This window comes from Notolepis coatsorum, assembly GCF_963971535.1.
Source record: "Notolepis coatsorum genome assembly, chromosome: 17".
NCBI lineage: Eukaryota > Metazoa > Chordata > Actinopteri > Aulopiformes > Paralepididae > Notolepis > Notolepis coatsorum.
In genome coordinates this window covers 83,564,104-83,636,192 of record NC_140181.1, presented here as the reverse complement: position 1 = coordinate 83,636,192, position 72,089 = coordinate 83,564,104, and the positions used below count along the sequence as shown (strand labels likewise).

General features: G+C 44.6%; 2 protein-coding genes across 2 annotated transcripts; one reads left to right on the top strand and one right to left on the bottom strand.

Annotated features, from left to right (window-relative positions):
- Positions 1-21,213: 21,213 nt before the first annotated feature.
- Positions 21,214-25,990, top strand: fmodb (fibromodulin b). Its single transcript, XM_084333289.1, has 3 exons — positions 21,214-21,382; positions 21,704-22,606; positions 24,836-25,990. The coding sequence occupies exons 2-3, from the start codon at positions 21,709-21,711 to the stop codon at positions 24,985-24,987; spliced, it is 1,050 nt and encodes a 349-aa protein (XP_084189415.1). The 5' UTR covers positions 21,214-21,382; positions 21,704-21,708; the 3' UTR covers positions 24,988-25,990.
- Positions 25,991-32,082: 6,092 nt separating this feature from the next.
- csf1b (colony stimulating factor 1b (macrophage)) lies at positions 32,083-59,070 on the bottom strand. The gene is made up of 9 exons (XM_084333240.1): positions 58,951-59,070; positions 50,407-50,520; positions 45,463-45,525; positions 45,154-45,324; positions 44,620-44,830; positions 35,551-35,687; positions 32,582-32,625; positions 32,451-32,491; positions 32,083-32,271 (listed from the first exon to the last, which is right to left on the bottom strand). Exons 1-8 carry the CDS (start codon positions 58,990-58,992, stop codon positions 32,452-32,454), a joined length of 822 nt encoding a protein of 273 aa, XP_084189366.1. The 5' UTR covers positions 58,993-59,070; the 3' UTR covers positions 32,083-32,271; position 32,451.
- Positions 59,071-72,089: the final 13,019 nt, after the last annotated feature.

Below are 72,089 nucleotides of genomic sequence, written 5' to 3'. Positions count from 1 at the left end.
CGCCGGGGCAGAGAGAGTCTTCGCGGAGATCAGACGTCGCTATTGGATACTGCAAGGAAGAGAAGCAGTACGACGCTTCCAGCGGACCTGTCTAGACTGTCGCAAGTGGCGAGCACAGCCCAGTATACCCCGGATGGCTGACCTACCCCCCTGTCGCCTCCGACTCGGCGACAAGCCCTTTCACTCCACCGGTATGGACTGTTTCGGCCCGCTGTATGTGAAGAAAGGAAGAGGGACGGAGAAGCGGTGGGGTATTGTATTCAAATGCATGACCACCCGAGCGATCCACATAGAACTCCTTCCAACCATGAGTACGGACTCATTCCTTATGGCCTTCCGGAGATTCACAGCGCGGAAAGGAAAACCGTCTATATTATTGTCTGATCACGGGACAAACTTCAAAGGCGGAGAAAGAGAGCTGAGAGAGAGCTTCCAAGCTATGGGCCCAGAACTTAAGACCCACCTCGCTCCCTCTCAGATTGATTTCCAGTTTAACCCCCCGAATGCACCTCACTTCGGGGGAACTTGGGAACGAGAAGTACGTTCAATAAAGACAGCCCTGTACGCCGTGCTTGGGGCCCAGACTGTGGCGGAAGAAGTCCTCACGACAGTCCTCACGGAGATCGAGGGAGTATTGAACTCAAAGCCCCTCGGTTACGTCTCAAGTGATGTAGCAGATGTTGACCCAGTCACCCCCAACACTCTCTTGATGGGGCGGCTGGACCCCGCGCTCCCACAGACAGTGTACAGACCTGAAGAAGCGAACGGCCGAAGAATGTAGAGGTACAGTCAAGTATTGGCTGACAAGTTTTGGAACAGTTTCCTCCTCCACTATCTACCGTCTCTACAGACCCGCCAGAAATGGGTAAAAGAAAGAGACAATTTGACGGAGGGCACAGTCGTCATGATTATCAACCAGTCACTACCCCGAGCTATGTGGCCGGCCGGCCGCGTAAGCAAAGTGATCACTGGTGCCGACGGAAAGGTCTGAGCGGCAGAAGTGCTCGTCCAGGGGCGGACATACACCCAACCCGTGGCGAGGCTGATAGAGTTGCCAAGGCTCCCCGACTCTCTTAATGACGACCATGACCCCCTGACTTTGTGAATTGCCCTACTCCTCACAACGGACATTGAGTAGTGGACAGTGCGGTTAATCTGTCTCTGTTTATCTAATTAGGTGCGGACTAATTAGGAGGCGGCTGTTACAAAGGGTCAGATTAAACCGAATATATATATTTATTACTTGAGATATATTGTATAGTATTTGTATATCGTCTGATATCCCTTGTATATTCTTTGTACATATACACGGAATATCCCTTTACCTAGTACAGGCCAGACCATAATATTCGTTCTCCTATTGGACAGCGACCCCCCAGGCGACCACGGTCATACCCCCAATGTCTAGTTCAAAGTCACCGCTAAGACATGTCTCAACATGCCCGGTTTTGCGCAGTAATATGAGACAGAAATAAGGCTGGTACTAGATTATTCACCTTACGTATAAATACGTCGCAGGTGGATACAGCAGTAGTCTAATCTTAGTAACAAGTTGAAGCCTCACACCACGATACAACGTGCTGTGAAGTGGGCCCGTTTTGCCCCGAAATAGAGCCTTGAGACCGCGTGCGAATTGATAGCTGAAGTGTCAGAGTTTAACGCTGTATCGTCGAGTTCGACCTATTCTATTATTAAGTAATAGTCTATTATGTATAGTGTATCGTGCGGCTACCGTTCTACAGTGACCAGCATTACCAACGTTTCATCGTACCGAGCTAGTGTGCTTATCCAGGCTGGGCGGCCTAACCTTGTGCCGTCATCCGAGGAGCCCTAGACGAGAACCGTGTGGATATGTACACTGGATAACCTACACCGACGACTACAGAGCCCTTTTCGGCTGGATTATAATGCTTTGGTCCTGTGGCTGCTGGAGCAGAGAATCGTCTACCCCCACTACTGTGTGGGATTTACCCTGTGAGGAGCACCGTCGAGCCCGCCTCTAGGACTCTGAGGCTGGCTAGCTTTCACCCATGCGGCACTGCATACCGGAGAATAGCTGTTGCTTTGTCTACGGATCAAGGGATTATTGCACCGTCTCCTGTACCTGGAGTCTCCTTATTCCTCGTTGATCCAGACTTTTGCTACCGACAAATCCTCTCCCCTGCTGGCTTACAACCGGAGGGAACCCCCTTAGTATCTCCAGCTGACCTACTAGTGTACCATATATAATTCTTATGCTACAGGTGGTATTAATTATCCCCTTCGTAATATGCTCATGGACTTACGCTCTTGACCTATTCATGCACATTCTTCGCCTTACAAGCGCAACTCTCATTCTTAATAAATGTAAGATAATCTTGGTGCTCTTCTAATAAATATTATAAACAGTACTTTCTTGTTAAGCCGTGTTATTGTGTGGGTGTTCATCTCATATACATGTGTACTGTATGGCCAGTAGTAATGTACATAACTCAGTAGTGGTTTAATGATACCATACTTATTCAATACGTTCAGGGAATTGTACCCCTCAGTTACACTACTAGTATAGTACTGATATAGTACTGGAATACTACTGGTATATTACTGGTATAGTATGTGCAATGAGCAATGACCGGAGTGTTGAATGTCCCGTGATTAAGACGGGGAGGCCGCCCCTGTGCCTCAAATAGATTCGCTATCAGCTCTATCTTCAATCTTTCAAAATGTTCAGTTGCTATCGCTATCAGCTCTATCTTTAATCTTTCAAAATGTTCAGTTGCTATTGCATGCACTCATCTGTGTTTCACTACACACTTGAGTGCATGCTTACCAACTGTCCGTCTGCAACACTACTATCACCGACATCTAAGAAGGGAGATCCCCCCTTGAATGGCCCTTCTAAGGTTTCTCTCCTCCACACTGCCTGTGGAGCATTTTTACCTATTGTTAGGTTTTAGTGAGTTTTTCCTTACCTTCGCGTGGGGTATGTCTGGGAGTGCTTGCATTCTTTCATTTATTTGCATTTATTTTAAATTTGTTGGACCTTATGGTGTCCTTATTCTGTTCTTGACTTATTGTTATGTTTTCTTCTTGACTTGTTTAAAGAAGACCTGTACGGCCCATGGGGACATTAACGTATGTTGTTGGGCCTTATAAATCAATTTGATTTTATTTTATTTAGTACTGGTATAGTACTGGTATGGTATAGTACTGGCATACTACTGGTATACTACTGGTATAGTACTGGTATAGTACTGGCATACTACTGGTATACTACTGGTATACTACTGGTATAGTTCTGGCATACTACTGGTATACTACTGGTATAGTACTGGCATACTACTGGTATACTACTGGTATAGTACTGGCATACTACTGGTATAGTACTGGTATATTACTGGTATAGTAATGGTATACTACTGGTATAGTACTGGCATACTACTGGTATACTACTGGTATAGTACTGGCATACTACTGGTATAGTACTGGTATATTACTGGTATAGTACTGGAATACTACTGGTATAGTACTGGTATAGTACTGGAATACTACTGGTATACTACTGGAATACTACTGGTATACTACTGGTATAATACTGGTATACTACTGGTATATTACTGGTATAGTACTGGAATACTACTGGTTTAATACTGGTATAGTACTGGTATATCCACAATACTAGTACTGGTATTATTGTAGCTGAAATAGAGCCAATATATTGGACAGACAATCAGAGCAATTTCCTCACTAAATAAAATCAATACTTGGAATATTTCACAGGCATATTGCTTTTTAGATGTTACTTGATGTACAATTTTTTTTTTATTATTATTATTATTTACCTGCAAGTGTCTTCTTCCATAGAAGGATTGGGTGGATATATACCTGAGCAACTTGGCATGCTGTCATTTCTGTCTGCCATCTTGGGTGTTGTTAAAATTACGTGCAGTTCCGACGGCTGGCCACTGGGTGGCAGTGTATAGGGTGAAGCTCTATCGTCCACTATATTGGCCTATGCGCAACTTTGACAAAAAAATACATTTATTATGATAAAAAAAAATACTTTTAAATGTTCTTATATATATAGATTTTTGTAACTGTTCCACCCCACGGGGACGGTACCGACCCCTTTTTGACATTATTATCATATATTAATATTTTTATGAGTGATGCAATAAATTAACGTTTTTAAAATCAAACATTTTAAGTGTTATTATCACTACTATGTCACAAATACATGTAGAATGTAAAACGTTAGGTTGGCAATAGTTTAGCAATAGGTTAAAAGTGAGTTTATATCATTTTAAGTTTTTATTTTCCACTCGCGTTTTTTACCCGGAAGCGGAAATGAAAATGTTGAACGATCGGAATTGGAATCTTTTTGCGGCCATTTTGAAGAGGACCTCGCTGTCTATCGTTCAGTGTCGGAATTCCTCCGTTCTGCACTTCCTGTGGTCCGCTATGGTGGTTCAAAGTTCAGCGTTCTGAATGAATCATATCAATAATTGTTATGATTCGCGATAATAAGCTACAAAAGGTAACGTTTTTGACAAATATTGAAACGCAGTCAGTTTCTCCACACTATTGTAATCATGTAGGAATAATTAGATCTGAAATTAGTTACAAAATGATTACACTGTGGGAGAAATAAAAAAGTACAGTAGATTACATTAAATATCAGTATATGTTATTATGCACGCCTGGTGATACTATATCCAAATTGAACTCGGCCATTTGAAAGATACTATATGTATATATATATATATAAATGTGCGAATTGGCTATAATAAGGTAATGTATAAGCATATATTCTATATTCTATAATAATATTTCAAATTGCATTGGTCCGGATGGGAGAATTCAGTACTGTATATACAAAACCTTCAATTTGATCATCTTCCCTTTATTAATTTCCTTAGATCTTTTGTACACATGATCTCAAGAGGGTACTGAATGAGCTCAGTGGCAGTTTTTTAAGTTTGGTCATTATTATCATGGTTTTATTCACTGTCAAAGATGAAAAGAAAAATCATAATTCATATTTTCCTTTGTTTCATCAGAATTTAAGCAAGCCTAGTAATAGACACAATATTTCTGACACTGAGAATACATTCATTGAGGTCCATAGATGTTCCTAGATACCAAGAATATGCAAATAGCCCTTGTAGAAGTGGAGCAATATTCCATTTACCTAGGTATACATTTTATGCAGATTTTCACCTGGGGTGGAACAGGTTAAAAAAAAGTAATACATTTCTCATTGATTATGATAGATTTCTGACATCAAAATCTATAAGCGACTATTAGCAGGTTTCTGAAAATAAAAGCAATGCATAAAGTGCAGACATAGAATGAGTATAAAATAGAATAAAATATCTATAATTTACACAAATTAGAATAAAAGAGACTGTAAAATAATGCAATAGTGCAGTGCAATACAAATTTTCTCATCTACAGTAAGTACAACAATCAGCAGAGTGTAAAAGGCTAGGTGAAGAGGTACATTTTAGCTGACTTTTGAAAATATTTAGTGATCTAACCTCCCTAATGTCCGTAGGGTGTTCTATAGCTTTGGTGCATAATTCACGAAGGCTGGGTCCCCAATTTTCTCTGGGCTGTGGTTAGAAACCTTCAATAAACCAGTAGTAGATTATCGTAATGTTCTTGGGGGCACATAGTAGTTGATAAGAGAATTGGCAATATAGCTGGGTCCTGTTCCTTTTAGCGCTTTGTATATAAAGAGTATACTATATAATATATTATGGAAGATAAATGGGCATTCAAAACATTCTGTGCAAAACCTCTTTTCAGATTCAAGAGTAACACACCAAAAAGGAACTACCACTAAAAATCTGAATCAGGAAATGTTGTAATTCTCTAGTTGATTGACTGAGCTCTTGATACAAAGACTAGCACTAAACAACTAAATATATATGAAATATGTAAATGTGAAAATAAAATGATGGTTATTAAATGCTTGTTTGCATTAATAATGTTTGTAAACACTGGTGACTGGTGTAAAGAGCTATATTGAGAAATACAATAAGTTGGGGAAGTTCCTAATACTGTGTGATATGGTAAGAAAATGTACGGGGAGTTTTTGATCATGATTCAAAACTAATATGACGGTTTTGAATGGGATAAAGCTTTGCAGGGAAGATTATAATCTCCCTAGGCAGTGATCACATTCACACGGTATGGACATTGTGCTCTTAAGTCATGCTCAGGTTAGGTTCCTTTCCACCCTGTTCCCACGAAGGTGAGTGTGAATTATATGGTCAATGGAGTCCACTGCCAGCACTATCATAGAATTCTAGGCATAGTTGTTTGATGATGTATTGACACTTATATAAAATGTGTATACTAAGAATTGTTTTGTGAGGGTTCACCTGTCCCTGGACCTTTTTTTAGAGCCATATGAAATCCGTTTTATTATTTTCCAAATTCCATTTTATTTTTTCCTAAATTCCATTTTTTCCGTTTTAATATTTCAGAATTCTGTATTTTGCCTTTTATGCTCATTTTACCATCAGAAATAGTGTCTAATAAGTGGGAATGAATAAATGTCCACAATTGAATAAGATATAACAGTCCATTTAATGTTTTTAAGTGCTGCAACTCAGAAATACAGTTCAATTTTACACAATATTTTTCAATTAATATTGTGACAAAATAAAAATACATATTTCAAGTGTAAACAATAGATACAGCTAGCTACTACTGACATTATCACAATGACAATGTCAGTAACCTAGCTATATCTATTATATTGTGATGAAATATAGTAATGCATAATTTAGGCACCTTTAGTTTAGTTTATTTCGTTTATAAAGGACAGTGTATAATGGCAATCGTTTGCATTAAACAAATGGATGGGTGCACTAGATTTAGCAAGAAGCTATCATTTCCATCTATAGTCCTATGTACTGTAACGTTTCATAGCTATTTAAGTTTATTTAGATTATAAAGGGCAGTGTATAATGACAATCGTTTGCATTAAACAAATGGATGGGTGCACCAGATTTAGCTAGAACTTCTAGAAGCTATCATTTCCATAGATAGTCCTATAACGTTACATAGCTATTTAAGTGTATTTAGTTTATAAAGGGCAGTGTATAATGACAATCGTTTGCATTAAACAAATGGATGGGTGCACTAGATTTAGCTAGAAGCTAAACGTCCTAACGTTATAGCTATTTAATCACAATAGTGTCGCAAGTGTTTTTGCGGGTCCAGTCCACGGAACGTTGACAGAATTAGCAAAACACCTTATCACCGGAGGCATAAAAATCATTAGGATACTGTTCTGCTCTGAATTGAGGGCTTATTGTGGAATTGTTTAGCTTCTTGACGATGTTAACACTGAAGCAGCCAGACGCTTGAGCACCGCGGCTGTGTTGTGTGTAACACGCTGTAGAGTCCCCGCCTCCCCGGTCGCGTGTGCACCAAACGTTCCACCCAAAAACGAAATTTCAGTCCAGATTAGGCCAAATTCTGCAATATTCCACGTTTTGCAGTTGATTCCATTTTTATTGGTTAATTCCGCGATTCCGTCCGCGATTCCGTGAACGCGGATTTCATATGGCTCTACCTTTTTTCCCTGTCTCCTCTCCTCAACAGCCCCCACCCTTGCGAGGACTTTTCTCCTCTACTCTTCACCAGCCCCCACCTTTGGACATTCTTGTACTCTTGGCGTTTGTATTGTCTCCTGTGTGTTTTAACTGTGTTCTGTCTTTAGTCTCGTTCCCTTTGTAATTGTTTTATTTGTCCCTTGTATGGTGTTCTCTCTGTAATTGTAATTTTGATTCTAGTCTAGTTTATTCCCCAGTGTGTGTTTGGCCTTTTGTTTTCCTTACCCCTGTGTGTTAGTTCAGCTTTCCCCATCAGGTGTGTCTCGTTCCCAATTACCCTCTTGTGTCAATCAGTGTGTGTATATCTGCCTCGTTTGCCATTCTCTCTTTGTCGGTTCATTGTTTGGATTCCCTACTAGTGTTTGCTGTCTAGTTCCTCTGTTCCTGTGATCCTGTTACTCCTTCCAGTATTTTTGTAGTAAGTGTTCCTAGTGTTTATTTTGTTTGTTCCTCCCTTCGTTGTTTTTCGTGGAATGTTCATTTTGTTTGTTAGGGTTTTAATTTGTAGTGAGTTGTTCATGTTTTTCCTAGCCTGCCTTGCAGTGTTTTGTTTGTGCCTTTTGGACTTGCTCTCTTTATGAGTTTATTATTTGTTTTTCGTATTTAGCCCTCTGCCAGTTCTTCAGCTGTGCTATTCTTTGTTTTTGTATTTTTGCTGCTGCCTTTGGACGTATTTTTGTAAATATCTTTGTTGCTGCCCTCTGTTTAAATTGGATTATTTTGTTACACTTCACCCCTGGCTCGAAGTGTTCAAGATTAAAGGAGCAGTGCTCACTTTTGACAATCCATATCTACCTCTCCCTCGTATCTGTTTGCGCTTGGGCCCTCTGCCAACACATCCGTAACATGTTTTTGTTTTCTCTGGATCAGTCTGGCTTTTACACCAGAATTTATTTGTTGTCCAAAGATTTAGTTTTGACAGATACTCTGTCAAAGGTCTGTTTCTTTAACCGGATGGGTTTCTTCCCCTCTAAAATGAAATAAAATTGTCTATGCAAATTACGCATGACCTCATATTCCCAATATAACACATCGTCATTGTTTTCCTCACAGGTGCAGGAGATGTTTATAAGATTAAGATTTGTTTATTAAGGACAATGCAAATTAATGAACATCATTTACATGTGTATGCATAACATCACAGCATGATAAGGACGTAAATATGCCAGGAATAGCACAGGGCTAATTTCCACCCGTAGTCCTAACATAAAACAAACACAAAACGGACCATACAACGTTCATTCATAAAAACTGACATCACTGACATGACCACACTAACATGACATTCAGTCAGTACAACATCACTAACATCCCTAATGAGTGCATATTTGGCTGTCTAACAGCCATTTCCTGAGTTGGCCCTTAAAGGTCAACCTCCACGTTGTATTTTTGTTCAATAAACAATGTGGACTAGGGCCAACAGTGGCTTTCATGAAGAAGGGGGAAAAAAAGTATTGAAATTGACCCAGTTTTAGCGTTCTTTTTTAACATTTTGTCTGCCCAACACAATCACCACGCACGTGCATATTTTAATCAATGGTTTCATAACGTGCACGTGTAATGTCGTCACAACAGGTGCAGGACAACAGGGGGCTCACCAGGGGGCGCTGAGAGTCACACAGCTAGTGGCAGGCAGAGAGCCTTGCTACCATAGATATATGCTTGCTACTACTAGCCGAATGGAAATGTATCTGTTTCACCTCACTATTGCTCCGTGATTATAGCCATCCATCCATCTCCAAAGCTAACCACTATTTGTAAAAGCCACAACCACGTTACCATATTTGTAATAATGTAAATCATTGTGTCGTTGTACACATATTGTGTTTATAACGTTAGTAGATAACATAGCTTAGCTTGGTAGCTATTGTGCTAACAACATATCCCGACATCCGGCTCGCTGGCCGGCATGAACGGCCGACCCTAAATGGTTCTCTCCTCTCTGTACACCCCGACCCGTCCCCACGGGTGCCCTGCCGGGGGGCCCATGGACGCGACGGCGGCGGAAGCCGCAGGGCGCCCGAGCCCGCAAAGGCTAGTGTTACACGATAGCTATGAGCTAACTAGCGCTGCGGGCTCCGGCGCCCTGCGGCCGCCGCTGTTGTCGAGTCCACAAGCTTCACTCGGTGCATCAGTCACGAAAGGGGCTATGATGAGCTTGGCAAGCCAGAGTAAAACACAGTTTTCAATCAATCAATAACAACATTAACCAGACTCTCGTTGTGTCTATTATGCTAACGCTAACGTTACCTCATTGTGTCTATTCTACACAGATAGCCTCTCGTGTCTATCTGCTAACGTTAGCATTAGGCTAACTAACGTTACGTCCCTAACCCCCAACAACAAGCGTAACTAATCAGCGATCTTTTTGTCAGACTAAACTCTCCGCTCGGTGGCAAATTGTGTTGATGTCGGTTTTGTTTCATCAATAAATGAGGCAGAATACACAGTGACTGTATCCTTTTTTATTGCACTTGTTTCTTGCTGCAAACATGCATAAGACATCCTACGCGAGACATTAAAGATGGCGGCGTTCTGTTTTCGTTCAGACTCCCCAAACAGTGACGCGTCTCTCTTCTGACCAATCAGTGGTCTGCAGTTTTTCACGTGACATTTCTGGAGCTCTCATGCTGATCACCAGCAGCCCCGCCTCCCCACACGGAGACAAACTGAGTACTTTATTTTAGTGGAAAAGCAACATTAGATTCGGCTCATTAATATGCAAGCCACACCTGTTGTGACGTCGGCGTTTGATAAGCTTTTTTGATTCGCGCGTGCATGTTATTCGTGCGTGGACCTTTTTAACTCTTTCAGAGTGGCATTTCCGGTGTCAAATGGAAAAAAATAAATAATGAAATTATATACCAATGATGTAAACTACCCATAATTGATCAGTAGGGTTTAACCTAGAGGTTGGGCTTTAAAGGTGGACAGGGTGGGACATTCCCTTAAGGGGACCGGAAGGCTGTTCCATGTTCCACTTCCCTTTATCGATAGACAATTTTTGCTGAAGGCGGTCTTTCTAAAATGGACCTCACAATCCCCTCTGGTGTTTGATCTAGTGGCTAATCCAGTGTTCCTTTTCTCGTGGATAAACTCCTTGGGAGGGGCTAATCTGTGCAGGCATTTATATACAAAGCAGGAACTTTTATAACGTCTGAGGTTTTCAAAATTTAAAATTTGATGCTTATCCAGGATTTTACAGTGGTGGTATGAGTATGAGTACTGTTTCCTGTCATATACCTTCAATGCTCTGTAGAGTTGTTCTATGGGTTTCATGGCTGTGGCCCCAGTAAATGACCAGTTTAGAAGGCAATATTCAATGTGAGAGAAGACCATACAGTGTAGGTATGTCTTTGCGGCTTCAAGTGTTAGGGAGGGCCGTATTTGTTTGAAGTTGGAAATGTTGAAGTTGATGGTGTTCCTCACTTTCTTTATGTGTTTCTTAAAGGTCAGGTTTGAGTCCAAGATGACCCCAAGGAATTTGAAGTGGGAAACAAGTTCTAGTTCTTCCTTCCTTCCCTCCTTCCTCAGGAACACATTGGACCGCTTGATGGTTTCTGGACGCTTGCTAAAGAACATGCACACAGTCTTTTTCGCATTAAGTAGGAGACAGGTGCTGTTTAGCCAGCATTGTACCTTGTCTAGTGCGCATGTGAGCCTGGATGTAATCAACTCTATGTCCTTGCCCTGTGTGTAGATGACTGCATCATCGGCATACATCTGTACATTGTATGAGCGCTTAGAAAGAAAATGGAGCTCTTTCCTCTCTATATCCTGCTTTAATGGAAGGCAGGCTGGTACAATGAGGCCCAGTTTGTAAGCATGCTGCAGCCAGGTAATGGTGGTCATGTGTCTGAATGGGCGCCAGGAACAGACATTTGTTAACTTTCTCTGCAGCTTAAACACTGTAATTGAGCAGGATTTAAGTGCCTGCCCTGGAGCAAGCGGGTACAAAGCATGTTTTGGTATGAATACCACAAACAAGGGGTGAAAAGAGAGTATAAGGTTCATGCTGAAAGAACTGAGAATACAAATAAAATACTTTGATGTTGCATGAAATAGACTATTGCATTTGAATTAAATCTTCTTCAACACTGACGAAGGAACATAAATTGTTTCAGGCTGCCATTAAATAATCAAAATCTGTGAGTGCTGGTCCAAGCGTATTGCTTTCTTTTTCTAAAAAACTAAATACATAAAAACATTTTTAAAGCTATTTCTAAAATGTGTAGTAATTCCCAAAAGCAGACTTTTTTTAAATTAAAAGTAACAACAAATCAAAATAGTTGACATGTGAAAAAAGGAGTAGGAAGAAGTAGGCCTATGAACTTAAATCGTTCTATTCAGTGTGAATATTAAGTCTAAATGCATATATACATACAAATATCTACACATTAATGCACGATTCTATACATAATACATGTACCCACAATAATAAAGTAAATAAATAAATAGTAACTATGTAAACACCAGGTGATTGTCAAAGCCCTTCATCCCTGTACCTGGTGATAATCATGTCCTTACAGCTCTTTTTAAACTGGTTCATGTTTGGGTTCATTGCTTGTTATATACTCGTACTGGCATCGCGTCCCGCTCTTACGCCATACCGAGATATACCTCATCTCATGTACCTAGTGTACTCCATCAACGAATAAAAACAAATTCACCCAGCACCTGCCAGGCCCCGCCCTAGTGACGTACTATATAGTACTAGGCGTGGTCACCACTCGCTCTTCCTCTATTTTCGTTTCCATCATAGCGGATGCGTGCACCCTATGCAACTAGTTGTCATGAAAAGTTTAGAGAAATTAGGTTGAGTGCTTACAGAAGATTTGCCTACCCCTGGAATCTTCGCGGCATGTTCTGGCGGCGCTCGTATGGGTTCTGCGACTCTGCAGCGGGATGCATTTCGATGCATCTCAGCGTCGAGTCTGTAGTCTCCTTGTCTTGTTGACAGCAGACAGAGGGATGGCGTGTGAGGTGTAGCTGTCGAGCTACCTCACACAAGGTAGGACTTGCGCCACTAGGCATTATTAATGCTGCTTGTTGTGAGTTGTATATCTGCGCCAGGGGCAGGATGTTTGGGTAAACGTCCCTCTGAGGTGGACGTTTCCCAGGCTGTCCTGGAGCGCGCTGCTAATACTAAATGCTATAAATGCTGGGTCACTGTTCTACTGTTCCCCGCTGTGGGATGTCACTAGGCATGACAATGCTGGCGTTTGTGATGTGCTCGAGTTGTCCCGGGAGACAACCGAGTTGTGTATTGGCGCAAGCGGCGGGATATCTGGGTAAACGTTGTTGTTTTCCCCGTTATCCTGGAGCGCGCGGCTAACGCTATGCTATGTTGGGCTACTGTTTCTGTTCTGTCTCCCTGCTGCGGGAATGTCTTGTCTACACTACAGTCTTCCCTCCTCTCAACCATTCATGCTGACGGTCAATTGGGGGAGTATTGCGGGGGGGGCTTTGTTTACCTTTTCATGCGTAAATGGGCTGAGGTCTAGGGCTGGTGTGCTGTTGTGAATATTATGAATGAATGCGGGACTGGTTCTCTCTGGTCCGCATAGCCTTAACGTTGTGTGCATGGGCTTGCCCATTCTACAGTATATTCGTGGTGTTAGTTCATTTATTCATTAACCCCTTCATGGTGCACACCACAGTGAAGGTTGCTAGTTGCAACCACCACTGGTGCTCCGTGTCAGCATCAGTCCTTTGCTTTTGACATGTTGAAACAGTGCCCCGCCCGGCCGACGCCATGAGGTGGGTCGGCCCGGCGAGTGGCTGGTGGGCTGCTAAAGCCTGTACCGCCACGGTATGGAATTGGCAGCGATTAGTAACTGTGTTCGAATTGCTGTTTTTTTCTATCAAAAAATTGTGTCTGGTGGCGGGGCCTTGAGGTTGAGGTTGTTGACGTTATTAGCTTTGACCTAGCCGCAAGCTATAACCGCTCAGGGCTCCCCTCTCCGCAGAGGATCTTGGTTTTCCGCTGGAGCGTGGACGGTATTTGTCCTAGGCCCCACACCGCCTCACGCCGCGCAGCCAGATGTGAGAGCACGGCCTCGTCAGCGGCTATGGCGAGGCCCTCGACAGGCAACCATGTTTTCCCCCGCCAGAGGTATCCTGGGCGTTGAATCGACAGGTGTCCACAAGGCCGACAGCCTTGGCGGCCGAGGGATCGGCCATGTTGGATGAGCTCGGCTTGGAATATACAAGCCGTTGCCGTCCTGCCGCGAGCAGCCCGCTCTCCGATCACTCCCTCCCCCAACATCAGCGGAAAAGGGGCTCTGATTTGTTTCCTTTGGCTGCGGGCCGCGAGCCTTCGTTGAAGCGCATGCGGCCCCACGTTTCGCTTCTCATGGGGACAGGGGCTGACACCCAGTTGATGGCTGAGCCTGGGTCTGTCCGTGAGAATGTTGTGCTGTCAAGCGGCTCCCACACCATAAGCGGTGTTTGGTTGAGCCTGGTGTTACGTCTATCAACTACAAGTGTTGTCAGCAGGGGGGCTCGAAACCTTTTTGAGGCACACAGTGCGGGCTTCCCCGACCTCGCCTTCGCCAGGCCGGGTATCATGTTGGTGCCTCCCACTCCTGAAAGATTGGCAGTGGTCTCGCAGGCGCGCGTGATTTGGGTGGTAGTAATATCACTGCAGGGCTACGGTGTGTAGGAACCCATGGGGGCCTCACACCTTGCATGTCCGGCTGCAGAACAACTCCTCAGCATGTTCTGGAGGGGTGTTCAGTGGGGGAGCTTTTGTCACCTATACTGATGTCAGCTTCCCCCCTATCAAGCCGTTTCTGTCGGGGTCCCCCCTTGGGTGCGATTGCCTCATGGGTAGTGTCAGGGTCAGATGTCCCGACACGGAACGCTCTGCTCGCACGGGTCCAGGGTTGGCTACGCACAGCGGGTGGGACCGGGCCGCCTATCTACAGTTCCTAGCGGACCTGCGCCACATGGCGGCGGGTGCGTTGGGAGTGTCATCATATATGGCTACAGCAGTACCATATGTTGAGGTGGATGGAGAGAACGCTGAGGCGGGGACTTGTATTTACACAACCCCACCCGTTTTCGGGTTTGGTACAAACCCTATTGTCAGGGTCACCAGCAGTGACAGCTCTGGTCGACGAGATCCAATCTCTGTGGACGAAACAAGCCATCGTCGTGGCGTTTTCCTCCCGGTGTTCTCTGGTGCCTGAGAAATTGGGAGGGGGGGTGTCAGACCCATGTTGGACCTGTCCCATGGGAAGGTTCAGCATTTTTTGGATCGTCTCCTACCTGTTGAACACTGTCAGGTGGGGGTCTGGTTCTCCTCCATAGACCTGTAGGATGCGTGTTCGCATCCCTGATCTTCCGTCCTAGGGCTTACCTACGCTTCCTTTGCAGGGTTAGCGTATGAGTACCAGGGGCTGCCGTTCGGCTTTTCTCTGGCTCCCTGCATCTTCACCAAGTGCGTGGAGGCCGCACTGGGGCCTCTGCGTCATCAGGGGTTACGAAGTGTATTCTGCCCTGACGACGTTCTGGTCCTTGGCGGTCAAGGTGGATCGTCGGGTCTCATACCAGGCAGGTTTCCTACCAGCCTGGGGTTGCTGTAGACTGGAAGTAGAGTACTCCTCTTCCCAGTCAACGGGTGGAGTGCTATGGGCATCCCTCTCAGAGCGTATTGCGACACGCTCGGGAGGTTCCGTCCTAGGACGGTTACGGCGCTGTCCGTGATACGCCTGCTCGGTATGAGGGCATCTGCTCATTCCGTGGTTCCTCTTGGCCTCCTCTTCACCCCAGGAGGAGGTTACGGAGGTGGTTCTTTTCCAGTATGGAAATAGACCCGGTGAGCGGCAAGTGGAAGCGGCTAAGATTCCCGTGTCAGTACTGGGGGACCTCGCCCCTGGGGAGGGCCTGGGGTCCTCACCAGGGGGGTCCCCATGGGCAGTAGGCTGTCACACGTCACGTTTTTCACCGACGCCTCCCTCGCTGGAGACACGTCGGGCCAACGCAGTAGGGGGCAGCTGGCAAGCCATGCTGCCCGGTCTGCGCTACGTTCAATGTGTTGGTATTGAAAGCGGTCCTTCTGGTCCTCAAACGGTGTTTGATCAGGACGGACAATACGACGTCAGCGTCGTATATCGACAGACAGGGAGGAGTACGCTCCCCCCGTCTGCACCGGGCGGTGGGCGGCTGGCTATGGGCGTTCTCCATCTGCGCGGCCTGAGGGCTCTCCACATCCCCGGCAGGGTGAATGTGGGTACAGGTGTAATGTCGCGGGGCGGTCCTCACCCTGACGGGTGGGGATTACGTCCGGACATAGTCAGGCAGATCTGGGATCGCTTCGGGGAAGCTTCAGTGGATCTGTTTGCGAGCAGACAATCTCACAAGTGCCCCTTGTGGTTCTCGGTCAGTCGGGAAGACCATCCCCCCTTGGGGGTGGATGCCTTCTCAATGTTTCCATGGCCGCCCGGCCTTCTGTACGCCTTTCCCCCTACACATCTGTTGAGTCAGTTGTTGGAGCGGATACAGAGGGAGCGCAGGACCGTGATCCTGGTCGCGCCGGACCGGGGCACAGCGGTGTGGTTCCCGGTCCTGATCCAGCTACTGGTAGCCCCGCTGTGGCCTATTCCTTGGTCGGCGAGGGCCCTCTCTCAGGGGGGGGTGAGAGGGTAAGTCTGGAGAGGATGGACCCTTCTGTGGTTGACACCATCCGGAATGCGCATGCTCCCTCCACTGTCGCGCTTTACGCGGGTAGGTGGCGTATGTTCCAAGAGTGGTGTAAGGCGGGGGGCAGGGACCCGGTGTCCTGCCCCCTGGATGCTGTCCTTATTTACCTTCAGTCTCTCCTTGATAGACTGTCGGCCTCGACGGTGAGGGTATATGCAGCAACTATATCCTCTCATCATGAGGGATTTGAGGGTGTTGTTTTGTTCAGCCACCCTCTTGTGAGGTGTTTCCTGCTTGGCGCTCGGCGCGTTAAGTCGGTAAAACGCTCTTTGGCTCCGAGCTGGGATCTTCAATTGGTCCTCGGTCGGTTGTCCTTGGCCCAGTTTGAGCCTCTTGAGCAAGCGCCGTTGGAACAGCTGTCGTTCAAGACCGTGTTCTTGCTGGCCGTCACCTCCGCTAAACGCGTGGGTGAGCTTTGTGCTCTCTCGGTACGGCCAGAGTGCCTGTCTTTTCGTTCCGATTGCGGTGCCACTCTGCGGCCTAATCCTGCCTTCGTGCCTAAAAATATCCGGAGTTCTTTCCGCTCCAGGGATATTGTGGTTCAGGTGTTTCATCCGCCTCCTCACGCTAGTGAGTTGGAGGCGGGCCTTCACCTGTCATGTCCGGTCCGGGCTTTGGGGGTTTACCTCAGCCGTACTCAGGGCCTCAGGGCTACCGATCAGCTCTTGTCTGTTACGGTGGCTCTCGTGCTGGTAAGGCACTGTCGAAACAGCGCCTGTCCCATTGGTTGTGCGAGGGCATTGCCCTTTGCTACACGTTGGCCGGGCTGGTGTCAGGGCGCACTCCACTCGTGGGGTGGCGGCCTCTGCCGCTCTACTGGGTGGGGCCTCGGTGGAGGACATCTGTGCTGCGGCTTCATGGTCCTCACCGGGTCCCTTCGTAAGGTTTTACCTCATGGACATGACCGGGGGTTCTGTCTCCCAGGCGGTTCTGAGGTCTGTGACCTCTCCTGCTTCCCGTCCTTTGGTGGGGTAGCAGGAGTGTGTGGGTGTGGGCCACAATGTGTTGTGTCACACATGGTTCCGCCTGTGCTGTGCGTTCAAGAGGTTCTAGTTCCCTCTTGTTCGCACTCGGGTCGAGTTGACTGCCGCCCCCTCTTTATTAGGAAGAATGGGGTGACGGGACTCCCCTCCCCCCTGATGTGGGCTTACGGGTCCTCAAGGGGTGCATTTGTCGGGCCTCGCGTCCGCTCTACCCCATATCTCGGTATGGCGTAAGAGCGGGACGCGATGCCAGTACGAGTATATAACGATAGGTTATGTATATAACCTAGTTATATGAGTACTGGCTAAGCGTCCCGCTCTTAGCGTGCCCTGAGTTCCCTTGGGGAAACTTTTCTTTGGAAACGATTTTCCGAGGAAGAGCGAGTGGTGACCACGCCTAGTACTATATAGTAGGTCACTAGGGCGGGGCCTGGCAGGTGCTGGGTGTATTTGTTTTTATTCGTTGATGGAGTATACTAGGTACATGAGATGAGGTATATCTCGGTATGGCGTAAGAGCGGGACGCTTAGCCAGTACTCATATAACTAACCTATCGTTAAGCCGTAAGGTCCCCCAATTGGGGGACCCTGCTTTTCTTTATCATAACTCGATCAATAGAGACCCAATTATCATATCATGGGGTATCATTGGAAAGCCACACTCATTAGCTACAACCCTGTCCAAAAATCTTCGCCAAATGATTGATGGAGCTAGAGCCCCCGGAGGTCGGGGTGGTAATGTGTACGGCGCATGCCTCACATATCGGCATGTAACTCAAGAACTGCTGAGCGGATTTTGTCACCTGAAAGGGCAATTGACAGGCAACACATAGGGCTTTAATTCTATCCATATATTGTATTAAAAGAAATGCACACCCGAGCCGCTAGAGGTCGGCAAAGTGGCGTGTCGCGAATCGTCCTCATGAGGGCCCACATGTATGGATGTTAACACATTGAGTGCCACGCCCCTTCCGGGAAGTGACCACTTCCGTGCCGTCCATTAACCCCATGTAAACGTAGTTGTACTTTGTAGACCTAAACCTATATTTTATAGTATAGCTATGGGTCTAATAACGCCGTCGAGTCTCATTGAGCTGCTTCTGGTCAATGTAGATCTACGTTTCCGGCACTCGCGACAGAAACGTAGATCTATCTTTTTTAGCCAAGAGTAAAGACCATAACCCTATCAAAACAGCAGTCAACGTGTATATTTTCATTTTTACCGATGTTTTGTAAGATTTACCAAAAATAAGAATTTATCGGAAAACCGATGAGGAAATGACTAAATACAGATTTAACCTTGCCATTGGAAAGGGGAGCCTTTTCCCTATCCATAGATGTATGATTTGTCCATAATAAGGTCAAGGTCAAGTTCAAGGTCAAATATGAATTTATAATTAAAATCGATTATCATTTATTACTGTATCTACAAATCCTTCTATTTAATCATCTTCCCTTTATTCATTAGCTTAGCTTTTTTGTACACTTGATCTCAATAAGGGCATGCGTCCACCTAGCTCACATTTCCAGCTGAAAAACGCTGGCAGTGCGCCGGTCGTTCTGGGATGACAGCGCCACAATCCTGGTCCACTCCCTCGTCACTTCCCGCTTAGATTACTGCAACTCCCTTCTCTTTGGTCTCCCCCACAAACTCCTCCATAAGCTCCAACTGGTCCAGAACGCTGCTGCCCGCATAATCACCAGAACCCCTGTCATCAGTCACATCACCCCCGTCCTACGCCAACTACACTGGCTTCCCATTAAACTCCGCATAGACTACAAGATCCTCCTCCATACATACAAGGCCATTCACAACCTCGCCCCTCCATACCTGTCCGACCTCCTTCATATCAACATTCCCACCCGGTCCCTCAGGTCTGCCTCCTCCATCAACCTGACCGTCCCCCCAGCCCGTCTGTCCACCATGGGGTCAAGAGCCTTCAGCTGCTCTGCCCCCCGCCTCTGGAACTCCCTCCCCCCCCGACATCAGGAACATTGACTCCATCATTTCTTTTAAAACCCACCTCAAAACCCACCTTTTTAGGCAGGCGTATGTCTGATTTTATTTTCTGTCTGATTTTATATATTTTTATTTTTCTTATTTTAATGTACTGTGATTATGAATTTAACTGTTTTTAAATTGTTGTACGGCGTCCTTGAGTGCCTTGAAAGGCGCCTTATAAATAGAATGCATTATTATTATTATTATCTTGTAGCGAGATGACAGAGAGAAAGAAATCTAGCGACAGCCATCTTTTTATCGTATTTTACTGCCGCGGTTTTGCACATATAGCATATTTTAATACACTTTATTGTATATTAATTATATATATAGTTATTGCCTGACACCACAGTTCACCCTTTGCTTTTTATTAGCTTTTTATTAGTGTATTCGTGTAGTTATTAGTGTATTTGTGCCCTCATACTGCTCCTGTCTCTTGTGGGCAGGCAGGCAGGCAACTCCGGTGTCAGGTTACAAACAGAGTGGTAGATATGACTGGCTGTGATTGGTTGTCTGAAAATGAAAAGTTCCGAAAGTTTCAACTTTAAACGCTTGGTGCGGCCGCACAAAAAAGCTGAAAAGCACTGAAAAAAGAGGCCGACTGCAGTGCATTTTCTATAGGCGGCAGCATGCAGCCGCATACGCTCCCTCCCCATTGGGATCAATTGACAAAAGACGCTTGCGCCCAGAAATATGCGGCAGGTGGACGCAGGCGCTTGGGTGGTGAATGAGCTCATGGAGCGAAATCTCGTTGTTACAATTGTAACATGGTGTTTATTCACCGGCACAGATGCAAAAAAATATCATCATTTATATTCTCCTTTTTTTCATTACAATTTACTCAAGCCTAGTAACAGACACAATATTTCTGACACTGGGAATACATACCCCAAGGTCCCTAGATGTTCCTAGATACCAAGAACATGCAAATTGACCTTCTAGAAGTGGAGCAATCTTCCATTTACTTAGGCATGTACCTTTAGGCGAAATGTCTAAAAATAGGGCTACAGCTTAACAGGTTAACTCCACATTCAGACTATATATTCCACAGATTGTATAAAAAAAATTGAATTGTCATACTAACGAAAGTTTTTTAATTCAACTTACTATGACATAGCAGTTGGCCTGGGAAATATGATTGAACTACTGTGTGTGTGAGTGGGATTGAGGTAGTAAAGCCAACATCAATGTCAGTTTCCAGTAATGCAAACCTCAGTGAGGTCGTCTCCATAACTGCCACACACACACACACACACACACACACACACACACACACACACACACACACACACACACACTGTGAGAGATATATAGAGAGAGAGGGGGGGCTTTGGTAGACTATTGCATTGGTCCATTCATTGAAGATGAACGCAATGCGACATCCTTTACTAGGCTCACCCACCAACAGTGCAGGTGCTGAACTGCTGATCCGAATGTATAGGTAAAAAACATATTATGCATTTTCATCAATAAATAAATGGCCAAAAAATATGTCTCTCGCGCGGTTACGCGCGCTCGCATTCACTGGGGGCCTACAAATACTTTCTTTCGGGGCCCAGAATCTACAGCTACGCCCCTGCACACACACGGACACACACACACGGACACACAAACACACCTGCATACACATTGACGCACAACACACACACACACACACACACACACACACACACACACACACACACACACACACACACACACACACACACACACACACACAGAGAGAAAGAAAACTACACACCATAAACGGTAAAAGCAGGGCTGGCCCCCTGAGTAGCTCTTAATGATAAGGCACAACAGAGAGGAGGAAAACAAGGTTGTTAAATAGCAGATGTCCTGCCCAGGACCCAGATGGGATTGATATGGACATGGCTGGGGGTGATATGTTGCTGGAGTAAGCAGTAGATGCTAGTGGAACATGGACGTGTCCCTAATGAGATGGATGTCTGGGCTGCAGTTGGGGGGAGAGAGGTGGGTATTTACTCTATAGTCTATACCAGCCTCATATCCTCATCAGTGCTGGAGAGAGACTGAGACAGAGACAGTGAGGAGGGGTAGAGGGACTGCCTCCACAACCCACTGGTAAGTACAATAACAGCATTATGTTTATTTAATCGAATGGAATGTCATTTTATTTCTATATGCAAATTAAGGAATTACTTATTAGCATTTATTTATCTTTCAATGTGTTACTTGTAAGGTATAGGCTACACTTGACTGAGTTACTGCTCACAATTTGAAGTAATGATGATGGCAATTCAAACAATGAACAACTAGCTAACGATCAAGTTTTATTATTATTATTATTATTATTATTATTATTATTATTATTATTTGTAGTGTAAAATATATACTTCTCATCACTAAGCATTCTGATTAGTTGTTGCTTTTTTTTGTCTTCAGTCACCATGCAGATTTTGATACTCCTTCTATTAGCTGGACTAGTGGACCTGAGCCTCGGCCAGCGTCTCAGTCACTTCCAGTGGCTGTCCCATCTCCGGAGCCGCCGGCGACACGCTGCAGCCCAGTGGAGCGACCGCATCGAAGAGGACTGTCCCCTGGAGTGCGACTGTCCCTCCGCCTTCCCCACAGCGATGTACTGCCACAGCCGGAACCTCCAGCATGTCCCCTTTGTCCCCTCGCGCATAAAATACGTCTACCTGCAGCGGAACCAGATCACAGGTATCCCAGACGGGGTGTTCGACAACGCCACCAGCTTGGTCTGGGTCGTTCTGTTCCAGAACCAGCTGAACTCGGACAAGATAGGCAAGGACGTTTTCAGCAAACTCAAAAATCTGGATCGGCTCCTCTTGAATCACAACCAGCTGACTCGTGTGCCCCCTAACTTACCCAAGTCCATCACGGACCTGCACCTCGGAGACAATAACATCCCAAAGATCCGGTCCAACTCGTTCGAAGGGATGACCGAACTTACCAACCTCCAGCTCCACGCGAACGCAATTGAAGAGGTGGGGGGCGCGTTCAAAGGACTCAAGTCTCTGAGAATGTTGGACATGAGGAAGAACAAGCTGCGTAAGATCCCTGAGAACCTCCCGGCGAGACTGCAGCAGCTCTACCTGGAGTTCAACAGCATAGACAGCATCCCGGGGGACTTCTTCTCCACGTATCCCAAGCTGCAGTTTGTCAGGTTGGCGCACAACAAGCTGACAGACGAAGGGATTCCCTCTAATGTCTTCAATGTCAGCACCTTGGTAGAGCTTGACCTGTCCCACAACAAACTGGAAAAGATCCCCCTGGTCAGTAAGAACCTGCAGAACCTTTACCTACAGGCCAATCGGATCAAAGGTAAGACCCCGACTCTCCGTCTGATTGTGTGCTGCCTGTAAGTAAGTTGTATTTGTGTGTGAAAATAAGTGGCCTATATGTTAGAATAATGGCTCTGCATCCCGACAGCCATCACTGATAGTGTTTGGTCAGTAACATGGGTCTCACTCACAGCACAGTCTCTATTATATCCCATTCCCACTTTATCCAATCAGGAGAGAGAACTCCAGTCCACACTGAAGAAATTGTCTGATAAAAATAAGAAATAATAACTAGTTTTAAGCAAATATGTACAAGTAAAATAATCTCCCAGTGCAGTAAGCAAAGTTGGCCTGGCAAGATTTCTTGAAATAAGTAAAAATATCGACAGTTCTCTCTCCTGATTGGATAAAGGGGGGACGGGACACCACACTATTTGATCTGTTTAGAGTGGAGGGACTGGGAGACCCATGTTACTAACCAAACACTACTGTACATCAGTGATAGCTGTTGTTGGAATGTAGAGCTATTTAACACACATTTTATTAAGAAATACCACTTACAGCACCTTTAATATTGTCTATATAATAACTATGTGGTGCAGTGATTAATATTTAGTGTGATGAAACTAAGAATCTGAAAGTGCATCACTGAATTAGCTTGGTGAAACTAGTCCATTACTGTTTTTTCTTTTTTTTCTTTTAAAGGGTTGACCCTCCTTGTTTGCTGTTATACTATAGGCTAACATGTCTCGTCATTGTATTGATAGGTAGCACTTCATGTTACTGTACAGAAATTACAGGGTAATACAATAGAAATAACCAAATTTCTCAGGTAAACCCGAGAAACCACTAACCCTACTCACTGCAGAAAGCACTCGTCCAGAATTACAAATTAAGTTATTTCAATGTTATTCCTATAGTGCAGTGAGTAAAGGGGAGGTTCACCAATAATAAAAAAAAAAAACATATTTCCCCCTGTACTCTGAGTAATATCTATCCATCCAGATTGTTTTGGTGAGATTCTCATAGTTTTAGAGATATCTGCCGTAGAGATGCCTGCCGTAGAGATGTCTGCCGTAGAGATATCTGCCATAGAGATGTCTGCCATAGAGATACCTGCTGTGGAGATATCTGCCATAGAGATGCCTGCCGTAGAGATATCTGCCATAGAGATGTCTGCCATAGAGATACCTGCTGTGGAGATATCTGCCATAGAGATGCCTGCCGTAGAGATATCTGCCATAGAGATGCCTGCCGTAGAGATGCCTGCCGTAGAGATATCTGCCATAGAGATGCCTGCCGTAGAGATATCTGCCGTAGAGATGCCTGCCGTAGAGATGCCTGCCGTAGAGATGCCTGCCGTAGAGATGTCTGCCGTAGAGATACATAGATATCTCTACGTCAGGCATCTCTATGGCAGATATCTCTATGGCAGGCATCTCTACAGCAGGTATCTCTACGGCAGATATCTCTATGCAGACATCTCTATGGCAGGTATCTCTATGGCAGGCATCTCTACGGCAGGTATCTCTACGGCAGATATCTCTATGCAGACATCTCTATGGCAGGTATCTCTACGGCAGGTATCTCTACGCAGATATCTCTACGGCAGGTATCTCTACGGCAGGTATCTCTATGGCAGGCATCTCTACGGCAGGTATCTCTACGCAGATATCTCTACGGCAGGTATTTCTACGGCAGGTATCTCTATGGCAGGCATCTCTACGGCAGGTATCTCTACGGCAGGTATCTCTACGGCAGGTATCTCTACGGCAGATATCTCCAAAACTAGGAGAATCTCACCAAAACTATCTGGATGAATATACTGTATAATTATTCTGGGTAAGGGAGAAAATATTTTTATTTTTATTTTGGGTGAAACAAGTATTTAATCTGCCAGTGATTTGTCAAAAAAAATGCATGATCAAAGGAGATGAAGTCTGTATTTGTGTAACCACCTCTGTACTGTGTATTGCACTACTAAAGCTACCTAGCATGTCCTATATGCTCTGTAAATACTATGTACAGATACTGAGATGGCACACCATGTACCTGTTTATTGCACTGTTGTTTTTTATTGGATTCTATTATATGTTGTACCACTGTATTTTTATTTGATTCTATTATATGTTGTACCACTGTATTGCACATCGTCGCGGGCAAGACCAGCCGCATTTCATTGTATACCTGTATGCCGTGACAATTAAAACTCTTGACTTGACTTGACTTGTACCCCCCCCCCCCCCCCCCCTCCTCCTCTGTCTTCCAGAGTTCACCCTGAGGAGCTTCTGCAGTGTGGTAGACACGGCTAACTACTCCCAGTTAAGAGCGTTGCGTTTGGATGCCAATGAGATAAATTCTGCAAACATTCCTGCTGAAGCCGCCTACTGTCTACGTCTAGTTGGCTTCATCGACATGTAGCATCTGTTCTTTCTCACTTAGATGTCGATGATTGATGTGTCTCTCAAACCAATAATTCTCATTGTTATTGGACAATTCAGAAAGTGTCAGGTGAGCTGTCAATCACAGAAACTATACTCTGCCATTCGTTGTTGATCTGTGTGGCAAATAAACCCCACCCGTCTGGTAGGCTACTCCAAGCTGGGTGAAACAAATTCTAAGAATTATTTTCAGATTTGACTCTGGTCTGGGCTCCATGTTGTTTCATAAACTGTAACACTATCTTCTCACCTCTGGTTGTGAAGCCCCAAATGCATTAATTTGGCTTATTTATGGTATAGTCCTCTTAAGTCTGGACCAGTATCAAATGTGTTTGTCTGAGTGTATGATGTTAATGTTATTATTATGGGAAATATTAGACTAGTATCATTCCAAATAACTTGGAAAGTCTCCAGTAGCCTATTGGTCTATGTGAAATGCTAAGATGTAGCTTTTATTTCCCATTGTATAATATAATTTATATCTATTTCTAAATATGTATTTTGGAAGATTTGGCAATTTTACTGTACTGCATTATATTGTCAATGATTATAATTTAATGCTAACTCTATAACGTTACTGTACACAACTGAAGTGATGGCCTGCTTGATAACGACAATCTCCGACTGATGACAAACCCATTCATGACCATTCATGTCAGTGAAACCAAAGTCTGGACTTTTGCTTCCATCCTGTGGCGTAAAATGGCATCACAGCAAGACTACTGTTCTTTCGCATCAACATAATGATTTTAATGAGATTGTTCCAAAGAAGAATCTGTTTTATGTATATTACATCCCATAGGAGATACAGCGTGTGCATCCAAAGATTAATAGTTGACTTATTATTAACTGGAGCTTAACTACCAGAAACACATGAATGATGCAATATATTTTCACAGGTATGTGTAGTATATGATTCACTACCTGGCAACAGTGTCTGGTTTTAATCTGGTTAAAATCACAATATGGTGTTTCTTCTGTTTATTGTGCAACCTCTATAAAAATAAATGGATGAATAAAATGAAAATAACCGTTTTATGTTCTATTTCGTCTGAGAGGGGGAGGGGGGGGGGCGGGAGGAGGGCATTCCTCCAGAGAAACTATTATTGGGTGATTTCCACATATTTTAACTAAATAACATTGGGAGCCCTGACAAAGGCGTGCGTTTTCATCTTCAACAGCTGCCTTTAAAGTGGAGATGAAGCAGTGAACAATGTGATCCTAGTTTGTTTGTTGTGTACCTTGTGTAAGACATGGTTCTATAATCAAATGTGAAATCTATCTTATTTGTCTGAAAAATCAAATATAATATCCCTGTTTTCAACATGGGCGCCGCCATTTTGTTGCTGACGTCATGAGGCTGGTTTGGTGTATACACTGCTGGTTAGCTGCCTATAGTGAATGGGTCAGTCAGTAAATAAAATGTTGCCTACAAAACAACGGGACCGCGGTGGTTCTGTTTGTATTGCTCCTGGCTGTTCAAACTAATTTTACCATGTGAAAGAGAGGCAAGTTGGTTAATTTCCACAAACTACCAGTGAAAAAAACAGTGTTGTTGGCACGTTGGCTCAGGCTGGCTGCACTCAGGCGGCGCGACCAGCCTGTTGGACAGGGAAGGAGGATCTGCAGCGAACACTTCATTGCCTCGGATTATGTTGTTGGGGTGGGATGTTTGTCCAGAAGACCACTAATCAGCTGAAGCCGGATGCGGTTCCCTCAGTCTTCGACAGACAGACCGGCCCAGGCAGTTCAGCGTTGCGGAGCATTCAGCCTGCTGGCTACCTAGATCCACTTCAACCAGCGTTGGGAGCATTCAGCCTGCTGGCTACCTAGATCCACTTCAACCAGCGTCGCGGAGCATTCAGCCTGCTGGCTACCTAGATCCACTTCAACCAGCGTCGCGGAGCATTCAGCCTGCTGGCTACCTAGATCCACTTCAACCAGCGTCGCGGAGCATTCAGCCTGCTGGCTACACAGCTCCACTTCAACCAGCCGAGCGTCGGGAGCTCCAGCAGCTTGTCGATGTGCTAATAGCCTGGAGCCAGCTACCGTTAGCTTGCCGAGGCTATTAGCACACCGACAAGCTGCTGGAGCTAGCTACCGTTAGCTTGCCGAGGCTATTAGCACACCGACAAGCTGTGTAGCCAGCTACCGTTAGCTTGCCGAGGCTATTAGCACACCGACAAGCTGTGTAGCCAGCTACCGTTAGCTTGCCGAGGCTATTAGCACACCGACAAGCTGTGTAGCCAGCAGGCTGAATGCTCCGCGACGCTGGTTGAAGTGGATCTAGGTAGCCAGCAGGCTGAATGCTCCGCGACGCTGGTTGAAGTGGATCTAGGTAGCCAGCAGGCTGAATGCTCCGCGACGCTGAAGTGCCTGGGCCGGTCTGTCTGTCGAAGACCGAGGGAACCGCGTCCGGCTTCAGCTGATTAGTGGTCTTCTGGACAAACATCCCACCCCCAACAACATAATCCGAGGCAATGAAGTGTTCGCTGCAGATCCTCCTTCCCTGTCCAACAGGCTGGTCGCGCCGCCTGAGTGCAGCCAGCCTGAGCCAACGTGCCAACAACACTGTTTTTTTCACTGGTAGTTTGTGGAAATTAACCAACTTTCCTCTCTCTCACATGGTAAAATTAGTTTGAACAGCCAGGAGCAATACAAACAGAACCACCGCGGTCCCGTTGTTTTGTAGGCAACATTTTATTTACTGACTGACCCATTCACTATAGGCAGCTAACCAGCAGTGTATACACCAAACCAGCCTCATGACGTCAGCAACAAAATGGCCGCGCCCATAATGATAAATGCTTCAAAAATGCACATAACAAATAGTTTTTTCTTAGAAACTGCTTATTTTTATAACGTGATTTTTTCTGTGGCTTATCTAAATACTAATGTGATGCTATGAATATGTATTTATCGCTATGCTTCATCTCCACTTTAATCTCCAACAAAAAGGCTCTCAATGGATTATGGACAATACTTTCTTTCTGTTGTAACAGAACAGCTCAGTGGGATGAGAAATCCAAACAGCATCATCACAGACTGCGTAGACAGTTACTGTCTAAATGTAATCAGTTACACTTTACGCATTACATTAACATAAAATATATTCCATTGGATTACATCAACTCAGTAATGTAACGTAATCTGGTTACTTTCTGTTTAACTTTCTGGTCAATTTGAGCTTTACCTTGCTTCCAAAATTCATATCGCTCCATTCATCCATGAAGTGATACACATTTTTTATTTATTCAAAGTTGACTGCCCTTTAAAGCTGCAGAAACAAACAATTTTCTGACCACTAGAGGGTTGCGAGTCGCCACTATAAACAGACTCTTTCCCCAAAAAAGAAAGCCTTGTCACATATAAACATAAAAATCCCTTACTGGCACAATGAATGAATGAATGAATGAAAACTTTATTTAACAGATTGCAGAATGGGTACAATACAGTACGGCTCAATACATACAATTGTTAAGGGGATGCAGACCTGAGAAAGACGTTTGTCTTGTTTCCATCAGGGTCCCCCATTTTCAATTCATATAGACATTTATGACATACACAACATACATGACATTTATGGCATAGGGACATATAGGTATTTAGTACTGATACATTTGTGACATAGACGGTATTCAAATATACAGTACTGTTACCCCTAGATCCTGACAGAGTATATACATATGATGGGGAGGGGACTGTACATTAGGAGGGGGTGGGTGGGTGGGAGAGAAATATACATACGGCGGGGAGGGAATATATACATGCGGTGGGGAGGAGACTGTCTATTAGGAGGTGGTGGGGGTTTTGGGCATTTACGGTGGCCAGTTTCGAATTGCAGCCTCCCGTAGGTGCTCTTTAAGAGCGGTTTTGAATGTGGGCAGGGATTCACATTCCTTTACAGCTTTGGGTAGGGCATTCCACATTGTTGTGGCATAATTGCGAAACGTGTTTAGTCCCTTGTACAATCTAGTTGTAAGTAACTAAGAGACACATGTGGGCCCTCTTGAGGACGATTCGCGATGTGCATTTCTTTTAATACAATATATAGATATTTATTATTAAAGCCCTATTTGTTGCCTGTCGGTTGCCCTTTCAGGTGACAAAATCTGTTCAGCGGTTCTCGAGTTACATGCCGATATGTGAGGCGTGCGCCAAAGTACACATTACCACCCCCGACCTCCGGGGGCTCTAGCTCCATCAATCATTTGGCCAATGAGTGTGGCTTTCCAAAGATACCCCACATGGGGATCTAATACGGTCTCTGATCGATTTATGATAAAGAAAAGCAGGGTCCCCTTACAGCTTAACAGAGATTCACTGAGACAAATAATAGATTACTGTATTTTGTAATCAGATTACTGTAATCCTGTTACATGTAATCCTTTACTTCTCAACCCTGCACCCAACATCTAACTCACACATAATAACAGTAGACTGGGGAAATAAATCTACTTTGTAACAAACAGCCTATTAATAATTCTAAAGGGTATAAGGTTGTGGAGAGGCAGTGGGAAACCTGCTGACAGATGGGAAACATCTTTTTCTTTTGCATCCTGTGCAGCTTTTCTTTTAAAAATAGACGAGGGGCCAGTGGGGGGGGGGGGGGGGGGGGGGGGGTTATTGATCTTATCTGTGAGACACATTTCTGCCCATCTCACAAGTTTTTACATATTATGTACATATGTCTTACTCACTGGGCAGACAGTGATGCACAGCATTATCAATCAGTTAGATGTCAATGTATTGTTGTCAGGATCTTCTCTCCTCCTCTGAGCCAAGTTCAGGGTGCTTAGCCAATAAAAACTTTATCTAGACTATTATGTAAGTATTTCAAACTAGAACTACTGTATTGGTAGCCTACCATAGAGACTTGAGGAAGAGCTAATGTGCTTTCTGAGGTAGTGGACATGGTAATATTATTAGTGGGGAGAACCTATGCACACAATGGGAAATCGGTCAGTCAGTCCGACGCTGCCTCATATAGGACTGCTCGTATAGGACTCTGGGTCCGGCCAAAAATAATGCGGCAATAAAGCTGCCTCTACTGCTTTGAAGTGACCTCATTGAAGTGACCTCATTGAAGTGACCTCGTTGAAGTGACCTCAATGAAGTGACCTCTTTTGAAGTGACCTCTTTGAAGTGACCTCAATGAAGTGACCTCTTTGAAGTGACCTCAATGAAGTGACCTCTTTGAAGTGACCTCAATGAAGTGACCTCTTTGTAGTGACCTCTTTGAAGTGACCTCGTTGAAGTGACCTCGTTGAAGTGACCTCGTTGAAGTGACCTCTTTGAAGTGACCTCAATGAAGTGACCTCTTTGAAGTGACCTCTTTGAAGTGACCTCTTTGAAGTGACCTCATTGAAGTGATCTCGTTGAAGTGACCTCTTTGAAGTGACCTCGTTGAAGTGACCTTGTTGATGTGACATTGTTGAAGTGACCTCAATGAAGTGACCTCTTTGAAGTGACCTCAATGAAGTGACCTCTTTGTAGTGACCTCTTTGAAGTGACCTCACTGAAGTGACCTAATTGAAGTGACCTCTTTGAAGTGACCTCAATGAAGTGACGTTGTTGAAGTGACCTCTTTGAAGTGACCTCTTTGAAGTGACCTCAATGAAGTGACCTATTTGAAGTGACCTCTTTGAAGTGACCTCAATGAAGTGACCTCAATGAAGTGATGTCTTTGAAGTGACCTATTTGAAGTGACCTAATTGAAGTGACCTCTTTGAAGTGACCTCAATGAAGTGACCTATTTGAAGTGACCTCAATGAAGTGACCTCTTTGTAGTGACCTCTTTGAAGTAACCTCACTGAAGTGACCTCAATGAAGTGATCTCTTTGAAGTGACCTAATTGAAGTGACCTCTTTGAAGTTACCTCTTTGAGGTGACCTCTTTGAAGTGACCTCAATGAAGTGACCTAATTGAAGTGACCTCTTTGTAGTGACCTCTTTGAAGTGACCTCTTTGAAGTGACCTCAATGAAGTGACCTAATTTAAGTGACCTCTTTGTAGTGACCTCTTTGAAGTGACCTCAATTAAGTGACCTCTTTGAAGTGACCTCTTTGAAGTGACCTAATTGAAGTGACCTCTTTGTAGTGACCTCTTTGAAGTGACCTCAATGAAGTGACCTAATTGAAGTGACCTCTTTGAAGTGACCTCTTTGAAGTGACCTCAATGAAGTGACCTAATTGAAGTGACCTCACTGAAGTGACCTCATTGAAGTGACCTCTTTGTAGTGACCTAATTGAAGTGACCTCTTTGTAGTGACCTAATTGAAGTGACCTCATTGAAGTGACCTCATTGAAGTGACCTCTTTGAAGTGACCTCATTGAAGTGATCGCACATCTTCAGAGTTCCTCCATGCCAAGACAGCACTGGTAGAATACAAATTAGATTGACAATCTCTTTATTGCCAGGTTAATTTTTACGTATACCAGGATTTATTTTGTCCTCCGCATTTAAACCCAACCCAAATATTTCATGAGCACAGTCCGGTACCCAGGGACCAACTCCAGTTCCAATGCCAGTGCCTTTAGTAGTTTATGTACTTAGCTAGCATGCATGTCTTTTATGGGGTGATGGCTAGAAACCAGAGTACCCGGAGGAAACCCACACAAACCTAAGGAGAACAAACCGTACAAATTCCACACAGCAAGCCAACCAAAAGTCAGGTCCAAAAACCCATTACTTTCTTGCTGTGAGGCAACCGTTCTAACCATTGCTCCACCAGTACCACAACTGGCACTGGAAACATGGATTACAAATATTTTATAGCTGAATCTTATTATCGATGATGTTATGGAACAGAATGAAAGTGACTAATAAAGTTTTTGTGAAAACATTTTTAGTGGAATAACATATCCTGGGACTGAATATGATACATTGAAAGGAGACACATTACTCAAACATAGACATAACGACTGTAAAAAATAGAGCTTTTAGTGAACTTGAAGAGATATGTGCATTGGATACGGCATAAACATAATATACAAAGTAGATTATCACAAATAATGCAAATACTCCATGACTATCCCAGATACAGTAGGGTCAGTCACTCAAATCCAGATTGAAGTAATAGCAGAGAACAAATTATACGTAATAATAGGTGAGAACTATCCACATTACAAATATGATTCTGATATTTTAAGTCTTGTCTTAAATATATTGGATTTTGTAACAGGATACCAAGAAAATGTCCAACTCCATACATGCTCCACCTGCTGCTGTTGCTCTTTATTGCCTTTGAGGGGAGATGAATAATACTGAGAACACAGACAAGAGATACACACACACATACAAAAAGAGAAATGCATTGACGTTCATACTGACAAAATGGGCGGATTGGGTGTTTGGCAGGCTTTTGTTTTGATTTGACTGCATGCAAGTGGACAGAAAATCAGTAGGGCAAGGCCGGAGGACAGGCAGGCTGGACGATACTCACATTACTGTACCTCCATCTCTATGTCCTGCGTGGGATGTGGTCTGTGTAACAAAGGTGTGTTTTAGGAGGAATCATTATAAATGGAACAAGACAAATAAATGAATCTCAAGTCATTCTTAGCATGTCCTTACCTCCAGTTTACGGATGACCTTGATGTGTGATGCGTCTGAGTTTTCTGCATGCGGGAAACAAGAAAAAACTGTCAAAGAAATCATTAGACAGCTAGGAACATCAAGATGAATGGACGCAAAAGAAAGAATGTTCGAGGTCAATTGAAAGAGGCCGAGGAGAAGAAGCAGGCCCGGACTGGCCATCGGGAGCACCGGGAGTTTTCCCGGTGGCCTGGCCTGCACAAAAAAAAAAAAAAATTATATAAAAAAAAAAAAAGAAAAAAAAAATTATAATTTGTTTTTATTTTTTTTTGTCAGGCCATTGTTTCTAGTTGTGGCGGCGGCGTGGAGCGATAGTTAGATGTTAGATAACCTAGGTGGGTGGGGAACAACCAGGATTTCACTGTCTGCGACAGAGTTGGAGAACTATCTGACACTCTCCCTCACGCAGACACACACACACACAATGGAGCCGTGCTGCCGCTTGTGATTGGTGGAGGCGGGACCAGGCGATACAACTGATTGACAGCGGAGGCGGCGAATGGAATGGCACACGGCACTCAGATGCAGAATAACAGCCAGGCAATGAGCCAGGTAGTGAGGGACTCGGGAGAGATACAGTAGAGCGAAAGTCAATTAACGTTGATGTCAAGATGGACAGTGGAAGAAAGAGAAAGGGTGGAGGAGAGAGGGATAAAACAAAAAAAGAAAGGCCCTTACAGGAGAGAGTGGTTAACTGTATTATAATAGTAAATAGAAAAATATGTTGTGCTCTTGCTTTTTTCTTTTTGAAGGTGGAGAGAGTAGCATTGCTAGTGCCACAACCGTTTTATTTGAGGTCCATAACAGTACATTGTACTAAGCAATTGTTGGCTCATTAGTTTGTGATTCACATGCACTCAAATTCACCAGAATGCAGGAAATTAAGTATTTGTAACAAAAAAATTCCTGGTGGGGGACCCCCAGACCCCCCGCTTAAAAAGTGGCCTGATTGGGGCTATATTTCGCGCTATATCTCCCGGTATGAATTATTTCCCCAGTCCGGCCCTGAGAAGAAGTCATGATAAATCCTGGTTTATGACGTCCGTACCCATCGCAACCAAGGACGGGACAGTATCTGACTGTCTGAAGATAAGATGGATGGCAGGCTAATTTCCACTGGCTGTTCTTTCTTCTCTTCTTTTTGTTTTATACAGAAATTACTGTCTTAGCAAATATATAAATCACCATATTGTAACATTTTATGTGATGGCTGTTTTCTGAATTTAAATGCATCCAAAACCAAAGAAATTATTATTTCACCAAAACACATACAGTAGACATCTCTCCAACAACCACCCACAGAGCTGAGGTGGAAATTGTCCAGAACTATCAATATTTAGGAACTGTGGGGGCGGCTACGTGGCGTAGTGGGCAAGGCGCTCGCCACGAATGACGGAGACGCTGGGCTTGCCTGTTCGAGCCCAGCGCTCCACATTGCTTTCAGTTTAGCTGGTCGTTCATACTAATACACATTGGCCGTATTAGGGGGTGGGAAACTGATGGGTGGGGATCGGGCGTTGTGGACAGCGACTCCTACAGGTCGGTTGGTGCGCCTGCGCAGTAGAATCAGGAAGTGTCGGGGGCAGCGTGAGCCTCCCACGCGTTACTCCTCGACACTGAGAGATCGAGCTGCGCAGGTGAAAAGATGCGACTGCTGTTACCTCAAGTACCGGAGGGGACTTGTGCTATGTATGACTTAGTCCACATTGCAGTCGGCTTGTGGGAGGCAAGAAACAGCGTTCGTGACAGGGGAGGGTTGAATTGGATGATACGAAATTGGGATGGGAGAAAATATAGAAAATGGGAGAAAAAGTGGATAAAAAAAAAATATTTAGGAACTGTGTTTGATGACAAACTGAAATTTAGCGACAATGCAGATGTTATAATAAAAAAGGCTCATCAGCGTCTGCACTGTCTTCGTAAACTAAACTCCTTTGGAGTCGACCAGAGAATTCTGGCAACATTTTATTTATTTAAAGTATTCTAAGCTTTTCATTTGTATGTTGGTTCACATCCCTCTGTCAAAGAGACAAGAACAGATTGCAAGGTGTTGTCAACCTTAGCTCTAAAATTATCGGCAAAACACAAAGATCCCTAGTACAGTTTAACAGTGCTCAAGTGCTCAAGAAAGCACATAAGATAATTAGTGACTCCACACATGTCCTTCATGTGTGTTTTAACTTGTTGCAATCAGGAAAGCTCTTTAGACAGCCTGCCTGTAAAACAAACAGAAGGAAGTTTGGTTTTGTTCCAGAGACCATTCAACTGGTGAATGGCCACAGTGCAAGGAATGGTCAGTTCACTAATATGCACCTTTTGACCCCTTGATTTGAACCTTTTTGACCAAAGTGCACTTTTTTGTACTGACTGAATTTATTTATTAGACTTGACAGATCAGCTACTGTATATAAGGATCCTGTTCTAACAGTGTCATGTTTCTTGTGCTTTAATAGTGTCATGTATGTCTCTTGTCCCTTGTTCTGTCTTGGATGTGTATAAGTGCAGCTGTTTGCCGTATTCATGCCTTAAATCGCCGCTTGCGGGACTAATAACGTGTTTATTTAATTTAATTTGACCCATTCACTCACACATTCACACACCGACGGCGGAGGCAACCATGCAAGGTGCCAACCTGCTCATCAGCAACAGTTAGGGGTTAAGTGTCTTGCTCAAGGACACTTCGACATGCTGCCCGGGAGGAGCGGGAATCGAACCGGGAACCTCCGGATTACCAAATGACTGCTCTACCTCCCGAGCTCGTGTTGTCTCAAACCACTCCTCAGATATTAAAGTGCATCAGAATAAACAACATATTGGTGGAACCTTTTTAGGGCCAAACATTATGTTGGAAAGGGTCGGATTTAGCCTGTCGGACCTACTTTGAGGAAACCTGAGAAGCCAGAGAGTACAAAGAAAAGTGAGTAATTCCTAACTGAAGTAAAAAGTACCTTTTGTATGACAAGACAGTAGACAGTGAACATGAGCAGCAGAGCTCCGCAGACAGATGTGATTATGAAGCCAAACTTGTAGCGTTCTCTGCCTGGACTCATCTGAGAGGCTCTGACTGACTTCCTTTCCGCTCTGTCTGTGGAAGAGACATTTCGTCCATAATAGCAGCAGTTTCACACACAAATGCAGTTCTTTCACTTAAGTTAGAAATACCCAGATAAATGAGTACTCTGGTAAAAGTAAAAGTCCTCCATTAAAATTCTACTTTTACATGAAAGTAGAGAAGTATTTGCTATTGAATGTACTTATGTATCTAAAGTAAAAGTACAAATTCTACATGACGTGTGTGTATTCCAGTGCTTGGGAGCATTCAACCCTCGATCCATTGACCTCTATAGGTTATGTTAAAGTGGTATGTGGTTCAGTTATGCTGCTCTGATGAAAGGTTATTTTAAAGTGGCACGTGGTCCAGTTATGTTGCTCTGATTAAAGGTGATGTTAAAGTGGTATATGGTCCAGTTATGCTGCTTTGATTAAAGGTTATGTTAAAGTGGTATGTGGTCCAGTTATGCTGCTCTGATGAAAAGTTATGTTAAAGTTGTATGTGGTCCAGTTATGCTGCTCTGATGAAAGGTTATGTTAAAGTGGTATGTGGTCCAGTTATGCTGCTCTGATGAAAGGTTATGTTAAAGTGGTATGTGGTCCAGTTATGCTGCTCTGATGAAAGGTTATGTTATATTATCATACTGTCAATCGCGTCTCGCTCTCGCCATTATGAGATAACTCTTATCTCCTAGCACTTAATGTGCTCACAAAACAAACAAATGCACTCACATGCACGTGACCAGGCCACGCCCCCGCATCACCCTATATGACACCGGACATGGTCACACTCCACCTTCCTCTTTTTGTTTCCAACACGGAAGTGGCAGTGCACTCCGTGAACTAGTTGTTATGAAACGCAGGGAGAAATTGCACAATGTTGGGTATTCGCCAGAAGTTCACCAGCCCCTGGAATCTTCTCGGCACATCCTAAACAGCGCAACGGGCCTGTCCTGGGTTTTCCTCGTCTCGTGACAGCGGACCGAGGGACATCGCGAGACGGTTAGCAGTCGAGCTAAGTCGTGCACAGGTAAGGCCTGCGCTATCAGGCATTGATACTAGCATGAGTAATACTGCTCGTTGTCCCATGAGACAACCGAGTGATGTATTGGCGCGAGGGGCAGGATATTTGGGAAAACACGGTCGTCATGACTCTTTTTGGGTGTTTTTCCAACTATCCTAGAGCGCGCGGCTAATGCTAATGCTACAATGCTGGGACGCCGTTTCCTTGTTCCCCGCCGAGGGCTGTCTTTACTAAAAGGTCTTCCCTCCTCTTAACAATTCATGCTGACGGTCAATCGGTGTCTAATGTTGGGGGTTTAACTGGGGCTTGTTTACCATTTACATGGGTGGATGGGCTGAGGCTCAGGGCAGGTGTGCTTTTAGTGAATCTATGAATTGAAAATGGGGGTCCTTGGTGTGGACAGGACTGGTGTTTTTCTTTGGTCCGCATCCCCTTAACAATTGTGTGTATGGGCTAGCCCATTCTGCAATATGTTAATAGAGTTTTCGTTCATTTATTCATTATCCCTTCATGGGTGCACACCACAGTGGAAGTTGCTGCATGCTTACTAGTGAGGCAGTGCTTCACTAGTAGTAGACTTTGGTCTGCAGCCACCACTGGTGTTCCGTGCTTAGTGAAGCAGGTGGCATCAGTCCTTTGCCTCTGACATGGTGGAACGGTGTCCCGCCCAGCCGACGCCATGAGGCGAGTCGGCCCGGCAGGTGGCTGGTGGGCTGATAAAGCCTATACCGCTGCGGTATAGAATTAGCAGCGAGTGGCAACATTGTTCAATTTGCTGTTTTTTCTGTCAAAAATGGTGTCGGGTGGTGGGGCCTTAGGGCCAGCCGACGTCAAAACATTGCGCAAGGTTTTGAGGTTACTCAGCTTTTGACCTAGCCGCAAGCTATAACCGCAGGGAGGGCTAGTGTTCTGAAGGTCCAGATTAAAACATAGAGTCTGCGTTTATTATTTTGTATAACTTATATATTGTTTATATATATAAGATATATATCTTCACGTCATCTGTTTACATGCCAGTATTCATCATTCGCTTATTTGTGTATGTTCCACTCTTAACGCCGTAGTCAGAGTGAGCACATGCGCGGGCTTGCTAGGACATGCCTGGACATAGTCTGAGAGAGAGAAGTAACGTTTAGCGCAGTTGTAAACAGACGAAAAATCAACGTATCGTTATAGAGAGCCGAACGGCTAATTAGATACAACCATAATATTGTCGAGCCACTATTGGCACAGTATAGTGACTTGTGTAAGCGAAGTAACGTGGAGAGACTTGTTGAACCCAGCAACGTTCTGGATCTAACTGCTTATTGAAGACTTCCTGCGGGTTAGCCTAGCAAAGGGGCTAACTAGCTATCACCCATGCCAACGGGCTTTTGGACTAATAGCTATCAATCCTGCCATCGGGCGCTAGGAATACAAGAACTGGTCCGTACAAGACCCTTTCCTCCCCAGCGACGACCGGATTATCCCAAGTGTGTCTGCAGCTCTCTGGAGTAGGATCTCCAGAGAATTACCGTCTCCATCCACCATCTTGTTTTTCCCTGTGCAGTTCGCTCCGTCTCACTCCATTCAGAGCTCCAACGGTCGGGTACCCGTAGTATAGGAACTATCGTTACCTCGGACATTGTGGCATTGATATTATAGTAGTAACCGGAGATCTGTGTTCATATGCTATGTATGTTTTGGCTTTAAAGTGATTGTTTAACTTAGTTTCACTGTCCCCTCGCAGTTAATGGAGTGTCCGCCATTTTGTGTAACTATACTGTCTGGCTAATTAATATTCTAGTAGTGGTCTAATCTAAACATTTAAATACAGTCAGGGTTGTGTAGCCCCTTAGCTACAGCTAGGATGCTTGGAGAATTATCTAGCGCCCTTCCTACAGAGATATTATTATTATTATCATTATTATAGTGGCACTTATTATACAAGTATTATTTATCATCTGGTGCCACCTAGTGGGCGTTTACTGCAACTGTGAGACGCCAGGGGACTGAGATGTGAACAGGTGAGGCTGAATCAGCGTCTGTGTGACACACTATTTAAGAGACACACGTAGCCATAGGCCTGTAAGGTGAAAAGCCCTGTGGGCGAACAGACTGGCCAACGGTACGTTGCATTGTATGCGCCGTTTATTCATAATTATCCTTTCATATGTATATCTAGTTGCTAACTAATGTCGTTTATTTCCTTTCCTTTTGTATAGGTAAATAATCTGTATCGACTGACAAGTACTGACTACTGCTGAATCGACTCTGAATCGACTCTATCGTCTACTACCATCTGCTACTAAATGCTACTAACTGACTGCTAGCTACCGGCTAACTACTGAATAATTGGCCACCTGGTGTTAATGGCACATACATTTTCTATAAGCACTGGATGTTTGGACATGTAGTCCGAATAAAACAGTTATTGCAAAGTCGGAATTGTTTCCTCTGGTTTATAGTCTCAGTCTTCGCCTACACCCTTTCCAATGGGGACATTTAGTTGACACATTTACTGTGACTGTTAGATAATTTGACAATTATTTACTGCACGCGCCCCGCTACGAGACGGGACGGACGGAACGCAGAAGGAAATGCCGCGTGAGATACCCCTCAACGTCAAGGTGGAACCAGGACGGAGTGGATACACACGACGGGCACATGGAGAGGACGCAGTCAGCTCAAGGGAAGTGAAACGTTGATGTTGACTGCTTATTGGGTTGGAATCGCCGTATTCCGCCCACATGTTGGTTGCTTGAAGTGGTGGGGTCGCCGAATTCTATCCGATGCCAAATGCTAACTGCTAGCCACCAATGTTAACGCTGTTAGCCAAAGAATGCTAACACTGCTAGCCGTCAATGCTAAACGCTAGCCATTAGCCAATCAATGTTAACACTGTTAGCCAACCAATGCTAACACTGCTAGCCGCCAATGCTAACGCTGTTAGCCAAAGAATGCTAACACTGCTAGCCGCCAATGCTAAACGCTAGCCATTAGCCAACCAATGTTAACACTGTTAGCCAACCAATGCTAACACTGCTAGCCACCAATGCTAACGCTGTTAGCCAACCAATGCTAACACCGCTAGCCAACCAATGTTAACACTGTTAGCCAACCAATGCTAACACTGCTAGCCGCCAATGCCAACGCTGTTAGCCAACCAATGCTAACACCGCTAGCCAACCAATGCTCAATGCTAAACGCTGTTAGCCAACCAATGCTAACACCGCTAGCCAACCAATGCCAATGCTAACGCTGTTAGCCAAAGAATGCTAACACTGCTGGCCTCCAATGCTAGCTAAAAAACATTGTCATTGACACCTATGCCTTGGCTGTGTCGAACCAAGCAACTAGGTTGTTGCTCCAAACGCTGTGAACATTATCATTGACACCTATGCCTTGGCTGTGTTGAACCTTGCAATTATATTGTTGCTCCAAACGCTGTGAACATTATCATTGACACATCTATGCCTTGGCTGTGTTGAACTTTGCAATTATATTGTTGCTCCAAACGCCGTGAATGGTACTATTGATGAGCCGACCTAAAGTGACTATGTTTCATCCGACAGCCTTCAATTTGCTCGTCACGTCGTGAACTGTACTATTAATGAATTAACCAAAAGCTGTAACGGTGCTCACCAACTCTATCCCACTTGTTCACTCACATTGTGACCATTACCAGGTTTCAAGTGAGTGAAGCAAAATTACGTGACTCACTAAACGGTCCCGTCATTATCCCCTGCTGGGAGCAGTATCATTGTAATCACACTGCTACACGCCAACTGGCCTTGAGGACATTGCCAAGGTGGACCGAGTGGCTCATGGGGACAGGGGCTGACACCCAGTTGCTAGCTAGGCCTGGGTCTGCCTGTGAGAATGCTGTGCTGTCAAGCGGCTCCCACGCCACACGTTCTGCGTCTGTGTTTGGTGAGCCTGGTGTTGTGTCTGTCAACGGAAAAGGTTGTCAGCGGGGGAACTCGAGGCCCAGGAGGTCGCAGCATGAGTTCCCCCAGCCCCACCCTCGCCAGGCCGGGTATCACGTTAGTGCCTCCCCCGACCGGAAGACCGGTGGTGGTCATTCAAGCACGCGTGGTTTGGGTGGTAGTAATATCACTGCAGGGCTACGGTGTGTAGGAACCCACCCTATCGGGCAGTGTGGGGACCACACGCCTTGCATGTCCAGCTGCAGAGCAGGCCATCCTCAGCAGTCCATGCTGGGAAGATGTTCAGTGGGGGAGCTTATGTCACCAAGTGTGATGGCCGCTCTCCCCGTATCAGACCGGCTCTTTCTGTCGGGGTCCCCCCTTGGGTGCGATTGCCTCGTTGGTAGTGTTAGGGTGCGATATCCCGGCTCCGCGAGACGCCCTGCTCGCGTGATTGGCGTGTCCAGGGTTGGCAACGCACAGCGGGTGGGACCAGGCCTCCTATCTACAGTTCCTGGCGGACCAGCACCAGTTGGCGGCGGGTGTGCTTTAGGATTATCATCACGTATGGCTACAGCAGTGCCATATGTCGAGGTGGATGGGGAGAACGTTGAGGCGGGGGCTTGTGTTGTGCAGTTTGCACAACCCCACCCTCCATTTTTGGGTTTGGTACAGACCCTTTTTTGTCAGGGTCCGCAGCAGTGACAGCTCTGGCCGACAAGATCCAATCTCTGTTGGCGAAGCAGGCCGTTGTCGTGGTCCCATGAGAGGACGCGGTGAGCGGCGTTTCCTCCCGGTATTCTCTGGTGTCCCATAGAAGGTTCAGAATGTTGACCGTCTCCCACCTGTTAGGCGTTGTCAGGTGAGGGACTGGTTCACCTCCATAGACCTGTAGGATGCGTATTCACATCCCGATCTTCCATCCTAGGGCATACCTACGCTTCCTTTGCAGGGCTTAGCGTACGGGTACCAGAGGCTGCCGTTCGGCTACTCTCTGGCTCCCAGAATCTTCACCAAGTGCGTGGAGACCGCGCTGGGGCCTCTGTGTCGTCGGGGGTTACGAATTTTATTCTACCCTGGACGACGTTCTGGTCCTCGGCCGGTCAGGGAAGGTCGCCAGTCCTCATACCAGGCAGGTGGTGGAATTCCTCACCAGCCTGGGTTTTGCTGTAGACTGGAAGTGGAGTGCTCCTCTTCCCAGTCAACAGGTGGAGTACTTGGGCTTATTCTAAGCTCAAGGTCTATATGGTCATCCCTCTCAGAGCGGCGGCGAGTGGGTGGTTCTCGGCGCGCTCGGGAGATTCCGTCCTAGGACGGTTACGGCGCTGTCCGTGATGCGCCTGCTCGGTATGATGGCATCTGCTCACTCTGTGGTCCCTCTTGGCCTCCTCTTCATGAGGAGGATACAGAGGTGGTTTTTTTCCAGTATGGAAATGGACCCAGTGTGAGACAACTGGAAGCGGCTGAAGGTTCCCATGTCAGTACTGGGGGACCTCGTCCCCGTGGGCAGCAGGCTGTCACATGTCACGGTCTTCACCGACGCCTCCCTCATGGGATGGGGGGGAGGACGTGTCGGACCAACGCAGTAGGGGGCAGCTGACAAGACCATGCTGCCCGGTCTGCACTACATTCAATGTGTTGGAATTGAAGGCAGTCCTTCTGGTCCTCAAATGGCTCGGCCACCTTGTGGTGGGCAAGCATGTTTTGGTCAGGACGGACAACACGACGTCAGCGTCGTATATTGACAGACAGGGAGGAGTGCGCTCCCCCCGTCTGCACCGGGCGGCGGTCAGGCTCTGGCTATGGGCGTTCTCCATCTGCGCAGCCTGAGGGCTCTCCACATCCCCGGCAGGGAGAATGTGGGTGCAGATGTGCTGTCGCGGGGCGGTCCTCACCCTGACGAGTGGGGACTACGTCCAGACATAGTCGGACAGGTCTGGGACCGATTCCGTGGCCGCCCGGGATTCTGTACGCATTCCCCCCCATACACCTGATAGCTCAGCTGTTGGGGCGGGTACGTCGGAGCGCAGGACTTGATCCTGGTTGCGCAGGGCCGGGGCTCAGCTGTGTGGTCCCCGGCCCTGATTCAGCTCTTGGTGGCCCCGCCATGGCCTGTTCCGTGGTCACCGCGGGCCCTCTCTCAGGCACGCAGAACTCTGTTCTGCCTCCTGTTCTGGGGCAGCCTCTAGGCTTGGCTGCTGAAAGTGTGAATCTGGTGGGGATGCATCTTGACTCTTCTGTGGTTAACGCTATCCGGAACGCGCGCGCTCCATCCACTACCACGGCTTACGCTGGGGAGTGGCGTATGGTCGAGTGTGGGGGCAGAACATTGTTCAGCCACCCTCTCGTGAAACATTTCCTGCTTGGCGCTCGGCGTCTCAAGCCTGTGGAACGTTCTCTGTCTCCGAGTGGGACCTCCAACTGGTCCTGGGCCGGTTGTTGGAGGCCCCGTTTGAGCCTCTTGAGCAGGCGCCATTGGATCAGCTGTCTTTAAGACCGCATTCTTTTTGGCCATCACCTCCGCTAAGCGCATGGGTGAGCTGTGTGCTCTCTCGGTGCGGCCTGAGTGCTTGTCTATTCGGCCGATAGCGGTGCGACTCTGAGGCCTAATCCAGTCTTCGTGCCAAAGAATATCCGAAGCTCTTTTCGCTCCAGGGATATTGTGGTTTAGGTGTTCGTCCGCCTCCTCACGCTAGTGAGTTGGAGGCGGGCCTTCACCTGTCGTGTCCTGCCCGTGCACTGGGGGTTTTACCTCAGTCGGACTCGGGCTCTCAGGGCTTCCGTTCAACTGTTTGTTTGTTACGGTGGCCCTCGCGCGGGTGAGGCGCTGTCCAAGCAGCACCTGTCACATTGGTTGTGCGAGGGCGTTGCCCTTTGCTACACATTGGCTGGACAGGTCCCCCCTCGGGCTTCTGCCCTGTTAATGGGGGGCCTTGGTGGAGGACATCTGTGCTGCGGCCTCCTGGTCCTCCCCGGGTCCCTTCGTTAAGTTTTACCTCGTGGACATGACTGGGGGTTCTGTCTCCCAGGCGGTTCTGAGGTCTGGGACCTCTCCTGCGTCCCACCATTTGGTGGGCTAACAGGGGTGTGTGGGTGTGTGCCACGGGGTGCTGTGTCACACGTGGTCCCGCCTGTGCTGTGCGTTTTCAGGGGTGCCTGGTTCCCCCTTTTTCGCACTTTGGTGGAGTTGACTGCCTCCCCCCCTTTGTTAGGACGGGCGGGTGGACGGGACTCCCCTCCCCCCTGGCTGGGGCTTACGGGCCCTCAGGGGGTACACTTGTCGGGCCACGCGTCTGCTCTGCCCCATATCTCATAATGGCGAGAGCGAGACGCGATTGCCAGTATGATAATATAACGAAAGGTTATCCTATAACCTAGTTATATGAATACTGGCTGAGCGTCTCGCTCTTAGCGCCCTGAGGTCCCTTGGATGGTTTTTCCGTGTATGGAAATCATTCTGAGGAAGATGGAGTGTGACCATGTCCGGCGTCATATAGGGGGATGCGGGGGGCGTGGCCTGGTCACGTGCATGTGAGTGCATTTGTTTGTTTCGTGAGCACATTAAGTGCTAGGAGATAAGAGTTATCTCATAATGGCGAGAGCGAGACGCTCAGCCAGTATTCATATAACTAGGTTATAGGATAACCTTTCGTTAAAGTGGTATGGGGTCCAGTTATGCTGCTCTGATGAAAGGTTATGTTAAAGTGGTACATGGTCCAGTTCTACTGCTCTCATTACATCCTCTTGAAGTTGACAGGCTTCAAACGTGAAAGTATATAATCTTCATAAATGTTTTCCATGTTTTCTATGCAACATCTTTTTCTTCAAAGTAACTAGTAACTGATGGGTTCAGATAAATGTAGTGGAGTAAAAGTACAAAGTTCCCTAAAATGAAAATAATCACGTAAAGTAAAAGTAGCTCGAACTTGTACTTAAGTACAGTAGGTACTTGAGTAAAAATACTTTACTTTCCACCACTGCACAAACGTGAAGTGAATCATGTGGGAAGCTTCTTGAACGACAGTGTTCCCCACCTGTAGCGGCACGTTCTGTGGGCGGGTCTGTGGGGATATCTGTGAATGTTTCTGTGGGGAAGGTTTCTGAGTATTCCCCCTGGCAGGTCCAGTCCAGCGGCGTGTCACTCAGAGTCACCAGCTCCCAGTACACAGACAACACTTCTTGGGCCTTCTGCAGTGCCTCTGTGGGCGACCCTCTGAAGATCACCTCAAAACTCTCTGGTTTATCCTGAAGCAAGTTCAACAAACACTCTATCAGAACATAGATCATCTCTGCATTCATCATTGCTTTCGTGCATATATATTTTTTTACATTTTCACAATTTTGTTTTTGAATCCTTTGTAATAGGGTTTTATATTACAAACACAAATAATTAAGCTCAAGCTCCGCCATCTTTTCTTGATCCTCCAATCACAACTGTTGCTTTAGGAGAGGCAACAATTGTGATTGGAGGATTGGGAAAAGGGTGGCAGGGTTTGAGACAGGTCAATTCCTTCAGCCCTGCTACAGGCTGAGATATAAGTCCACCCTCTCAGAAAGGCCCACCTCACCTCCACCTCCTCGTTGATCTGAGGAACACATCTCTGGGAGTAGATGTTGTGGATGAGAGCCCTGAGGGACTGGACGTAGCCGTCGCTGATGGATCCCCTGGTGTATCTGAAGTGTGTGGTGAGCAGCTCCAGGATCCAAGGCAAAGACGCTTTTACAAAGCAGCATTTACTCTGAGATCAGGACAAGGAGCATTTACTCTGAGATCACGACAAGGAGCCATAAAAAACTAAAAACAAACAACACATGGCACAATTTTTACATTAGAGTCAAAGCGAAAGGTTTCAAGAGCAAAAGAAAAGTTACCTTACCAACCCTCTCCGTTCTATGAATGTGTAGGTTATTGAACATCCACTCCTCAACTGGTTATCCATCTGTGTAAACAAATGACAGAGAGATCATTCTCATCAACATGGCAATCTGTCAGACGGTACCTTTAAAGGGGCACTTCACCGGAAAAACAACAGCCATTTATTTAGCTAATTTCACATTTCCCAAGGCTCTGTTTTGCACACATTCATTTAATTTAACAGTTATTGAGAGGTAATGAGTTTGAATATGGCCACCAGTGATGTCATCAGAGGACACTGAATCCTTGTGTTGTGTTAATTACAGCTCAATGAAATGATGGAGATGGAGAAAAATAGCTATCCATTTTGTAATCCTTATCTCTATTTATTCATTCCATTGAGCTGTAATTAACACAACACAGTTGTTCAGTGTCCTCTCCTAAATGAATGTGCAAAACACACATTGGGATATGTATGACATTATGTGCCCCTTTAATACTTGGTGTGTGTCAGTAGCAGAACGAACACTCTCCCACTGAAAGGGTTTCCAGACAAAGGTTCAGGTAGAATCCAGAATGCCGTCAAACAGTTACCTCAGGGCAAAAGAGCCCTGCTTGGTATTGCACTTTGTTTACATTTTTGGTTTTGATCTGATGGACTGTTGGAGTTGGGTGGAGATAGGGAAGGGGTTGCTATTGCTGGCCACACCTCGCTTCTCCCTCCAGCAATAATGACCCCTTATCCCAAATCAACTCCAACCCACACATCAGACCAAAATGAAAGATGTAAACAAAGTGCAGTACCAAGAGCTATCTTACCTATAGGTCATTGGGTCTCATTCCCCAATATTTTCCAAAGAGTTCTCTTGGAAGACTTATCTTGGAACCGACTGAGACAGAATCAATGACAAGTTCACTCTGAGTCCTCAACACGCTGGTAATATGTCTTAAGTGTCTCAAACGATCACACTCACACAGCTGTGATATCTGCGTTGGGGAATGGCACCATGTCTCAAACATGAACGCGTGTTCCCGTCTAGGTCATTTGCATACAAAACAACGCCTCCAGAGCTCCTTATACGGCAACTAATGATGCAGCCGTGTGAAAATGGACGCGGAAGCGCTTTGCGACCCATCGAAATTAGCGCGCAGTACTGTATAGCCTACAGCGTAATGAATGAACGCAGTATAGGCTTATTATTCCATTAATGACTTGTTTCATTAGGATTTAGTAGATACTATAGGCTCTGCCCTACGTACAGTATAGGTACTGTACTTATACTGTACGTAGGGCAGAGCATATATATAGTATCTATTAAATCCTAATGAAACAAGTAACTAGAATATATTAAGCCTATACTGTTCATTCATTAGACACGTAGGCCATACTGGCGCACACAAGACTTGTTATGTAAGGGATAATGTATAGCTACGAGGTCATTGTCGCAAAATAATTGACAGACACGGAGTTTAAAATACCGAGGCGCAGCGCCGAGGTGTTTTAAACGTCAGTGAAGGTCAATTATTTTGCGACAATGATCGAGTATAGCTATACATAGGGTGACCAGATGCAAAAAGTCCAAAAGCAGGACAACAGTAAGATTTTGGTGGGACAAAGTGGGACAGATAGATAATGTAATTTTTTTTATTAGAATAACTCGTCTTCACCGAATAGATAAAGGTTAAATCAAAATAAATACAAATTAAATACAGAATTATATCTCTCCACATTCATCTTGGCACTGGCAGCCGGCTTGTTACTACCTAACATCTGTTTTAAATATTCAAACTTTATCACTTGACAGGAATGTCTTGTGTTCGATATATTTTTTTTTGCTTCGAAAAGAGGGACATCCTCTCAATATGTGGGACGCGGTCTCAAATGGTGGGACAGTACAACCAAAAGGGGGACACCTGGTCACCCTAGCTATACATTATCCCGCTTATTACATGGCTAACTTACTAACAATATACCTAATTCATCGACAAGACTAGATCAAATGAAGACGCAGAAGTGGCTCTGTCAGCCCAAATAAAGTGATTATTATCGGCAGTCGGCAGGTCTGTGGTCTGATTGCATGACTGAGTGCAGCTGTGCATATGCTGAGCTGCACTGATACAGTGTTGTAGTGGGCTTGATTGCGAACAGCTGCGCACAGCGGTCATTATTGTCCCACAGCGGTCATTATTGTGTGATAACGGACCTCTGACGCGGGCTATTGACCAATCACAAGCAAGCATTTCGGCGAATGTGAAAACGCCATGTAATAAGGAAGTTTCAAGTTTCAAGTTTCAAGTTTCTTTAATAGTTGTCATACAGAAGTACAGAATACTTTCATACAAAATGCTTCTTACTGTTACGCTCCAGAGACTGTGCTAGACAAGATAGTATCAAATAACATAGTATAGCATGTAATTTAGAGGAAGAAAATGAGGTCACAGTGTTCGGTATAGACATATGTACAATGTTCTGAGTTACCATATAATATACAATACTATGCAGTGTACTAATGTACAGTACTATATAGTGCAAAGCAGAAATGGGATGAGGTACAATTTAGGTACAATTTACAGTAAGGTGTACGAGTTGTAGCGCAATCATTCATCAATAAATATAAAGTGTGGGGAGTGGGTGCTACAGTGTGTTTTGTTTAAAGTGGGTGTGTGCTATAAAGTGTGTGGAGTGGGTGCTACAGTGTGTTTGTTTAAAGTGAGTGTGTGCGTGTGGATGTGTGTGCTATGTGCGTTTGGTGGTTGTTGTTGTGTAGTGTTCATTGTTCGTTTAGCAGCCTGATGGCCTGGGGATAGAAGCTTCTTCTGAGTCTTTCTGTGCTCGCCTGACCGCAGCAGTTCAAAGAGGCAGTTGTTCGGGTGACTGGAGTCTTTAATGATTCTCTTAGCCTTGCCCTTGCAACGCTTGTTGTAAATGTTCTGGAGGGTGGGGAGCCCCCCTCCAATTGTGCGTTCGGCTGAACGTGTCACTCTTTGTATATTAAATATTAATGCAGTCTAATTCCACGCGATTAGCTTTAGTTCTTATTTATTTATTTATCCACTGTCATTTCAGTGTTGGTGTATAGGGCTGTCCCCGACTAAGGATTTGGATGGTCGACTATGATTGGCCAAAATTTGCCGTTAGTCGACTATTGGTAAAAAAAAAGAAAAAAAGAAAAAGTATAGGCTAATATTAAAAAATATATATATATTTATATATATATATTTTTTGTATCATTCCATTTGGGCTGTGGGGGGTGCTTAATGTCTGAAGGAGTCGACTGAAGGCTTCTTGTCCTCTGCAAAAGCATGCAATTGGTCCACTGATGGATACATCTTGATATTTGTCTAGTCTAGTGTTCATTAGATGGGTGAAATCCTCTTTCAGTGCCGTTTCGTAGGCAGTTAGCTTCTGGTATGCGTGCCATTAGCGTTAGCCACGCTTCTAGGCCTCTTTTCTTTTGGAAAAGAAAAGAACTACGGCTCCTTTCGACCGATTACAATACAATAATACAATACAATAATTGCATAATGTGTTTGAATATCTGAGTAATTAAAGTAATTATACATTTGTCCAAAATAGCTGGTTCAGATATGGTTAATCCAGCTGCCCTGTGATCAGATGAATCCATATTATTTATTTTTCCGACATCAAATGCGTAATTTCTTATCGTACAAATATTGTTATATTTATTTTAATTATGATTAAGTAATTAATTCCAAGGAGGCCTGTAGCGTTGACATGAAGGAATCACTATGAGAACACAGTCTGTCAAGTTAATAAAATGTTCAATTAGTCAATCAATCATAAGTGTGCTCCTCAGCACTCTTAAATCTGCTCTCAGCCACGGTCAAATCTGATCTCAGGAAAATGTGGGGAATCGCGCTACCAGCCCTAATATGTCTTAAATGGGCAGAAATCTGCCTAAGAGGACATTTTTAGTCGTAAATCCGTTTGGGAATGAGACCCATTGTTTGACGGCATTACAGATTATATCTTGATTTGTCCTGCCAAGCAGCACTTGTGCCAGTGTTTTCCTTTTTGAGATATTGGAAATAGAAATTGTTTGCATTTGTTACCAATGCTTGTGGCGGTCCAAACTATTTTTGTAAAACACAACAGGTAGTGCAATCCAAACAGCTTCCTAAACTACCTAGAGGCTAGAGAATACAAAACATGAGCAAACACATGACATATGAAGCAAAGGTGTGAGCATTTGGAGTCTCTCAGGAGGTTGAGTGGTCGTCTGGTAATTGGAAGGTTTGATTCCTGCTCCTCCTGGGCAGCATTTCAAAGTGTCATTGAGCAAGACACTTAACCCCTAACTGCTCCTGATGAGCAGGTTGGCACCTTGCATGGTTTCCTTCTCCGTCAGTCTGTGAATATGTGTGAATGGGTGAATGTGAGGAACAAACGTTTTTAAAACGCTTTATATAAAAGCACTATATAAAAGCACTATATAAATGCACCATTTACCATTACAATGTTGTGGATTCTGTAGGGATGGGTTTAAAGTGGTATAAACATTTGTAGTTGATATTTGTCAATTATATGATATCATATAATTGATGATATGGTATTTCATGTAATATCCTGACAAGGTGAAAACGACAATCCCTCATGGATTTGAAATCAATCGTGAAGGGGAGAAGTAGATAGTGAGGAAGAGACAATTTAACACTAGAACAGCTGGGCCAAATTAAGCTCAGTTCATTTGGAACTGAAAAAAGATACAACGCCCTCCTTATCTTTTCCTAAAATGTGTTCCTTGTGTTTTCTACACCGAGCACTATGATTTTTCAGACATACAGTTTTTGCTTCCTACTAAATTCCACAAGCGTTGCTAACAAACGCCAACAATTTCTTCTTCGAATATGGTAATTTCTACTCAGAATTAAATGCAATCCCAGTTAGTGCCAAATCAGAAAAGGCTTCTTAAAATGTTGGAGTGTCCCTTTAAAAAGCACGTACCAGGTGCCTGAGAGTCAGCAGATGCTCCCTGGTGATGGAGTGCCTGCAGGGACCAGGGACCTCCCCCATGGACAGAGGGAAGCTCAGGAACATGAGCACACACAGATACTTTACCTGCAACACAGCAATAGATTCGTGTTGCATTAGTACAATGATATAAGCTGCTCCTGTGCATATCCTTTGTACTTGAAACATCCCAACCTTTACTTAAAAAAGAAAAAAGAACCACATTAAACCTGTTGGAACTCCCCTTGGTGTAAGAAAAAGAAAAGAAATGTAAGAGCATTCCTCAGATTTAAGGTAGAACCTCTGTTGGCTTAAATAATATCTATTTAAATAGTTCCAGTGTGTTGGCACTGTTTATAACATACCTGTTCACACTTGCCTTCACGCAACACGGCCCTGCTCCCAAGTAGCCCACACCCTGACTCTTTTCTTTTAAGCCACAGATCCTGTTGTTTTTGTTGTTTGTTTGTTTTTGTTTTCTGTTTTTTGTTTTTGTTCATTTTCTTGTTACCATTTCATCCAATTGGACAGCACCTTGCCTCCATTTTTTATCTTATTTTATCTTATCTGTTTTTTCCTGTTGTTACTATACACATATATTCATATTTTTTTTTCAAATTTTTATTTACCCTTTCTTTTATATAGCTTCTCTCTCCTTGTACAGTGTCCTTGAGTCTGAGAAAGGCGCTTCTCTCTTCAAATCCAATTTATTATTATTATTATTATTATTATTATTATTATTATTATTATTATTATTATTATTATTATTATTATTATTATTATTATTATTATTATTATTATTATTATTATTATTATTATTATTATTATTATTATTATTATTATTATTATTATTATTATTATTATTATTATTATTATTATTATTATTATTATTATTATTATTATTATTATTATTATTATTATTATTATTATTTATTTACAATAGTAGAGATGTGTTCTGCAAAGCTGGTCTAAATAAAGGTTTATCTGAGCATCAGTGACATAATTGGCTAAATAAATGTATAAAAAGAAAGTCAGCGTTGAAGCTTTTATAATAGCCTGTTTGATCATCAAGACTTGTCCCTCTCTATGGTTCCTTGCTGCCTTCTTCTTAACTGCCTCTACAACCATTAACAGGTGTCAGTTACAATTACAGGATGTAGCTCCCCCTGCCTTGTGGGTGCGGCTGGGGACCTTCAGAAGCATACTAGGTGTTGGTGATGCATTTTAGCCTTTAGCATCGTTTGGCAACCCTCACTACCAAATAGGCTTCAGATGTAGCGTCTCTCTGACCTTCTACTGGAAGCAGCTCACAGTAAACAGGGAGTATGGATGCAACTTTCATCTTAGCTGTTACCAGTGAATAAAGTGATGGCAACAGACACTTAGAAACGGAACATCATGACAGATTCCCCTGACTCAATAGGCAATACCAACAGAGGGAATTCAGCCTGAACCAGACCCCTGGACATATCCCACATGCCATACCATTAATCATTTGAATTGAAACCATACAAGATGGTGTATTTGTTGCCTGGTGGACTTCTGAAAAGTATTCTTCACAACCCACAAGAGTAAAATATTGTGTGCATCTATTTTTGTGTTTCCCCCCCCCTGAATGCTGAGCCTGGATACTGAACTGGATACTGAACTGGATACTGAACAGGACAATTCCAGCAGAAATGAGTGAGTTGCTGTCAAGTGTCAATGTACCGTGTGCTGAATGTAACAGTGTTGGAACTGTGTCTGTGCGACAAGCGGTTCAGGAGATACGAAAGAGAGAGGGCTTAAGTGTAGGGGGCGGGGCAAACATTGAACAACGATAGAACAAACATAGACCAATGAAAGCAAATCTTCCTGTAAGTCCAGGAGTCTCTACGACAAACGGTTCACGTGATGTGAAAATGGGGCGGGGTTTATGATTAGGGGGCAGGGCTAATGCATGTGTGTGTCTGTGTGTACAAATCAGTTGTACCGTACGTGTGCCTGTCCCTTTAAGATAACGTATTTTTTTGGGCATGAGACCCCAATGCGCTGGCCACTCTGAATACTTACACTCTGAATACTTATACACTCTGAATACTTACACAGCTGAATACTTAGACTCTGAATACTTACAGAACTCTCTGAATACTTACACAGCTGAATACTTACACTCTGGAATACTTATGTAACGGAGGTCCGTGAGTAATATCCACAGTCACGATAAACTCGTGTGTTGTGAAGTGTGGCAGTAAGCGGGCTGCCACATTTCACACTTAACCATAACAGGGTTAAAAGACACATAGATACGGTACCCAGGAGTGAATTCACCTCTTAGTGCAGCGGTCTATGTCGTCGCCCACGGTGTGGGAGACCTGTGTTCGAATCTCCCTCGGGGCATCGACAAATGACACAACGCAAGAGTACCATACGATCAGTCACACTGGTGCCGTATGACCCGGATGTCCTGAGGTGGCATGAGTTTAGGGAGGTGAGTGTAACGGAGGTCCGTGAGTAATATCCACAGTCACGATAAGGGCTGGGCGATTAATCGGTTTTTCGATTAATTCGAATTAATGATCTAGGACGATTTAGATTTTTTTTAGCGATTGAATTTTTTTTAGTTTTTAGATTCACCTTTTATTTGACAAAAAGTGATGTTTGGTGAAAGTTAGATTTGCACTTTATTAATCCCAATAGGGCAATTCATTCTTGTTTGATGATCAAGAGGCACGTTTTATTTGTTTTAAGTGAAGTTTGGTGAAAAAGCAATTATTGCACTATTAATCCCAATAGGGACATTCATCTTTGTTTGATCAAGAGTAACCTTTTATATATATATATTATATTTTTTTTTAAGTGAAGATTGGTGAAAGTTAGGTTTGCACTTCAATCCCAATAGGGAAATTCATCTTGGTTTGATAATTTTTTTGTGTCAAATAAAAACAAAGGTTATTTGAATGATTTCCTAGGTGTTTCTAGTTTTCAAGAGAAAAAAATCGGAAATCGGATAAAAAAAATACATGAGATTAAATGTTTAGGCCTACGATAAACGTGTGTGTTGTGAAGTGACTGTGGCAGTAAGCGGGCTGCGAGTTAAACTCACTTCCCCATAACAGGGTTAAAAGACACAAGAGGAGTACCATACGATCGGTCACACTCTGAATACTTACACTCTGAATACTTACACAGCTGTATACTTACACTCTGAATACTTACACTCTGAATACTTACACAGCTGAATACTTACACTTTGAATACTTACACAGCTGAATACTTAGACAGCTGAATAAGTACACAGCTGAATCTGGTGATTTATGTTTTTAAATTGCCACAAAGGCCACATTTTTCACCTAAATTACAACTTTCATCAACTCCTCCTTCCACTCATATTCAAATATCTAAGCTTTTCCATTTATAATTGATTTTGAAATCATTTTGCTGCTATTCTTCCACTGTTTTCTAAGCCATGTGTGTTCGGATGGAGGAATGGGGACAGTGTCAGTTGGAAGTTGAATTAATTGCGTACAGGTGGAGCTCATTAAGGCATGCCACGTGGGGCCCACATGCACATGAATAAGAAACAACAATTAGATTTTCAGCCTTAATCCTATCGGTCTGCAGTGAGGAGGACATGTGATAATCAGACATGTAACTTTCCAACGTGTTCTATGTCTCGAGAGTTCACCTCGAGAAGTTCCTCCAGGTGAGGTCACCGAGAGGAGAGCAGACCTCTAGAGAACTGCAGACACTATTTCCTAGACAATTTCTACAACTTTCCTCGAGTTGAACCTCTACTACAGTTGAGAATAGTTGAGGAAACAGTCTGCAGTTCACTAGAGGTCTGCTCTCTATACTCTCAGAATTTTAATCATTTGAATAGGTGAGATTCAAAACATGTTTATTGCATATTAATAGACATAGGCTACATCTCTAGTTATTCTTAAGGTCCCAGCTTTACAACCATGCGCAATTGTATGTGGCCCTACTGCTGTCATGACCATGGAACCACCTTGAAAAGGTCTTAGGGATTAAGTGGAACATACCAACGTTATGGGAAATCTGCTTACCATCTTCTTCAGAGTCAGACAAGAAGATACAGTAGACACCAATTTCCTCTCTGTGCGTTCAGTAGAAAACTATCGGGAGTGGCTGCAAGCTAGCTTAATTTAGCACAAATTAATGGAAGTTGATACGGACCACTAACCTAGTTTAACAGTCTGGGAGAGGTGTTTTTGGCCAACAGCTAGGCTGTCAACTTCCATTATTTTGTGCTAATCTAGGCTAGCTAGCAGCCGGATAGCTTTCTACTGAGCACACAGAGAGGAAATTGGTCTATCTTCTTGTCTGACTCTGGAGAAGATGGTAAGCCGATTTCCCATAACGTTGGCATGTTCCTTTAATGAAAATGGTTCTTATTGAAACTTTTTCTTCATTCCCCTGTCAGAATACATGGTAATGAGCTCCTGGACCCTCCTAGAAGAATATTGTGTGCATCTATTTTTGTGTTGTTCCCTTGTTTCCCTTTCTTAATACAATTTACAGTAAGAGAGGAAAACAATTCTAATAATGTTGTGTGCGTGTGTGTGTGTGTGTGCGTGTGTGTGTGCGTGTGTGTGTTCAATTCATCTGACATATTTCTCTCATTATTAGAATTGTTTTCCTCTCTTACTGTAGATTGTATTAATCCCATTGGGGAAATTCATCCACTGCATTTTTGTTATATGTTTATTTATTAGTCATCAAGGTACAGTGAAATACAATACACATTGAATGGCACATTTTGTATTTTTCACAATTTGCAATGCTAATAATGATGCAAAGGCAATGCTATCTATTGTTCTTCTACTAACCCTTTGATGACCCGGGCCTGGTAAAACTCCAAAGATGGCTATTTCTGCACTGGGAGTTAATTCCATGTTGACAGCCTCTGCGAGGTGTTTGAAAATAGCTGTCCAAAAGCTGTGTAGGTGAGGACAAGACCAAAACTTGTGTGTCATATTTGCTGGGGACATGCATCTACAAGAATCTGTAATATTGGGATATATTTTGGAGAGTTTAGAATTTGTAAAATAGATGAATAGATTGCATCAGATTGAGCCTGGAACAAGACGTACTGTCATTTACTCTGGTCAATACAACATCCTCATCTATAACATCGCCCAATTCCTTTTCCCAATCTACTTTGATTTAATCAAGAGAGGTTTCTGTGTTACGGGAGATTAGGGTGTAAATCCTTGGTACCTTTTTGATTTGTGGGAATGTCCAAAATTGTGTCAATTACTGAGTTAGGGGGGATATTAGGGAAGGAGGCATTATGTTGTTTAACCCAGTTCCGAACCTGAAAGTATCGGAATAAATGAAAACCTTATTGATGTAGAGGTCCCTCAATCTAACTATGGCCTAACCTTTGCCAGGTCGAGAAGGCTGTGTCAGTGTGGGGAGCGATAAAGAGGTGATTGTTGCAAATGGGGTTGTGGTTGGAGAATCCCAGGAGTCCAAAGGCACGCCTGAATTGAAGCCATATTTTCAAAGTGGACACAACAATTGGGTTACTTGAAAATTTGGTTGGCCAGATTAGCAATTCAGATGAGAGAAGAGCCAATAGTGAGGTAGAAGGACATGATCTAGCTTCAAATTCACACCAACTCAGTGTCGGTTCTTGGATCCATAAAATCATCTTGTGAATATTGGCTGCCCAATAATAGTTTTTCATATCAGGGAGTGTCAATCCCCCAACATCTCTAGGCATCTGTAAAAAATCTCTCTTGATTCTGGGGGGCTTTACTATTTACTCTAGTAAAAAAGGATTTGGGTAAGAAGACTGGAAGAGATTGAAAAATATATAAAAAACATGGGAGCACATTCATTTTTATTTAAATAATAAGTCATCTGCGTACAAGGACAGCATCCACTGCATTTTGATCCATCCTACAGTTTAGGAGCAGACCAACTCCAGTTGTAATGCCAGTACCTTGGTCAAGGGCAACGGCAGGACCTACATGCATGTATTTATGATGTGGGGGAAACTGGAGTACCCAGAGGAAACCCACTCAAACACGGAGAGAACATGCAAACTCCACATCACAGAAAGGCCCCCTGCTGGGAGTTGAACCCAGGACCTACTTGCTGTGAGACAACAGTGCTAACCACTGCTGGGTTTTGGACCCAGGATCTACTTGCTGTGAGACAACAGTGCTAACCACTGCTGGGGTTTGAACCCAGGACCTTCTTGCTGTGAGGCAACAGTGCTAACCACTGCAGGGGTTTGGATCCAGTACCTACTTGCTTGTGTGGCAACAGTGCTAACGACTGCTGGGGTTTGAACCCAGGACATACTTTCCTGTGAGGCAACAGTGCTAACCACAGCTGGGGCTTGAACCCAGGACATTCTTGCTATGATGCAACAGTGCTGAACACTGCTGGGGTTTGAACCCAGGACCTTCTTGCTGTGAGGCAACAGTGCTAACCACTGCTGCTTTTGTGTCATGTGGAATGTGTGTGTGATGTTATCACAAAACCAAAAATTATCAAGTCGTGTGTGTAAGTCATAAAGTGAATTCCGGTTTTCCATTCAAAGCAAAGCATATGATTGTATATATGACTGACTTTAGACAGTTGATGGTGAAAACCCCCCGACATTCCATGGAGGCCTCACAGCGAGCACCAGCGTAATGACTGATCAATGCAGCTAATCGAATTTGATATAATCTAATAGAAATGTCAATGGTGACGCCAGGCGGCAAACACATGATGTCAAAGTCAGATGATTTACTTTCCCCCAAAACTATTGATGCTGTTTATGTAGAAGCAACAAGAGCATATGTCTCTAAATGTCTTGATGAATTGAAAATGGAGGACCCTTATGTAAACAAGACAAAAGTATTTTTACAAAACACACAAACAAACACACACACACACATACAAACACACACACACACACCCAAACAAACACACACACACGCACGCACGCACCACGCACGCACCACGCACGCACGCACACACACACACACACACACACACACACACACACACACACACACACACACACACACACACACACACACACACACACACACACACACACACACACACACACACACACACACACACACACACACACACACACACACACACACACACACACACACACACACACACACACACACACACACACACACAAAAGGGTATGTATCTGCTTGTCTAACTCCAGGGTAGATGGTAAATAAGCGAATTTCCCAAAAAGTTGGCGTGTTCCTTTAAAGGTTGAGTTCTTAATCTTGTTGGACGTGTATAATGACAATAAAAACTATTCTATTCTATAAATTCTATTTTATATTATACCTACTTAGCTAATATGTCTATACTACTATGCACTCAAGGTTGTTGCTGTTACAGCCACAGCCAGGGCCGTTCTCTCCCCTGTCTATCAGCAGGTCCCTGCTACCATGGGTCCCTCCATGTTCCCGCTTCACCCTCAGCCTGCCTACCTCATCACTGAGCCAGGATAAGAGGCCTGCACCCCTACCACTCCTGGTCCGAGTGTTGTTTCACCTGTCTTGGTATTAGGTCTCTTATCTGGACCTCCATACTATATATTTATAGTATGTTCTTGTGAGCTCTGTACCTGCGTCGTTCTAACCCCTGTTCTCCTGTGTGTAGGATCACACACCTCCGGCCTGCACCCCCACCCTTGGACATCACCAGCCTGGACTATCCCGGGACCTCATGGACACACACATCCCTCACCTGTATTCCCTCACTGCCTGCCTTGTCGTCTTCTGGGTTTCACCATTAAATACCCTAAACCGCCTCATTCTCCTGTGCCTTGTGTTCTGCTCTTGGGTTCTATAGACACCACCCTAACACTGTTTGACGAACAATCTTACTGACCCTTAGCTGCCAGAGTTGTACTCTTCCTTCTGACTTGTTGTACACAACTTGTAAGTCTCTTTGGATAAAAGCGGTCAGCTAAATGACTAAATGACTAGATGTAAATGTAAAAGCTCCCAAGCACTGGAATATACAAACGTCATATAGAATGTACACTTTTACATTCGGTACATACTTGCAATTTCAAATACTTCTCTACTTTTACTTAAGTGGAATTTTGAATGGAGGACTTTTCCTTTTACCCAGAGTACTATTTGATCTGGCTATTTCTACTTTTACCTAAGTAAAAATAGAAAATTAAAAAAAATAAAACGTGTGTGTGTTCCACCACTGTTGGCGAGGTACTGTATGGATATCCACATTTAAAACGACTTTCAATCTTATCTGGCTTGATGGATGCAGCTGTTAGACACACTCACACACACACACACACACACACACACACACACACACACACACACACACACACACACACACACACACACACACACACACACACACACACACACACACACACACACACACACACACACACACACACACACACACACACACACACACACACACACACACAAACATGCACTTTCTACGGTAAGTATTAAATTGCTTTCAGTATATTCCTTCCCTTTTGCGACTGCATTGAAAAATGGGAGAAATCTAACGTACCTTAGTTTTGCTCTGGATCAGGGTTGGCACGTTGATGGTCATCTGGTACACGTTTGACTGTGGAAAATACCAAACTCCTCTGTCAGACACATTGAAGTGGGCAGAAAATTTGCTATCGCTTTCGAATCCTGTCCTTAGTGAGGGGTTTGCTGAGTAAATCTGACACTTTGTGTGTGGAGAGTGTTGCTCCCAGCGTTGAGTCATAAAGCGTTCCCGCCTGCACCAAGTGAGTTCACACAGAGACTGGCTGCCTTGGCTGACAGACCGTCTCTCTAAAGACCTCCCACTACTCTCACGTACTCCAGCAGATCCATCCGTGGCCTGGACCCTGCGGATCGGGACAGACACATTGAGGGCTGCAGATTCACCTTTCCTCTTGAACCTTAGAGGGGAACACTCTCCAAATGTCTAAATGGCCAGTCGTGTCTGTTCCCTCTGTTTGAATCCTGGCAAAGCTTATGACTAATTCAAAACACTGGCTTTGACACATCAAGGGTTTCTGAATAGCCAATGCTTCTTTCTTTCTTTCTTTCTTTCTTTCTTTCTTTCTTTCTTTCTTTCTTTCTTTCTTTCTTTCTTTCTTTCTTTCTTTCTTTCTTTCTTTCTTTCTTTCTTTCTTTCTTTCTTTCTTTCTTTCTTTCTTTCTTTCTTTCTTTCTTTCTTTCTTTCTTTCTTTCGTTCTTCTTTCTTTCGTTCTTTCTTTCTTTCTTTCTTTCGTTCTTTCTTTCTTTCTTTCTTTCTTTCTTTCTTTCTTTCTTTCTTTCTTTCTTTCTTTCTTTCTTTCTTTCTTTCTTTCTTTCTTTCTTTCTTTCTTTCTTTCTTTCTTTCTTTCTTTCTTTCTTTCTTTCTTTCTTTCTTTCTTTCTTTCTTTCTTTCTTTCTTTCTTTCTTTCTTTCTTTCTTTCTTTCTTTCTTTCTTTCTTTCTTTCTTTCTTTCTTTCTTTCTTTCTTTCTTTCTTTCTTTCTTTCTTTCTTTCTTTCAGAGATATTTAACACTGCATTAAGCCAAAGTTGTTAATGGGGGGGGGGACACACACACAACAATATTTTGTCATTTAGACAGGGTTTCAAGTTAAGATGCTTTGTTGATTCACACAGAGAGTCTTTGTGAGAGTAAAATTTAATGAAATGGCAATGAATCCATCTTCACCTTAACCTCAAAGCATTTAGCCTCCTGATAAAATCTATACTGGACAATTCGTGGATGTGAGGGCAAGTAACATCCTCAGGAGCATTAGAGACGTCCCTATTGTCACTTCACCTCAGTGTGGATGTGCTTTCCTGAGTAACTTAGATAAATACGTTTCTGACGACAACCTCTGATAAATATGTTTTATTGTGTGGTTATCTCTTTGTTTGTCTCTCCGAACTGCGAATTAAGCAGAAATATCAGACTTAGCTGAGTTTATCTTCCTATCTTCCTGAAAAGGCAGGTTTCATATTCAGTCATTATTCTTTAGTGCAGTGACTCTTGCCCCCAAACCCCCCTGTGTCCAAGGAAGTATTCCAGGGCCCCTCACAGGACACATGAAAACCATTAGTCATCATTGTGGCTCTGACTGTCAGTACACACTCACCGTTGTAGTCTCCTCAAATATTTACAAAGCAAAATTCCTTCTTTATCCCATTAGAACCCACACCCATTTCTCCTTCAAGGAAAATTATGAGGGGCATAAGACTGACTAAATAGACTACAAAGAACACATTTCTGAATTTATTTTCAAAATAGCGCCCCCTAATGGCAAAGATCTGAAATTAGGCGTTAATCATTAAACTTATTCCTAATTCCTATGTAGTGCACTACATGGCACTACATGGTACTACATGATACTACAGGGTACTACAGGATACTACATGGTACTACATGGTACTACATGGTACTACAGGGTACTACAGGGTACTACATGGCACTACATGCCACTACATGGCACACATGGAAAAGTACCTAGCGGAAAAAAAATCTAATCTACGAATTCCAATATGGCTTCAGAACATCCCACTCCACTGACACATGCCTTCTCTATTTGAACGACCACATCAATCAAGAGGTGGACGCGGGCAAATACTGCGGCATGGTCATGCTGGACCTACAAAAGGCCTTCGACACGGTCAATCACTCCATTCTGATTGACAAGCTAAAAGCAATTGGTTTTGATAGTCTATCAGTGAGCTGGATGCAATCCTACCTTGAGGTAAACGGTACCCTACCCCCCCCCCCCCCTCCCAGTGAGCTGTGGTGTTCCACAAGGAAGCATACTAGGAACGCTACTGTTCCTAATGTATGCAAATGACATGTCGTCAGCTTGTGACTGCAACTTGTTCCTGTTTGCGGACGACTCAGCCCTGCTGGTCTCTGACAAGAACAAGTTACAGGTTGAAAAAACCCTCAGCTCGGAACTAGGCAAAATCTGCATATGGCTCGCTGATAACAAACTATCATTACACATGCGCAAAACAGAGTCCATTCTCTTCGGTTCAAATAACAAACTCAGCAAGACCGACGGCTTCTCAGTTACAGTGGGTGACAATATTGTCACAAGGAAAGATGAAATTACCTACCTGGGTTCCATCCTAATCTTTCCTGTGACAAAATGGCATCCAATGTAATAAAAAAAGTCAACCAACAAACTCGATTCTTGTACCGGTACCAGTGGCGGCTCGCCACTAGGGGCGCTCGGGCGCCGCCCCCCCTGGTTAACCCTGGTTAACACTTTGGGTGCCATGGGTTAAATTCATGATATACCATAGATTGCCAGCTCTGTCTATGTCTCTTTGTCTATGGAGAAGTACCCCTTCTTTGCATGGCTATAACTTTTTAAATTCTATTGCTACATTGCCATTATTAGGGCCCATTCAAAGTCCTATATGTATTGTTCATTGTGTAGCAACGTTAAACTTTTTCATTCACATATTCATACTAAAGTATGGTCTAATGTATAAGTATGTTTTCATCTCTTTCTGCAGCTTTCTCCAGAACGTGATATATAGCCCCAAATGCATTATATTGATGATGCAATACAGTTTTATGATAATTGGCGCGATATAAAAAATTCCAACTAGACGTACTTCTAGAAGTTACTACACGTCATCTGATGTTGACCGGATGGGCTAGGGGGCGTTTATAATTCCGTGGGCAGCGTTATACCAATCATCTAATGTGGGTCAAATGTTGATCATAGCAGTTAGTATCGAAGACGGTAATTTTACACGCTAAAACTCACCCCAATCTCCTCGCGCCGTTGGGCGATCAGCGTAGAGTAGAAATTTTACCATTATGGGATGTCGATTTACCCGGTCCATTTCCAGGTTGTATAATGGTATATACGTCCAAATCATGTTGTTTATCGAGTTATTGGCAATGGATCGCTATATATTGTGACGAGCCAGAGTGCCGGGAGCCAAACCGAGTGCCCGGAAGTAATATGGCCGACCAGCACAACCTCCACAGCACTTCCTGTTTGGCGATTGCGCCGATCGGCCACCAGATGGCGCTCCTGAACCGCCAGAGAGCTCAGTGGGTCCTCCTGGTGGATCTCAGGCCAGCGGAGGGGAAATATGAATCCGATCACAGATTTTTGAAATATTGATATTAAAGACGCTGTAAAGTGTCCTTCGGCAACTTGAGCATGGCCGGGAATGGCGCTGGAAAGCGTTTTCCGGCACCCAAAGTGTTAAAACAGAGATGAACAAGAAATATTTTTTTTTAGTTTTTTGTTTTATAGCCCTATAAATAATATAAACATGTTTAAATGAATAATATTTGCTCATTTTAAGTATGTTTGTGTTTCCAATGCACAATATAACGTTAATAATATCAAATATAAATAATCGTTTTCCTGAACAGGAAGTGACTCACGTTCCGTTACCGTAGCCTCATTTCTCCTAGCCTTATTTCTCTCGTCTCGGGCTAGACGCAATAGCGCTCTGAGTGCGCGTGCACGCCGTGCACTGTTTCATCGCTGTATCCGTCGCAGCCAATCAGTGCGTAACGCGCTGTGCGTTGAAATATGATGTATTATGATGGAAGCCGGGCGCGATTTGAAGCGGTCTAAGCCAGCAGCCTTAGCAGCGTCTATAATTTCCGTAGCCGCATTTCGCGGAGACGCTCTCTGATTGACCGACGCCAGTTTCTGTTGTAGCTGTTGTGTAACTTGTGTTGTTGTGATGCAGCTATTTGTCTTAGAGCGTGACGGCAAGTTCTTTCGACGGTTAAGCTTAGGCACTCTTTCAAAGTTGGTTAAGGTTAGAGTTTGTCTTAGAGCATGGCGATAGAACGCCAGGTAGTTTGCAGTCTGTTCGACGCGGAAATGGGCAAAGAAATCATCACAGTACTTGTGTTGTGTGGTGCTAACACTTGGCTAACAAGAAGCTATATGGCGGATGCAGTCTGGACAGTGGTCTGGATATGCATCAACAGTCTGGGACTGTGGGACAGTGGATTATACACTTTATCAAGCCCTCCTGCCCTGGACGTTTCAACTAAACAGTGAGTCTCTCTCTCTCTCTCTCTCTCTCTCTCTCTCTCTCTCTCTCTCTCTCTCTCTCTCTCTCTCTCTCTCTCTCTCTCTCTCGCTCTCTCGCTCTCTCGCTCTCTCTCTCTCGCTCTCGCTCTCTCAACACAGCGATGCTGTGTTCCTGTGTCTCCGAGAAATGCGGCTACGGAAAGTATTGATGGTGCTTGCTGAGATGATAATAGCGCTTCAAAATGCGCTGCTGTGTTGTGAACTATAACATTAATTTAGCTGCTGCTGATGCATAATTAATGGATGAATGAATGAATGGTGAGTTGTTTAAAATGACAACATATGCATGTGTTAATTATTTTATTGGATTGATCCGAAAGACAGAGAGAGAGATTGCTCCAGAGCATTTATTAACGTTACATTTTCAACTCGACCTAACGTGAACCCCCTGCGACCACCCAACAGTAGATAGTACGGGCCGCCACTGACCGGTACTCCTCTCTGGTAAACAAGAATACCCTGAAGACTCTGGCAGGAGCACTCATTCAAGGGTACTACGACTATGCTTGCACCTCATGGTACCAAAGCACCTCAAAGGCGCTAAAAACAAAATTACAAACATCTCAAAACAAACTGGTCAGACTACTGCTTGACCTTACTCCTAGAACCCACCTCACCCCTGCCCACTTTGACAACCTAGGATGGCTTAGAGTAGACGACAGAGTACAGCAACTTGCAATGGGGCCTGGTCTACAAGATACACTACACGACCAAGGTACCCATGTACATGTCAAAATACTTCCCAAAGGTCAGTGAATACCACGATCACAACACCAGAGGGAGCTCCACAAATCATGTTAAACCCAGATTCGGCTCAAACAAGGGACTAAACACATTTCGCAATTATGCCACATCAATGTGGAACGCCCTACCCACAGCTGTAAAGGAATGTGAATCACTACCCACTTTCAAAACCACTCTCAAAGAACACCTACGGGAGACTGCAATTCGAAACTGGCCCCTGTAAATGTCCTAACCCAACCCCCTCCAATGTACAGTAAATTACCTAGTATGGTCTTGTCAATATTCCAATGTACAATTTTGCTTGTACAGTTGTACAGTGTCCCCCCCCCCCCACCCAGCCCCACCCAACCTCCTCCAATGTATAGTTTTTACGTCAAATGTATATACTCTCTTTTCTGGACTCTTTTTGTATCACAAACAGTACTGTATTTGCAAATCTGGTATGTCATAAATGTATAGAGAGATGACGACAGCCTTCACGAGGCCTTCCCTGTAAGTAGCAAGAGATGGTGCAAGACCAACTTGTGAAACGAATGTCGCCAACTAAACGTCGAGCAGGCAGGCCAAGGTACGGTGGAGCGTCCTACTCAGGACGGGCGGTCATACCGGCCGTCGAAAACCGCGGCCTACCAGTGCTCCAACTCAATGTCGAGGGCCTCACCAGCGCCAAACTCAAGATCATACGTCACCTGGCTGATTCCAATGGGGCAGCGGTGGTGCAGGAGACACACTGCACAAACGATAACATCCTCAAGATGCCTGGTTTCCATCTAGCCGGGTCCATCCACAACAAGCAACTGAACTAAGCTTGTCAGCCAGTAGCCAATCCCCACCAGGCTCCAACATCGAGTGGCTGGTTACTAAAATCCAGGAAACTTCAGTCATCAACGTATATAAGCCCCCACCATCAGAGCTGGCTGCTACGTCCCTCCCGTCCATAACTGCACCCGCCATCTACGCTGGTGACTTCAACTGTCAACACACAGACTGGGGTTACAACTACACAACACCTAACTGAGAGGCGCTCAGCGAATGGGCCTCCAACATCGATGCTCTGCTGTTGTACGACCCCAAGGAGCCGCCAAGCTTCTTCTCTGCACGCTGGAACACCTCTACCAACCCAGACCTGGCCTTTGCCGTATGCTGGAGCAATGACCCGAAACCAGAAAGATGCGTCCTAGACAGGTTTCCCGACTCACACCACCGACCATCCATCATTAAAGTCCCATCACTGGTGCAACCGGTATTAGGGAAGCCTGTCAAAAGATGGAACTTTCGAAAGGCCAACTGGGAGGTATTTGCTCAGGAGACGGATAATAGGTCAGCTGGTCTGCCAGACCCAGATGCAGCCGATGTGAACGCCGCCTATGAGGCCTACTGTGGGGTCCTCCTGGGTGCGGCAAAGAAGACCATCCCACGCGGTTACAACAGGAACTACATCCCTGGTTGGGACGAGGAGTGCAGCCGCCTCCTGTGCGACCACTAGCTGGCTCCAGGGAAGAGGTGGATGCGACTGCAGCGGCACTGCTCCAGAGACTGGACACCACGCGTAGAGACAGATGGACTGAAGTAGTTGAATCAATTGACTTTACCCATTCTAGTCGGAAGGCATGGCAAACGATCAACCAGCTTACAGGCAGATGTACGAAGCCCCCAAGCTGCCCAGTCACTGCAGATGCCATCGCCTCCGAGCTCCTGAAGAACGGTCGTTACCCAGACGCAGACAAAGATGTTACCCGCCTGATAACACAGGAGGTGTCTTCCCTCTCCAAGGTGGCCAGTGCAGATTCCAACCTCTCAGGAGAGTTCACAGCAGATGAACTCGATGAGGCCATGAGTAAGCTCAAGACGGGCAAATCTCCAGGCCGTGACAACATCCACCCGGAGTTTATCACCCACCAGAGCACAACAACATCTGACTGGCTCTGTGCATTCTTCTCTGCATGCTATCAGAGGTGCAAGATCCCCAAGACCTGGCGTCGTGCTTCTGTAATTGCCCTGCCAAAGCCAAACAAACCTGCAGAAGACCCCAAGGCATATCGACCCATCTCGCTGCTCTGTGTTCCATTTAAGATATTGGAAAGAATGATCCATAGCCGCATTGAGCCAGTAATTGACACACAGCTCCCACAGGAACAGGCCGGTTTCCGACGTGGTAGATCAACAGTGGACCAGGTAACACTACTGTCTCAAGACATCGAGGACAACTTCCAGGCTAATGAGAAAGCGGGGGTAGTGTACCTGGACCTGACTGCCGCGTACGATACTGTCTGGCACTGTGGACTCCACCTGAAGCTGATGAGGATGGTACCTGATCGGCATATGGTGAAGTTTATCATGGAGATGCTGTCTAACCGCAGTTTTGTCCTACACACCAGCGATGGCTAGCGCAGCAGGCTCAGAAGACTGAGGAACGGTGTCTCACAGGGGTCAGTCCTTTCTCTGATGCTGTTTAATATTTACATCTACGATCTCCCAGTTACAGCATCCAGAAAGTACGGCTATGCGGACGATCTTGCCATCATGCTGAGAAGACCCACATGGAAGGCACTGGAGGATGGTCTTAACCAAGACATGGACATCCTAGTAGCCTATCTACAAAAGTGGCGCCTACAGCTCAGCACCAGCAAGACCGTTACAGCAGCATACCATCTCTGCAACAGAGACGCCAAGAGGGAACTGGAGGTATAAGCTGACCACAAGCGTCTGGAGTCCCAGCAAGCCCCTAAATACCTTGGCGTGCGTCTGGATCGGACACTGTCCTTCAAACAACACCTCAAAGATGTCAGGGCAAAGACAACATCAAGGGTTGCGCTTATCCGACGCCTCGCGGGTACAACCTGGGGAGCCACTGCCAAGACCCTTCGGATATCCACCCAAGCCCTGGTCTTCTCGGCAGCGGAGTACTGTGCCCCAGTCTGGAGCAGAAGCCCACACGTTAAAAAAGTTGATGGGGCTACTAACAACGCCCTCCGGATCATCACTGGATGCCTGAAGGCTACACCCGTCTTCCTGCTGCCAGTCCTTGCAGGAATCGCACCAGCTGGCCTACGACGAGAGGCTGCCACTCTCGCCCTAGCAAGGAAAGCAGTGAAGCATGACTGGCACACCCTACACAACACCACAACAACAACAGCACCTATGAGCAGACTCAAGTCCCGCCACCCCTACAACAAGGTGGCACAAGAGATGCTCCGTTCCACCACTGAGGACCTATCCAGAAATGGATGGCTGGCGGCAGCCTGGAAGAGAGAGTGGGAGAGTGCTGGGCCAACCCGTATCCACCACTACATCTGGGATCCAGGAGATGGCGCCACAGGAGACGATCTTCCACGCCGGCAATGGGTTCTGCTGAACCGTTTAAGATCTGGGGTCGGTCGCTTTAAAGCATCATTAAAGAAGTGGGGCCTGGCAGACAGCGCTGCATGTGAGTGTGGAGACCCTGAGCAGACTGTTGACCACATCCTGACCATCTGCCCCCTATACAAACCACCCTCGGAAGCCAGCCTCTTTGATGTGGGACCAGAGTTAAGGGCATGGCTACAAGATACAGAGTTGTCTAGCTTTTGAATGCTAGCTACTTCTGTCATAGTCACCACCATCAGTCAGCATTGTGGAAAGGTGGTTTATGGGAGCACAACATCACATGATCTGTCACATGACCCCACCAGGATGACACAACAACAACAGCACCTATGAGCAGACTCAAGTCCCGCCACCCCTACAACAAGGTGGCACAAGAGATGCTCCGTTCCACCACTGAGGACCTATCCAGAAATGGATGGCTGGCGGCAGCCTGGAAGAGAGAGTGGGAGAGTGCTGGGCCAACCCGTATCCACCACTACATCTGGGATCCAGGAGATGGCGCCACAGGAGACGATCTTCCACGCCGGCAATGGGTTCTGCTGAACCGTTTAAGATCTGGGGTCGGTCGCTTTAAAGCATCATTAAAGAAGTGGGGCCTGGCAGACAGCGCTGCATGTAAGTGTGGAGACCCTGAGCAGACTGTTGACCACATCCTGACCATCTGCCCCCTATACAAACCACCCTCGGAAGCCAGCCTCTTTGATGTGGGACCAGAGTTAAGGGCATGGCTACAAGATACAGAGTTGGACCTCTGACGTTACTCGAAAGAAGAAGAAGAAGTACTGTCTATCTGTATGTCATGTATGTCATATATGTCCTGATGAATTGAACATGGGGGACCCTGATGTAAACAAGACGAAAGTCTTTCTCTGGTCTGCATCCCCTTAACAATTGTGTGTATTGAGCTGTACTGTATTGTACCCATTCTGCAATCTGTTAATAAAGTTTTCAATCAATCAATCAATCACATGGTACTACAGGGTACTACATGGTACTACATGGCACTACATGGCACTACATGGTACTACATGGTACTACATGGTACTACATGGCACTACATGGTACTACAGGATACTACATGGTACTACATGGTACTACATGGCACTATATGGTACTACATGATACTACAGGGTACTACAGGATACTACATGGTACTACATGGTATTACATGGTACTACATGTTACTACAGGATACTACATGGTACTACATGGCACTACATGGTACTACAGGGTACTACATGGTACTACATGGCACTACAGGGTACTACATGGTACTACATAGCACTACAGGGTACTACATGGCACTACAGGGTACTACATGGTACTACATGGCACTACAGGGTACTACATGGTACTACATGGTACTACATGGCACTACAGGGTACTACATGGCACTACAGGGTACTACATGGCACTATAGGGTACTACATGGTACTACATGGCACTACAGGGTACTACATGGTACTACATGGCACTACAGGGTACTACATGGCACTACAGGGTACTACATGGTACCACATGGCACTACAGGGTACTACATGGTACTACATGGTACTACATGGCACTACAGGGTATACTACATGGCACTACAGGGTACTACATGGTACTACATGGCACTACAGGGTACTACATGGTACTACATGGCACTACATGGTACTACATGTCACTACAGGGTACTACATGGCACTACAGGGTACTACTACATGGCACTACAGGGTACTACATTGAAATATGACTGATATTTGTTTTAATATGCTTTGAACAATTGAACAATATAAAATGTATTAACTAAATATCATTGAATCAGACAAATTAACTGACCAGATCATAATAATTGTTTGTATTGTGACATATATGTCACATAAAATTTTCATGAACATTTTAAGGTGATATGCCCGGTGTGACGTATGTTATGTAAGCATTATAATTCTTAAATGGGCACATCTTACCTTTTAGCAACAATAATCTAGCTTTTGAATGCTAGCTACTTCTGTCATAGTCACCACCATCAGTCAGCATTGTGGAAAGGTGGTTTATGGGAGCACAACATCACATGATCTGTCACATGACCCCACCAGGATGATGTTCCACCGGTGTCCCTTTGGGACTTCATCAGGTAAAATCAAGGATAAAGCTTTATATGGAAATTTCCAGAACATGTAAAGTACATGTGACACCTGTGTCATGGTGGGTCCTAATGGGTTATTTCTAGGGATGTCCGATATTATCGGCCTACCGATATTATCGGCCGATATCGGCATTAAAATGTGATATCGGAAAATGTCGGTATCGGTTTTTATTTTTTTATTTTTTTACATTTCTATAGAAATGATGTCCGATATTATCGGCCTACCGATATTATCGGCCGATATCGGCATTAAAATGTGATATCGGTTGATATCGGTATCGGAAATTAAGAGTTGGACAATATCGGTATATCGGTATCGGTAAAAAAGCCAATATCGAGCATCCCTAGTTATTTCCTCTTTCAATGAAGCTAGAGTGAAAATACAACACAAGAGAAAACTGTCTTGTAGGTCAAAAACTAAAAAGGAAAACACCTTCCCTTATATACTTTACTGCATTCACTCCCAAAACAAGTCATATCAACTCTGGTTTTTAAACATTGGGATATTTTACAGAGTGATCCTCTTATTCAAAAGGCTTTCAATTATAAACCTTTGGTTACTTTCAAAAGAGCTAGACATATTAGATATTAGAGTGGTTAGAGCGTGTCCCCTAAATACATATTAGAGACAGAGTGGTTAGAGCGTGTCCCCTAAATACATATTAGAGACAGAGTGGTTAGAGCGTGTGTCCCTAAATACATATTAGAGACAGAGTGGTTAGAGCGTGTCCCCTAAATACATATTAGAGACAGAGTGGTTAGAGCTTGTCCCTCTAAATACATATTAGAGACAGAGTGGTTAGAGCGTGTCCCCTAAAGACATATTAGAGACAGAGTGGTTAGAGCGTGTCCCCTAAATACATATTAGAGACAGAGTGGTTAGAGCGTGTCCCCCTAAATACATATTAGAGACAGAGTGGTTAGAGCGTGTCCCCTAAATACATATTAGAGACAGAGTGGTTAGAGCTTGTCCCCCTAAATACATATTAGAGACAGAGTGGTTAGAGCGTGTCCCCCTAAATACATATTAGAGACAGAGTGGTTAGAGCTTGTCCCTCTAAAGACATATTAGAGACAGAGTGGTTAGAGCTTGTCCCCCTAAATACATATTAGAGGCAGAGTGGTTAGAGCTTGTCCCTCTAAAGACATATTAGAGACAGAGTGGTTAGAGCGTGTCCCCCTAAATACATATTAGAGACAGAGTGGTTAGAGCGTGTCCCCCTAAATACATATTAGAGACAGAGTGGTTAGAGCTTGTCCCCCTAAAGACATATTAGAGACAGTGGTTGGAGCTTGTCTCTCTGCTTTTTTTCTTATTGGTATTGAGAGCATTACTCCAGGGGTTCAGGGGGTGATGTTAATGAGAACATTATTCCTGGGGTTCAGGGGGTGATGTTAATGAGAGCATTATTCCTGGGGTTCAGGGGGTGATGTTAATGAGAGCATTATTCCTGAGGTTCAGGGGGTGATGCTAATGAGAGCATTACTCCTGGGGTTCAGGGGGTGATGTTAATGCCCTGACGGAAAAGAGAGAGGCTTTTTGGATTTCTTTTTCAAAAGTCTGAACCCTAATAGGATGAATGAGGAGTTCAATGTGAATACATTTTTATAGTTTGTCCTTTTAGTGTTTTGTTTTGATGTTTTGTATAGATATTTTACTGGCTGATGCCTCTGTGATGGACGTATATGTGGACATTTCATTGGTGAGTCTAGGAATGTAACCTGATTTTCTGATTGGTCTGTTGTCAACTGGGGGGCCATTCTCCCCGTTGTAAGATCCTGATCAAACTGGCCAGTATCACGTCTTCGTCTGTTTGGCCCTCCATCCAATTCCTCTGCGTTGTGTACTTTTAATGGTCCTGACGTCTACGACACTGGCTGATGAGATCCTATCTCCCCCGTTAGTGCAATCCATAAACCATAATAATTATCCACCTCCGTAAGAATCCGACACTTCGACACCGTGAAATACCTTATGAGGAAAAGCGTTGTTTTATTGCTATAAACAGAACCTCATAATCGGATGTTATCAGATGTTATCAAATTGTATCGTCCTTGAAGAGTCTATTCTAATGATCTTTCGGTGTGTTCGTCTATCGTCCTTTTGTTATTCAGTCCAATAGTGTTCAGGCCTGGTCTTTAGCCTAACCCTCCTCGCGTTAGCCGGAGCTAATGATGATGTGGCATTATTCCTCCCCCCCCCCTCTCAATGAGAGGAGAGAGTGTCCTCTGTGTGATCTCAGTCCTACTCGCTCTTGGTCAGATTCTAGTCTGCCTTACACCCGGAAACACCGCTCGACTTATAGATCCTCGCCGTAGCAACGATAGCCCACCCCTTTCTGGTTGTCATGTGTCGCGTTGTCATGACAACTGCTAACC

Bases quoted from the DNA above. Each gene is read 5' to 3' on its own strand.
- fmodb (XM_084333289.1), top strand. From the start codon at position 21,709: ATGCAGATTTTGATACTCCTTCTATTAGCTGGACTAGTGGACCTGAGC. The intron at 22,607-24,835 runs GTAAGACCCCGA...TCTGTCTTCCAG, and splicing joins ACAGGCCAATCGGATCAAAG to AGTTCACCCTGAGGAGCTTC.
- csf1b (XM_084333240.1), bottom strand. From the start codon at position 58,992: ATGACCATCAACGTGCCAACCCTGATCCAGAGCAAAACTAAG. The intron at 45,325-45,462 runs GTAAGGTAACTT...TCCTGATCTCAG, and splicing joins TCATAGAACGGAGAGGGTTG to AGTAAATGCTGCTTTGTAAA. The intron at 35,688-44,619 runs GTGGGGAACACT...TCTCTTCCACAG, and splicing joins CACAGAACGTGCCGCTACAG to ACAGAGCGGAAAGGAAGTCA.